This window comes from Pseudophryne corroboree, chromosome 6 (genome assembly GCF_028390025.1).
Source record: "Pseudophryne corroboree isolate aPseCor3 chromosome 6, aPseCor3.hap2, whole genome shotgun sequence".
In the NCBI taxonomy this organism is placed as follows: Eukaryota; Metazoa; Chordata; class Amphibia; order Anura; family Myobatrachidae; genus Pseudophryne; species Pseudophryne corroboree.
This window is the reverse complement of record NC_086449.1, coordinates 230,844,890-230,916,978: the sequence shown is the minus strand read 5'-3', so window position 1 is coordinate 230,916,978 and position 72,089 is coordinate 230,844,890.

The following is a 72,089-nucleotide window of genomic DNA, read 5'->3' as shown; positions in this document are numbered from 1 at the left end:
GCGGAGCGGAATAGCCCTGTGCTGGGCGTCCCCCCGCATGTCAGAGAAGCTGATTGTAGATGTGCTAAATTTAGCGCATCTACAATCAGGTATGAATTACAGCCTGTATACGACGCAGAACAGAACTTGTATTGGAAACAAGTCGTAGCTGCAACATTGTAGCACTACGTATACAGATGCAGATACTGTACTCCGTCGCATACAGATAAACAAGTGTCACATATCAATTTTATCAGCAAAGTCTCCCTGTGTATTCTAGTACTATTGTGTTGTGACTAAGATGCATTTTCTGCAAAAAAGTAGCAAAAAAGATGCCCGATGCTAGAAGATTCCTATGCAACCTGGTGTGCCAAGAGAGGCTGCTTAGCATGACTGCAGCAAATATGTACAGTATATGGACATATCCGTAGTTGTCCTGTTTTTTGTTTGAAAGTCATAGGGCATACATGACTATATGTGATACATACCTGTGATATCCTGATGCAGACTTTTTTTCACTCAATGTAGAATATTATGACATATGCCTTCCTAAATGCCAGAATAAACTCTCCCCAATAAGCTGAAGTTATGGCCAGACAAGTTGCAGATCTCTACTCTTACTCACTGTTCTTGACCTGCTCTTAAAAGCTAATAGCCCTACCTTTCTCTCATACCTAGTAAGCTCATTGGGAATGCCCACAATTTTACTCTAAATATAAAGGCTTGAAAAAATGCATGTCAAATGCAAATTGGGAAATGAGGATGGGAGGAGAGGTAACGGCTAAACCAGTCTTCCCCACAATCAGCAATATGTTACTTGTAATGCTATTACAATTGAATTCAGTATGGTACCCCAACAGTCGGTAGCCCGGTGCTCATAAGACGCCGCCGGAATTCTGACAGGCGGGATCCTGATGTTGAGCGCAGCATGTCCCATCGCGGGCTCGCTGCGCTCGCCTTGCTTCGGGCCCGGTGGTGAGCTTTGCTCGACACACTAATTTATTCCCCCTCAGGGCGTGGCGTGAACCCGAGTGGGGATTCCAGGCCCCGGTCATGATTCCGACCACCAGGTTTCATGGGATCTCCTAAGTGACACAGGAGGATGACCATTTGGCTCATAGGGGGTAATTCAGGTGTGGTTGTTCTTCCTACTCCTATAGCAGTGGTTTACTGTATGCAGTTGTGATTATATGCTAAAATGGGCAGAAGCTAACCCATGCAAAAGGACGCCCACTGCAATAAATTTTTTGCATATGTTGGCGCATGATTGCAGAAGCATCAGTAACATCATCGCACATCAGGACACCATGCAGAGCCAGAGTAACTCTGAAGACATGGAAGTTGAGCTGCTTTTCCGGGATGCACAGGCCTACCCAGAAGTAGCAAGTTTACCGCAGCTGCAAATATATGCAGTCCTAGAAAACATCTGATCATCCGCATTATCACTCCCCATTACCACCCCTCAAAAGCTGACTTCCTGTCACTCAATTTGCAACTAAAATCTTGATGAATCACTTCACTTGGGAATCGCTCATTACGTGTGTGCACTGTGGCTCATATGCATACGCTGTGTGAAAACATTGATCGATATGTGTACAGCATCTACTTTGCACCTGTACCTGAATGACCCCCATAATGCATAGCTATGCTGCTTGATGATATAAGATTTTTTTGTCCTATAAAAGTAGTTAGAATTTTTACAAAGTACCATTCGCTGCTAATTTTGCCTAAACTGAGCCACTGCTTAAGCATTGCAGAAAGGGGTTCAGTATGATATCCCGACATCAGAGGGGGTATGTATTTTTACCCCCTCCTCCTTCCCCTAGAGCTAACCCCCCTAATGTCTAACACTAACCCTCCCTTCCCCCGGGCCTAACAGGAACCCCAATACTTTCCTTTGGGGTGTCAACTGTTGGTGTTTTGGTCCCAGTCTCTGGAGTGGTGTCGGGATTCCGGCGTCTGTCACTTAACCGCTGGCAACCCGACCACCAAGATGCTAAACGCATCCTGCAGGAAGTGGCTTTAGCTGTGTATGATGAAAGAAAAGATAAATATCCCACCACAAAGAAACACTGCAGTAGAGATACAGTAATAAATGGTACAATGTTATAGACTGATTGGTTCCGGTATGAATGGTCGACAATGTTAAGATCGACATTCATTAGGTTGACCACTAGTGGTCGACATTGACATGGTCGACATTGACAAATGGTCGACACATGAAAATGGTCGACATATGAAACGGTCGACACGTGAAAATGGCACCGTGAATTTTTGAATTGTTTTTGGTGTCATTTTATCCATAACATGACCAGGAACCCCAATTAGTGTACCGCGTTACCTTACCTGGCTATTCCCAATCGTAGTCCACATGGATGGGAAAGTATGAAAAAGTTAAAAATCTAAGTTTTTAAAAAAAAATCCATGTTGACCTTTTCATGTGGTGATCTTTCATGTGTCGACCATTTTCATGAATCGACCATTTGTCCATGTCGACCATGTCAATGTCAACCAATAGTGGTCGACCTAATTAGTGTTGACTTTAACACTGTCGACCATCTGAACAGATACTGACTGATTGTTCTATGTTTCCATACCAATGGGGGAAATGTGAAGCCTGTTGTATACCCATCTGCTCAATTACTAGACATTACTGAATATGCCCATTGCTTCACCATCATCTAATAATAGATTACAGCAAGTTAATATTATATTGCGTAGTGTCATGGCCGGTGACAGGGGGAGTCAAAGGGTCACCTGTACCGGGCCCCAAGGATCAGAGGGGCCCCAAGAATAAGCGACTTAGTGCCCAGCAGGGATGTGAGCCATCTTGTCCAAATAGGGCAGCGAGCTGTATGCAGTATGGGCGCAGTCTCAGAGTGACAGGAGCCTCTCACGCACAGTGACTGTGCGGTGCAAGTGTGAGCCTGCTCTTCTGAGTCCAGCTCTGTTGCAGGTCTATACGGAACATGGCAGCAGCTCCGCTAGCCAAGATTCACGCACCCTGTGCCGGCCACTTCTGGTGAGATGTGAGGGCCGCATACTGGGGAGTGCAGTGCAGGTGAGTCTCTTCCCGTGGTAAGAGCAGGTAGGTGAGGGGATACAGGGCTTTGGGATGGGGTGGGGGAGCTGGGAATGCAGCATGTAGTCATTGGGAAAAGACAAACTGTGGGGGGTGTTCAGGGCCGTAACTAGGTGTGTGCGAGAGGGGCCTCGCACACAGCGCAGAGCCCTAGGGATCGCACAGTCACGGCCCTGTTTAACACTGTACGGAGCATCAGAGCTCCATAAAGCTCCATTACCCAGCCGCAGCCTGCCCCAGCACAGTAAGCTGCCTCAGCTCCACTGTACGGACTCCGTACAGTGGAGCTGAGGCGGCTTGCGGCTGGGGCATGTTGGCGGTTCCTCCTTACTCCCATACTCCGTACTACGGAGCATGGGAGCGGGGAGGAACCACCAACATGCCCCAGCCGCAAGCCTCAGCTCCACTGTACGGAGCTTCAGAGTGGAGAGGACCCGCCAACATGCCCCAGCCGCAAGCCTCAGCTCCACTGTACAGAGCTTCAGAGTGGGGAGGACCCGCCAACATTGCCCAGCCGCAGCCTGCACAGCACAGCACAACCAGCCAGTGTCACAGAGCACAGCGGGGAGAGATGGTAAGTGTCTGTCTGTCTCTCTATCGACGCTGTCTGCCGTAATGTGTAAAAATGGGCACTGACTGCGTAATGTGTAAAAGGGGGGACGCTGTCTGCTGTAATACGTAAGAATGGGACACTGTCTGCTGTAATGTGTAAGAAGGGGGACGCCGTCTGCCATAATGTGCAAAAAGGGGATGCTGTCTGTCGTAATGTGTAAGAAGGGGACGCTGTCTGCCGTAATGTGTAAAAAGGGGGATGCTGTCTGCTGTAATGTGTAAGAAGGGGGACGCCATCTGCCGTAATGTGTAAGAAGGGGACGCCGTCTGCCGTAATGTGTAAGAAGGGGGATGCCGCCTGCCGTAATGTGTAAGGGGGACGCCATCTGCCGTAATGTGTAAGAAGGGGGACGCCATCTGCCGTAATGTGTAAAAAGGGGGAAGCCGTCTACCGCAATGTGTAAAAAGGGGACTCCGTCTGCCGTAATGTGTAAAAAGAAGACGCTGTTTGCCGTAATGTGTAAAAAAGGGGACTGTCTAACGTAATGTGTAAAAAGGGGACGCTGTCTGCCATAATGTGTAAAAAGGGGGACGCTGTCTACCGTAATGTGTACAAAGGGGGCGCTGTTTGCCATAATGTGCAAAAAGCGGGTGCTGTCTGCCGTAATGTGTAAAAATGGGGACGTTGTCTGACGTAATGTGTAAAAAGGGGACGCTGTCTGTCGTAATGTGCAAAAAGCAGGGACGCTGTCTTCCGTAATGTGTAAAAAGGGACGTTATCTGCCGTAATGTGTAAAAAGGGGGACGCTGTCTTCCTTAATGTGTAAAAAGGGGACGCTGTCTGCCGTAATGTGTAAAAAGGGGGACGCTGTCTGCCATAATGTGTAAAAAGGGGGACGCTGTCTGCCGTAATGTGTAAAAAGTGGGACTGTCTGCTGTAATGTGTAAAAGGGGCTCTACCTGGTGTAGTGGCACTACTGTGCGGTGTAATTTAAATAATGGAGACTACTGTGCACCGTATTATGAATTGGTATTAATTTGTGGCCACACCCTTTCCCCATAAAGCTACGCCCCTACTTTTTTGCGTGCACCTAAGGCGGGCGCTGCCCATATCTTACATAAGGTGGTGGGGGGGCGCCAATGCCGTTTCTTGCACACAGCGCTAAAATGCCTAGTTACGGTACTGGGTGTGTGGGAGGAAGGAGAGAGGAAGACAGACTGTGATGTGTGTGGGAGAGGAAGGAGAGATATACATATTTATACATGTGTATAGATAATTAAATATATATATATATATATATATAAACAACAGTGGTGTTCGGCACTCCATTAATAATAGATAACTGTTGCGGGTGCACTCACAAGTGTAATCTGAATCCTCACACTTACATATGTAGACCAGGGTGCGGCACTCCGTCAAATAAATCAATGTAGCCGGTTTGATAGTCAATCAACGTTTCAATGTTAGTACATTTTCGTCAGGATTACAAATAGAATAAGAAAATACATACCTTAAATAGTAACACCAGTGCTCATAACGCGGCTGCCGGCGGGCTTTCCGCCCCGGACCGCCGCTTTGAAGTGACGTCATCACGCAATTAGCGTGTGGCGTCAGTGTGTACCCATCACCATAACAACCAGTTAAACAGGAACTGTCAGAGATAGCAACTTATTCCATATATCTTATTATAACAATGTGTGGTAATTGTCTCAATGAATGTATGTCCAACTTTAAAAATAGATCACTTAATTCTAACGGACTAATATCAATCATAGTTAATGGCGCCCATATTGCCTCATAAATCAATAGATGATTAATTCATTTCGCAGTGCGGTCCCTATAGTAAATGTGGATAACAAACGCCATACCAGTTAAATCAAATCTAAAAGGGAGCATGATAAGGTGACATAAATGACGTATCTAAATCGCCAAAGATGTATTTATAACTAGTCAGCCTAAGCATGATAGAGAAAGATATTCATTAAGACCTTTAGGGCTAATGACATCTAACCGGTGTATCCAACGAGTCTCACACCTCAGTAATTGTAAATTGCGATCTCCACCCCTTCTTGATTGTGGGATATGATCAATCATCCTATATTTGAGATTTGGCAGCCCATGTCCCTTCTCTGCGAAATGACGTGCCACGGGCTGCTCACTAGTGCCACTGGAAATGGCCAGCCTGATAGAATGACGGTGAGCCGCCATCCTCTCCTTAAATTTACATTGGGTCTGTCACGATCCGGGTATCTGGACGCCATTTCTTACCCATCAGATGCCTCCTAAGGCTGGCTCAGCGCTCCAGGACCGGATCCCATCTGTTATCCTGATGTGTACATTCCTGTATCCTCTCCTGTCACTCTGGGACGCTGTCACAGTAAACGCCATACACCTGGCATGGCGTCTCCCGCGGCCTCCGCCGCCGTCCCTGAACTTCTGCATGCAGAGTGTCTGAGTGGCGATTACGTCAGCCGCGGCCTCCGCTGTGTCCGCGTGGTTGGATGTGCATCTGTCAGCCTGGCGCCTCCTGTCTCCGGTGGCCGGCGCCGCCATTACTGTTTTCAATACCACATGGATTACAAACCAAACTTCCCTCCAAGTGTCTGCATGGGCGCAGCCATCTTGGATTCTGTCAGCTGATCATTTCCACCAATCTGTTCTCAGTATTGATAATCTGCATAATTGCCTAGCCAATCCCTTCCTTGCTGCAGGTATAAATACACTGTGCCTGAGCAAGGAAGGCGTCAGTGCTTTGGTTGTCAAACCTAGTTCCTGTTTGTCTCTCTCCTGTGATTGTCTTCCAGGTTCCAGCTCCTGTCTCAAGACTTCCACCATAGAGACCCGCACCAGCATTCCACCTGCGGTGTAGCCTGACTCTCCAATCCATTGTGGATTCATCTGTTTCCAGCTACAACATTACCTGCTTCCAGCTCAGCTTCCAGCAGAGTACAGCTTCCCTTAAAGGGCCGGTGTCCTTTCTACACTTTACCACTCTCCACCGGTATTATTATTTCTCCGCTCTCAAGTTCTACATTTCAGTTCATATTTCATCGCTTATTATTTAACTGGTTCCAGCAAGTATCCACTCCGTGCTAACAACAGTCTGGTTCCAGCCAGTATCCACAGCAGCTGTTTTATCTTCAGCAACCCAGCTTTTCCTGGAACACCAGCTGGCACAATCCTGGGTTATCTCCATTGCTACAGTCGGGCCTGGTAAGGACTTTCCATCTAGAAGATCATAAGAACTATCTCACACTACCAGTGCCCTGTGGCTCCTGCCATCCTGTAGTACCCAGGAACTGTATTTATTCTTTGCTGACTTTTACGTTTTCTTTTACTGCTGCTGTGTTGCGGAGTTGTCATAATAAACATCATTGACTTTTATCCAAGTTGTCGTGGTCACGCCTTCGGGCAGTTATTATTCATGTTACTTACATGTCCAGGGGTCTGATACAACCTCCCAGGTTCCGGTACATCTCAGCCCCTACAACTGAGGCTGCCTCCCGTCAGCTCAGGCCCTCAGTTGTGACAGTAAGCACTGACCTAATGAATCCAGCCGGAGACCAGGATCAAGCGGCCAGGCCGATGCAAGAACTGGCAGCCCGACTAGAACATCAGGAGGCTGCACAGGGCCACATCATCCGCTGTCTCCAGGATCTCTCTACTCGGCTGGATGGGATTCAGACAACTCTCCGTGGATCAGGCGCGTCTGGTGCGTCAACCACAGTGACTCCAGCTATAACCCCACCCACCTTACCCATTTCTGCTCCACGTCTTCATCTTCCAACGCCAGCAAAATTTGACGGATCTCCAAGATTCTGCAGGGGATTTCTCAACCAGTGTGAGATTCAGTTTGAGCTACAACCTGGCAATTTTCCCAGTGACCGTACAAAAATTGCCTACATTATTTCTCTTCTCAGTGGCTCAGCCCTTGATTGGGCATCACCATTATGGGAGAGGTCCGACACCCTGCTATCTTCCTACACTGCCTTCGTGTCAACATTCAGGCGCATCTTCGACGAGCCAGGCCGGGTAACCTCAGCTTCATCCGAGATTCTCCGTTTACGCCAGGGGTCACGTACTGTAGGACAATATCTGATACAGTTCCAGATCCTGGCATCCGAACTGGCATGGAACGACGAGGCCCTGTATGCTGCATTCTGGCATGGCTTATCTGAGCGTATTAAAGATGAGTTAGCTACCAGAGACTTACCTTCTAAGTTAGATGAGCTAATCTCACTCTGCACGAAAGTTGATTTACGTTTCAGAGAGAGAGCAACTGAGCGTGGAAGATCATCTGCTCCAAAATCTTCTGCTCCTCCTCCTCGTCAACTGTCACCATCTAAAGATGAGCCCATGCAACTTGGCCGTTCCCGTTTAACTCCTGCTGAGCGCCGAAGACGTCTCTCCGAGTTTCTCTGTCTCTATTGTGCAGCTCCGTCTCACACCATTAATGCCTGTCCCAAACGTCCGGGAAACTCCAAATCCTAGCTCGCCAAGGAGAGGGCCGGCTAGGAGTAATGATCTCCTCTCCATCTCCTCAAGATTGTAATCTCCCAGTCTCGCTTCAAGTTGCTCAACGTTATCGGAACGTCATTGCCCTCCTTGATTCCGGAGCAGCTGGGAACTTTATTACCGAAGCCTATGTTAAACGGTGGTCCCTACCCACCGAGAGACTTCCTTCGTCCATTTCTTTAACTGCCGTGGATGGCAGCAAAATTTTTGATGCAGTTATTTCTTTAAGGACTCTACCAGTTCGTCTGAGAGTGGGAGTTCTTCATTCCGAACTTATTTCTTTTTTAGTGATTCCAAGAGCCACACATCCTGTGGTCCTGGGCCTTCCATGGCTCCGTCTTCACAATCCTACAATTGATTGGACGACTACGCAAATCCTGGCATGGGGTTCCTCCTGTGCTGAGACATGTTTGTTTAAAGTATTGCCTGTCTGTTCTTCCTCCCCCAGGTCGTCTGATGTTCCACCTCCTCCATATCAAGATTTCACGGATGTGTTCAGTAAAGCTTCTGCTGATATCCTTCCTCCTCATAGAGAATGGGACTGTCCGATTGATCTCGTTCCAGGGAAGGTTCCACCTCGAGGCCGAACTTATCCGTTGTCTCTGCCTGAGACGCATTCTATGGAGGAATATATTAAAGAGAACCTAGCAAAGGGGTTCATTCGACCTTCTTCTTCTCCAGCCGGCGCAGGCTTCTTTTTTGTAAAAAAGAAAGATGGTGGTCTGCGGCCGTGCATCGACTACAGAGGTTTGAACGACATTACCATCAAGAACCGTTATCCTTTACCCCTGATTACTGAGCTCTTTGACAGAGTTAGCGGAGCTACCATCTTTACAAAGCTGGACTTGCGAGGTGCATACAATCTCATCCGGATCCGTGAGGGTGACGAGTGGAAGACCGCCTTTAACACCCGTGACGGACATTATGAGTACCTCGTCATGCCCTTCGGATTGAGCAATGCTCCAGCTGTCTTCCAGCATTTTGTCAATGAGATCTTCAGAGACATTCTATACCGTCATGTCGTGGTCTATCTAGACGATATCCTCATTTTTGCCAACGATTTAGAGGAACATCGTTTTTGGGTTAAAGAGGTTCTGTCCCGTCTCCGTGTCAATCATCTCTATTGCAAATTAGAAAAATGCGTCTTTGAAGTCAAGTCCATTCCGTTTCTAGGGTACATTGTGTCCGGTTCCGGACTAGAGATGGATCCTGAGAAACTACAAGCAATCCAAAATTGTCCGGTACCCTTAACCCTCAAAGGGGTCCAGAGGTTCTTAGGGTTCGCCAACTATTACCGAAAGTTTATACGAGACTTTTCCACCATTGTGGCGCCTATTACTGCTTTCACTAAGAAGGGTGCTAACCCGTCCAAGTGGTCTGAAGAAGCCATGCAAGCATTTCATCTTTTAAAACAAAGGTTCATCTCTGCGCCTGTTCTGAAACAGCCTGACATCGACTCTCCTTTCATCTTAGAGGTGGATGCCTCCTCCGTTGGAGTAGGAGCGGTGTTATCTCAGAGGGCTAAAGATGGCCATTTACACCCTTGCAGTTTCTTCTCCCGGAAGTTCTCCCCAGCTGAGCGCAACTATGCCATTGGCGACCAGGAGTTGCTAGCCATCAAGCTCGCTCTAGAAGAGTGGAGGTATCTGTTGGAGGGAGCTTCTCATTCAATCACCATACTTACAGACCACAAGAACCTTTTATACCTGAAGGGCGCACAATGTCTCAACCCTCGTCAGGCCAGATGGGCACTTTTCTTTTCCAGGTTCGACTTTAAACTCCAGTTCTGTCCGGGCTCTCAGAATCGCAAGGCCGATGCCCTTTCCCGCTCATGGGAGCAAGAAAATGAGTCAGAGTCTTCAGACAAGCATCCTATTATAAATCCGTTGGCATTCTCCACGGTAGGGATGGACTCTACGCCCCCATCAGGGAAAAGTTTTGTGAAGCCGATGCTAAGGAAGAAGCTCATGCATTGGGCCCATGCTTCCCGTTTTGCCGGACATACAGGTATCCAAAAAACCCTGGAGTTTATCTCTAGGTCCTATTGGTGGCCAACTCTGAAAAAGGACGTCTTGGAGTTTATTGCATCTTGCCCAAAGTGTGCCCAACATAAAGTATCCCGCCAGTCGCCTGCGGGGCAACTGGTTCCACTATCCGTTCCCCGTCGACCATGGACCCACTTGTCGATGGATTTCATTACAGACTTACCCATGTGCAACAAGTTCAATACCATCTGGGTGGTAGTTGACCGGTTCACCAAGATGGCACACTTCATTCCTCTCACCGGTCTTCCGTCAGCTTCCAAGTTGGCTCAAGTATTTATACAAGAGATCTTCCGACTCCACGGTCTTCCTGAAGAAATTATCTCAGATCGAGGAGTTCAATTCACAGCCAAATTCTGGCGAAGTTTATGTCAAGTCCTCCAAGTCAAGCTAAAGTTTTCCACGGCTTACCATCCTCAGACCAATGGTCAAACCGAGAGGGTGAATCAGGACTTGGAGGCCTTCCTCCGCATCTATGTGTCCTCCTCTCAAGATGACTGGGTTCAATTACTTCCCTGGGCCGAGTTCTGTCATAACAACCAGTATCATTCTTCATCTGCTTCAACACCATTCTTCACTAACTTTGGATTCCACCCTAAAGTCCCTGAGTTCCAACCGCTTCCAGCAACTTCTGTTCCCGCAGTGGATATCACCTTGCATCAGTTTGCCAATATCTGGAAGAGCGTACGATCAGCTCTGCTCAAGGCATCGTTCAGGTACAAGAAGTTTGCGGATAAGAAGCGTCGAGCAGTTCCTGCTCTCAAGGTGGGTGATCGGGTATGGTTATCCACGAAGAATTTGAGGTTAAGAATTCCCAGTATGAAGTTTGCACCTCGCTATATCGGTCCTTTCAAGATTGAACAAGTCATCAATCCTGTTGCTTACAGACTCCAGTTGCCTCCCTTCTTAAAAATACCCAGGACATTCCATGTTTCCCTGTTGAAACCGCTGATCTTGAATCGGTTTCATTCCTCACTTCCTCCAACTCCGAAAGTCCAAACTCAACGAGGCGTTGAGTATGAAGTGGCCAAGATCCTGGATTCACGTCACCGTTACGGTCAACTACAATATCTTATTGACTGGAAGGGTTATGGTCCTGAGGAACGTTCATGGACCAATGCTTCTGATGTCCATGCTCCTGCCTTGGTCCGGAGATTCCATTCCAAGTTTCCTCAAAAGCCAAAGAAGTGTCCTGGGGCCACTCCTAAAGGGGGGGGTGCTGTCACGATCCGGGTATCTGGACGCCATTTCTTACCCATCAGATGCCTCCTAAGGCTGGCTCAGCGCTCCAGGACCGGATCCCATCTGTTATCCTGATGTGTACATTCCTGTATCCTCTCCTGTCACTCTGGGACGCTGTCACAGTAAACGCCATATTACACCTGGCATGGCGTCTCCCGCGGCCTCCGCCGCCGTCCCTGAACTTCTGCATGCAGAGTGTCTGAGTGGCGATTACGTCAGCCGCGGCCTCCGCTGTGTCCGCGTGGTTGGATGTGCATCTGTCAGCCTGGCGCCTCCTGTCTCCGGTGGCCGGCGCCGCCATTACTGTTTTCATTACCACATGGATTACAAACCAAACTTCCCTCCAAGTGTCTGCATGGGCGCAGCCATCTTGGATTCTGTCAGCTGATCATTTCCACCAATCTGTTCTCAGTATTGATAATCTGCATAATTGCCTAGCCAATCCCTTCCTTGCTGCAGGTATAAATACACTGTGCCTGAGCAAGGAAGGCGTCAGTGCTTTGGTTGTCAAACCTAGTTCCTGTTTGTCTCTCTCCTGTGATTGTCTTCCAGGTTCCAGCTCCTGTCTCAAGACTTCCACCATAGAGACCCGCACCAGCATTCCACCTGCGGTGTAGCCTGACTCTCCAATCCATTGTGGATTCATCTGTTTCCAGCTACAACATTACCTGCTTCCAGCTCAGCTTCCAGCAGAGTACAGCTTCCCTTAAAGGGCCGGTGTCCTTTCTACACTTTACCACTCTCCACCGGTATTATTATTTCTCCGCTCTCAAGTTCTACATTTCAGTCCATATTTCATCGCTCCCAAGTTCATTTATTATTTAACTGGTTCCAGCCAGTATCCACTCCGTGCTAACAACAGTCTGGTTCCAGCCAGTATCCACAGCAGCTGTTTTATCTTCAGCAACCCAGCTTTTCCTGGAACACCAGCTGGCACAATCCTGGGTTATCTCCATTGCTACAGTCGTGCCTGGTAAGGACTTTCCATCTAGAAGATCATAAGAACTATCTCACACTACCAGTGCCCTGTGGCTCCTGCCATCCTGTAGTACCCAGGAACTGTATTTATTCTTTGCTGACTTTTACGTTTTCTTTTACTGCTGCTGTGTTGCGGAGTTGTCATAATAAACATCATTGACTTTTATCCAAGTTGTCGTGGTCACGCCTTCGGGCAGTTATTATTCATGTTACTTACATGTCCAGGGGTCTGATACAACCTCCCAGGTTCCGGTACATCTCAGCCCCTACAACTGAGGCTGCCTCCCGTCAGCTCAGGCCCTCAGTTGTGACAGGGTCTTTCCTATGTAGGAGAGGCCGCAGGGACAAATAATTTGATAAACCACGTGTGTGCTGTTACAATCCAAATGGTGTCTAATCTGGTATACCTTTCCTGAATGAGGGTGATTAAATTTATCCCCCTGTATTAAATAATTACAGGTAGTGCACCCACATTTAAAACATCCCCATCTTCTATTGGACAAAAAATGTTGTTGTCTTGCTGGTCCTATATCAGATATATCAGTGCGAACTAATAGATCCCTGAGATTTTGCCACCTAGAATATCAGGGCATGATTCTACTATCAGTTAAATTTAAAGCCTCGTCACTTTTAATCATTGGCCATAATTTCTTAACTGTTGTAGTGATCTCATTGGACAAGCAGTTGAATCGATTAACAAATGGTAATGTATGCGTTAGGGACTTACGTGATTTTTTTCTCAGTAGGTCCGCCCTGTTTAATGACATCACTTTATGTTTTGAGGACATTAACAATTTGTAATCATATCCTCTATTCATGAATTTATTGATGAGTTTATCAATTTGTGTATCCGCTACATCAATATTGTCATTAATACGGCGTATTCTAATCATCTGGGAAAAGGGAAGACCCATTTTCAGTTTCCTGGGATGAGCACTATTCATATGTAATAATGTATTACGATCAGTTTCTTTGGTATATACTGTAGTACCAATACCATGTGAACTGATTGAAATAGTCACATCCAAGAAATTCAGCTGTTTCTGACTCATATTGACCACTAATTTTACAGGATTGTCAGATGTATTGTGTGTTTCAATTATCTGTAAAAACTCATCTTTGGTACCTTGCCATATGATGAACACATCATCTATAAAGCGGGTATACATCAGAATTTTTGACTTAATATAATCATCTGTAAAGAAAATGTCATCCTCCACCTCAAACATAAAGCAATTAGCACATGCCGGGGCCATAGAAGACCCCATCGCACACCCAGTGCACTGTAAATAATATGAACCATCAAACAAGAAATAATTTTTTGTCAAAACAAATTCCAATAACTGCAACAAAAATTGTATATTATGAAGCTGAAAGATGATTTTCTTTCATTAATAGATTTCTAACCGCTGTTATACCAAGACTATGTGGAATCACCGTGTAAAGGCTGGCTACATCAATACTAATGAGCCAGGCTCCTGTCGGTAATATATCCACAGTGGATAATTTATTAAGAAACATGGTGGTGTCCAAGAGAAAATTCTTGTGTTTCTGTACTAAGGGTTGCAGTATAGAGTCCAGAAAAACTGCCGATGGTTGTGAGAGTGATCCCCTGGCCGATATTATGGGCCGACCTGGAGGGGGATTAATCCCTTTATGCACTTTAGGTACCGTATATAGGACTGGGATCAGTGGGTGTTCCGGTATTAATAAATCGTAAATGTCCTCATGCAGAATATGCATATCCTTAGCCATAAGTATACAATCACGTAATTCTCTTTTGAAGGTCTCCGTGGGGTCACCTCTGAGCTTGATGTAGGTGTTATTATCGCTTAATTGGCGCATGATTTCTGCTTTATAGTCGGAGAGGTCCTGGAGGACAATCCCCCCTCCTTTATCCGCCGGTCTTATAATCAGGTTTTTGTTAGAAGATAGAGATTTTATGGCTTCCCTTTCCAAAGGGGAGAGGTTGGGATGTATCCGATTATGATTTTTGCTGATAGTTTTAACTTCATGTTCCAAAGATCTAATGAATGTCTTAATAATTCTAGGGGGCAAAATCTCTGGGATCTATTAGTTCGCACTGATATATCTGATATAGGACCAGCAAGACAACAACATTTTTTGTCCAATAGAAGATGGGGATGTTTTAAATGTGGGTGCACTACCTGTAATTATTTAATACAGGGGGATAAATTTAATCACCCTCATTCAGGAAAGGTATACCAGATTAGACACCATTTGGATTATAACAGCACACACGTGGTTTATCAAATTATTTGTCCCTGCGGCCTCTCCTACATAGGAAAGACCCAATGTAAATTTAAGGAGAGGATGGCGGCTCACCGTCATTCTATCAGGCTGGCCATTTCCAGTGGCACTAGTGAGCAGCCCGTGGCACGTCATTTCGCAGAGAAGGGACATGGGCTGCCAAATCTCAAATATAGGATGATTGATCATATCCCACAATCAAGAAGGGGTGGAGATCGCAATTTACAATTACTGAGGTGTGAGACTCGTTGGATACACCGGTTAGATGTCATTAGCCCTAAAGGTCTTAATGAATATCTTTCTCTATCATGCTTAGGCTGACTAGTTATAAAGACATCTTTGGCGATTTAGATACGTCATTTATGTCACCTTATCATGCTCCCTTTTAGATTTGATTTAACTAGTATGGCGTATGTTATCCACATTTACTATAGGGACCGCACTGCGAAATGAATTAATCATCTATTGATTTATGAGGCAATATGGGCGCCACTAACTATGATTGATATTAGTCCGTTAGAATTAAGTGATCTATTTTTAAAGTTGGACATACATTCATTGAGACAATTACCACACATTGTTATAATAAGATATATGGAATAAGTTGCTATCTCTGACAGTTCCTGTTTAACTGGTTGTTATGGTGATGGGTACACACTGACGCCACACGCTAATTGCGTGATGACGTCACTTCAAAGCGGCGGTCCGGGGCGGAAAGCCCGCCGGCAGCCGCGTTATGAGCACTGGTGTTACTATTTAAGGTATGTATTTTCTTATTCTATTTGTAATCCTGACGAAAATGTACTAACATTGAAACGTTGATTGACTATCAAACCGGCTACATTGATTTATTTGACGGAGTGCCGCACCCTGGTCTACATATGTAAGTGTGAGGATTCAGATTACACTTGTGAGGGCACCCGCAACAGTTATCTATTATTAATGGAGTGCCGAACACCACTGTTGTTTGTATGAGGAATACTGAGGACTGGTTATCTGAACGATATTCCCTGTTCTGGCACCCTCAATTTCAACGTCTTAAAAGATTTATCTTAAAAACGAAGTACATCAGGCTCTGTTTTGGTTTCAATATTAATGACATACTGTTGAAACTAATTTATTCAGGAACTGCATGCTGACCACAATTGGTCATTTCACTATATACAGTGTCAAAAGTATATTCATTTGTTTGGGTGTCTGAACTTGATTTTTCACTTATTTTTATGACATGGCGGAATCATTGGGAGATGAATTACCGTTTAACCCTTTATTGTATCCAGTGGGAGATACATTTGGTTACTCTGACCTTGAGGCTGAAACTATATTGAACTCTGATTGCCTGCGTGATGCACCTGAGGCATCAGCCCCTGACCTTGTATTCCGTGACCTACTCAGGTTAAAGAAAAAGGAGGTTGATTATTACTGCCATTCTGTCTCACTGAGCGACTACTTTAGATCTAAGAAAATCCCTAGAGGGTTTAGAATCAAAAACTGCCCGACAATTGGCAGAAACGATCCGAGCTTTTGTAAAAAGTGGATCGGAATACTTAATAAATGCTCATATGATTTATTACTGTTGGTAATTGACCAGTCTAATAAAGAAATGGCGGCAATAAAAACTAAAATTGAAGCCTTTGAACAAATCCATTTACCGACCCTTATAACAGATAAGGACAATGACTGGATCAATAAATTAAACAATCAGATAGCGACTCACAAACGTGATCTGATCAAATTCAAGAAAGAAAAACTGATCAAAGTCGAAGCTGACTATGAACACCACAAAGTGTACCAATGGTTACATGGGGGGAGATCAAATGACAACAGAACATCATTCTTCAGAAGAAAACACCCTCAAACACGGTTTGATACTGAATCCTCACAAGATCAGGGTAGCACAGCGAGTGAATCTGAAGGACGTTCACGCAGACGTAGAAAAGCTCCTTTACCCCCTTTAGGAGTTACGACCAGAAGAGGCAAGAACACCACAGGAGAACAAGACCATCAAGAAGGGGTGGACAAAACAGGAGGAAAAGGACGGGGCAACAAGGCATCAACGACAGCGAGGAGATGATAATTTTTAATTTATCTTCGTATGAGCTCACCAATGCTGAAAATAGCCTCCTTCAAAAAGGCTTAACGTTTATACCAACAGTGGGCTTTGATGATTTGCAGTGGCAGGTGGACAAACATCGCTTACAGCGACAGCTCAAACTAAAAGAATTTTTTGGAAAGAAAGACTCTATGCCACCTAAGGAACAATATATTCCAAATCAGATGAAGCAATTCAAAAGCAAATCAACATTTGACCCTACTTCCAATAATGCCTCTATTAAGACATTCATTAGATCTTTGGAACATGAAGTTAAAACTATCAGCAAAAATCATAATCGGATACATCCCAACCTCTCCCCTTTGGAAAGGGAAGCCATAAAATCTCTATCTTCTAACAAAAACCTGATTATAAGACCGGCGGATAAAGGAGGGGGGATTGTCCTCCAGGACCTCTCCGACTATAAAGCAGAAATCATGCGCCAATTAAGCGATAATAACACCTACATCAAGCTCAGAGGTGACCCCACGGAGACCTTCAAAAGAGAATTACGTGATTGTATACTGGTGGCTAAGGATATGCATATTCTGCATGAGGACATTTACGATTTATTAATACCGGAACACCCACTGATCCCAGTCCTATATACGGTACCTAAAGTGCATAAAGGGATTAATCCCCCTCCAGGTCGGCCCATAATATCGGCCAGGGGATCACTCTCACAACCATCGGCAGTTTTTCTGGACTCTATACTGCAACCCTTAGTACAGAAACACAAGAATTTTCTCTTGGACATCACCATGTTTCTTAATAAATTATCCACTGTGGATATATTACCGACAGGAGCCTGGCTCATTAGTATTGATGTAGCCAGCCTTTACACGGTGATTCCACATAGTCTTGGTATAACAGCGGTTAGAAATCTATTAATGAAAGAAAATCATCTTTCAGCTTCATATATACAATTTTTGTTGCAGTTATTGGAATTTGTTTTGACAAAAAATTATTTCTTGTTTGATGGTTCATATTATTTACAGTGCACTGGGTGTGCGATGGGGTCTTCTATGGCCCCGGCATATGCTAATTGCTTTATGTTTGAGGTGGAGGATGACATTTTCTTTACAGATGATTATATTAAGTCAAAAATTCTGATGTATACCCGCTTTATAGATGATGTGTTCATCATATGGCAAGGTACCAAAGATGAGTTTTTACAGATAATTGAAACACACAATACATCTGACAATCCTGTAAAATTAGTGGTCAATATGAGTCAGAAACAGCTGAATTTCTTGGATGTGACTATTTCAATCAGTTCACATGGTATTGGTACTACAGTATATACCAAAGAAACTGATCGTAATACATTATTACATATGAATAGTGGTCATCCCAGGAAACTGAAAATGGGTCTTCCCTTTTCCCAGATGATTAGAATACGCCGTATTAATGACAATATTGATGTAGCGGATACACAAATTGATAAACTCATCAATAAATTCATGAATAGAGGATATGATTACAAATTGTTAATGTCCTCAAAACATAAAGTGATGTCATTAAACAGGGCGGACCTACTGAGAAAAAAATCACGTAAGTCCCTAACGCATACATTACCATTTGTTAATCGATTCAACTGCTTGTCCAATGAGATCACTACAACAGTTAAGAAATTATGGCCAATGATTAAAAGTGACGAGGCTTTAAATTTAACTGATAGTAGAATCATGCCCTGCTATTCTAGGGGGCAAAATCTCTGGGATCTATTAGTTCGCACTGATATATCTGATATAGGACCAGCAAGACAACAACATTTTTTGTCCAATAGAAGATGGGGATGTTTTAAATGTGGGTGCACTACCTGTAATTATTTAATACAGGGGGATAAATTTAATCACCCTCATTCAGGAAAGGTATACCAGATTAGACACCATTTGGATTGTAACAGCACACACGTGGTTTATCAAATTATTTGTCCCTGCGGCCTCTCCTACATAGGAAAGACCCAATGTAAATTTAAGGAGAGGATGGCGGCTCACCGTCATTCTATCAGGCTGGCCATTTCCAGTGGCACTAGTGAGCAGCCCGTGGCACGTCATTTCGCAGAGAAGGGACATGGGCTGCCAAATCTCAAATATAGGATGATTGATCATATCCCACAATCAAGAAGGGGTGGAGATCGCAATTTACAATTACTGAGGTGTGAGACTCGTTGGATACACCGGTTAGATGTCATTAGCCCTAAAGGTCTTAATGAATATCTTTCTCTATCATGCTTAGGCTGACTAGTTATAAAGACATCTTTGGCGATTTAGATACGTCATTTATGTCACCTTATCATGCTCCCTTTTAGATTTGATTTAACTAGTATGGCGTTTGTTATCCACATTTACTATAGGGACCGCACTGCGAAATGAATTAATCATCTATTGATTTATGAGGCAATATGGGCGCCATTAACTATGATTGATATTAGTCCGTTAGAATTAAGTGATCTATTTTTAAAGTTGGACATACATTCATTGAGACAATTACCACACATTGTTATAATAAGATATATGGAATAAGTTGCTATCTCTGACAGTTCCTGTTTAACTGGTTGTTATGGTGATGGGTACACACTGACGCCACACGCTAATTGCGTGATGACGTCACTTCAAAGCGGCGGTCCGGGGCGGAAAGCCCGCCGGCAGCCGCGTTATGAGCACTGGTGTTACTATTTAAGGTATGTATTTTCTTATTCTATTTGTAATATTGACGAAAATGTACTAAAAATTGAAACGTTGATTGACTATCAAACTGGCTACATTGATTTATTTGACGGAGTGCCGCACCCTGGTCTACATATATATATATATATATATATATTTATTTATGAACAGTTTCTTAAATAATGGCGCAAATTCTGTTGTGATTTAATATATATAGAATTTGAGGGGGCTCAGAGATACCACTGTACCGGCCCCACAATTTTTGTTGCCGGCCCTGCGTAGTGTTCTTATCACTTTTTTGAACTAATAACTTTGTTTTGTGCATTTTTTTTTTGTTTGTATTACAGTATTATGACAAGCACATGAATGTTTATTTTTAGGGCTTTGTACAGTTTTAAATAGAGCCCTGCAGAATAAGAAACAAAATAATAGTGAAATACACTTCTTGTTATTAGAGCTTATGATATTAATACCATTTTTAGTATTACACACAGGTGTTCTTTCACAGAGGAGATACATTTGTAATTTATAATGGAGACAAGAAGTCTGTAAAGTCTTTTGTCTGCATAGAGCAACGGGATTGAAAAACATGAAATAGAAAATGTCGTTGCTATTATAGCTGTATATGGATTCTCTAATAATAAAAGGAATCCATTTACTTACAATGATTTATTCAGTTTAATCTCACAAAAAACTGTGCGCATTCCAAAGAATGTCCTAATATTCTATTCCATCTCATCCAAAGTTTAATACTGATCCATTTCTAGTGAGTTTTTTTGTTCTGATAAATGTAAGTAAATTATCTCCATTACCATATGGTCTGTAGTGCTGCAATGTAAACTAATATTTTTCACATGCTACTGTATACAGGAAGCCATGGTTGACTATAATCCTCTTTTTCTATTTATAAATTACTGGCAAGGTCCCCTTAATGTATTTAGTGCTGTACACAGACATGACTCTATCACATTTTATATAAAGACTTAAAGCAGAAGGTCCCTTGGCCAACATTGCTAGGTGACCATATCATACAGACCATTAAGAATATCTGCAATCTGATGGACCATTATGCAATAGATAGCATCTATCCTTGTGTATCAATGCCTATTTCCCTATAGATTGTAAGCTTGCGAGCAGGGCCTTCCTACCTGTATGTCTCTCTGTTCTTACTCAGTTTTGTTCTATTACTGTTGTTTCAATTGTAAAGCGCAATGGAATGATGTGCTGTATAAGAAATTGTTAATATATAAAATGAGAAGGTAAAGATGACCCAGTCTTAATGATCTTATATCTGTGAGGTGTGGGGAACACATAATGTGTAGGTAATGAAATGAAAATTGGTGGTGTACAGATGGAGCCATGTTCATCTGATGCAGCTCCTTCTAAAAAAGTGCACTCCCGGCGCAGCTAGGCAATCCGGTGCCTAACCATGCTACGGGAGTGCACAGAGACACTATCATTGCAGTTAATGGTGTGCGTGCACATCTCACACGCACACGCATACCAGGCGCTTCGATAGGCGTGCCCCAGACCAGACGGAGCCACGTGGGTGTTAGGTAGCAGCATTATCAGCTGTGCAGCTGCCAGTGGTGTTGTATGGTTGGAATGAGGAAAGACAGCAGAAATACCAATAGGTAGATGTATCAATCATTCTAGAGCATTGTTTCCTAACTCAGTCCTCAAGGTCACCTACTGTAACAGTCCATTTTTTATAAAATGTGACAGTTGGTCATAATGCACATACTGGGTGACCTGGAAAATGTGAGGACCTATCCTTGAGGACAGAGTTTGGGAACCTCTGTTCTAGAGTGATAAAGTAAAGGAATTGCCCATAGCCACCAATCTGCTTCTTGCCATCAATTATCTAAACAGTCTATAAAATGACAGAAGGTGCTATGGACAATTTCTCCACCTTATCTCTCTTGAAGATTTGATACATCTCCCCTTAGGTGTGAGCCAGTCACTATAGAAATCCTAAAACCATAAATTATTGATAACCATACGTGTCCATCCCCATTTATCATGACTGGGAGCTTGATTTAGAGATGGATGCAAAGCCAATGTTCCACACTACTAAAAGAATTTTGGCAAACTGCACATTTGCCACAATCGCATTGTGTATGCGTCAAGGTGCCTTTGTGATCCTACTAGCAACGAGGATTTATTTGCAAAGTGATTGACAGAATAGAACGGTTTATGGGAGGTAACGGGGAGTGGTTAAAAAATGCAGTAATGTTATGGTCATATTTGAGGTGTATATCTGATGTCAGCTCTGAGCACTTATGTACAGAAACATGCCTACGTTGTTATTACCATGTTCAGTCTGCATATCCATTGGTCTACCCTTAAGCCCAATGTTCCTTGTTCTTGCAATAGTTTGCATATGTGTATGCAATTGCGAATGAGTTGCAATAATACCTGTGGGCATCTCTTTTCATTTCTAAGCAGATATGAGCAGTTGCGTAGCTGGAAAAAAACACACTTGCAATTGCATTTGTGTCCATCTAATCAGGTCTTGAGTGTCAGTCCTCTCATGACTCTAGCAAAGTCATGGCATTCTTGTGCTTACCTATCCGTTTAGAGTAATACGGTGCAGTCTCGTGTTCTTTTCTATTGTCATGCTCGACATTTGTCCACCATGATCGTTGGTAGCTACTGTCAACAAGGAGGCAGTGGAGATCACCAACGGAGGAAGAGAGAAGACATCAGCCATGACAGTTAAACTCACTGGTGCGAGTAACTAAGCAATAAACAACTCTGTCCTTGCTGTGATGACAACTGGGCATCCCCAAAATACTTACCCAGTGCCTTCACACTTTTTGGAAGGTTTTATAGTTGTGGGAAGATGATTATATAGAAAGTAGGGCACAGAGCTACTCTAACTGCCCCCTGCATGCACCCATGTATAGTATATTTGGTAGATCATGCACATCATCTCTAAACCTCATCTATTAATGTAGTATTTTTGTAACCCCCGGGCCTCACAGTCCTAACAGGTCACATTTTCCAGACCACTTTGCAGGTGCACAGGGGTATTGCCAACTGTAACATTTTAAAGATCAACAAATGACCTTGAAAACGTGAACTGTTTGGGGTCCTGTGGACCAAGTTTGAGAACCATTGGATTAGCAATGGGATTGGGTTCTATTACCTGTATTTCTTAGGACTTTGAATAAGGGTTCAGAACCATAGCTATATGACATTAAAAGTTACAACTTTTCCCTTGTCTTTTCCTTACACTGACCCTGGATTTCAGTTACTCATTGCATTATGTAGCAGTGCTTCTCCCAGTGAGGCTAAGTTGGATTCACCAAGTTTGTATAGCATTAAAAAGGCAAACTGGTACTGGTTGATACAGAAGACAGCACCCCTATGTGCATACATTGATTTCGTGGAGAGGAGATGGGGAGGGAAGTGGTGTAAGTAAGGCCAAACAGGGTACATTAATTGCTAACAGATGCAGAGCAGCACAGAGACATGTATGAGCCACTAAAACCATATGAATTGCAATAGCAAATGCATGCTGCTTCTGCTGCTGCTTATGATAATAATAATGATGATGATGATGGTAGTGAGCACTAGATAACCACTTTTGATTAGCAGATTGTAGATTTGTCTCTGAATCTGATAAGACCTTCTTTGTGATGCTCGGGCATGTATTATATGAATTGTATGCATATTTTACCGAATTTGTATTTTTTTTCTTCAATGAAAATGAGAGTATTTTAAATGTATTTCTTGATTTATTCAATCCTAATTGTGGATGCTATTTCACTATCAAAACAAATGTTTAAAAACAATCATGTAAGCCTATGCGACGTGTGCGTGAGGCAAGACTGGCGCACTGATACAGGACTGCACGCATCTTGCCATTTTTGCAACTTTTCATAAACACGCACTCGTGGGTTATTTTTTTTTTAAATCCAGTGAATGCATTTTACATCTGTGAATGTGGGTGCGAATGTGATCAATGCAACATGAGGCTCAATGACTGTACAACGAATTACTAGGGGATCATGTTTGTGTATATGATGTAATCGCAAGAAGCAATAATTATTCACTTTTATGCTCTCTGCTCTTCATCTTTTCATACTTTCTGAATAACAGTGTGTATGGATAAAACAAATAATGTGTACATGCTCACTGTTTCATTCATCCCTTCAGGTCGATTCTCAGTAATTCTCTTCAAAGTGCCTAAACTAGGTGTGGCATGTTGCTGACACCCGTGTTGTGATTCTGTGGTAGCTGCTGTCATGAGCTTGCACTTTATGCACAACAGCCATAGAAATCTCAAGATAACATACAAAACCAGTATGTGATGTTAATTATTCAGGCTCAAATGAAATATTAAACTTGCCTGATGCAATAATCTGCAGGAGATGTTGAAAAATGCATAATGTTGGAAAAAAATATTGTATTTCTTAATTCCCATAAGTGTAAGAGAACTTCACAGGAATGGGAAATCGCTTTACAGTCTATTATTATGCCAACTATATACAAATAAAGCAAAAAGCATGAAAATAGAAAATTCTAAATGCTTTTATTCATGCGATTGAATTGAATTCCACAATTTTACAATATAGCTGACAAGTCATTGATGACATTTACACATTACATGGCCAAAGCAAACACACTGACTGTTATGCTGAGCCCAAGGCCTGGTGCTTATTTGTCTGGTAAGCTGTAAACACAGGAATGATTCATCCTAAAGTACTAAAATCCACAATACACACTAACATGTATTCAAACAGACTAAAAGTAGAAAAAGGAATATTTAAGGTTTGTCATCTGTTTGCAAGGTGTCATTGTGCATTGCTTTTCCATATAACTGTGCCAACTATTTTTTTTCACCTCTTCAAATTTGCCAGGATTAATAAGAAGCTGACATCTGCATGATGCAGCTTCTGATTGTTCTGCTCGGACATAGACCCTTACACAGCATTACTCAGCCCTGTCTTTCTGCCCTGAGAAAGACAGCTGTATAGAGCAGTGGCCAGGGAACAGGGGTAAATTACCCCAAATGGGTAAAAATAAATTCCTGGGCGTAATGTATGGTCGCGCTGCCGAGACACAGCCCTGTCCAGCACTGGCCGGCTCGCGATGTGCCGTGCTGATGTCACACAGCGCTCCCTCCTGCCCGCCCTGCGCTGTGCTCCTGGCCGCCCAGTGCTGTGTTCCTGGTCAGCACGTCACACCGCGCTCCCTCATGCCTGCCCGTCCTGCGCTGTTCTGTCCTCCTGCACGCGGCCCACCACTTGAAGTGTTCTGTGGCTGACCGCTGACGTAGTTCCGCAGGATCAGACAGTGGCCCACAAAACAGTGGTAAATTCCCACTGACATTACTGAGGTGAGGATGTGACCATCTGTATCGTAAAAGTCGTGTTCCCCCCCTCCCACCCCTCATCAATCTTTCTTACATTCATTCTGGTGTTTTGGGGAGAAAGTGTTAATTAACCCATTTATTGCAAAAAAAATAATTGGTGAAAATAATAAAAAAAATTACAGTGATAACCAGTATATATGCACAATAATATATGATTTCCTTCCTTTCAAATCAAGGGGGTAACGTTGGTGTATCTAAATATATTTTAGGGTAAAAGGTAAAAAAAAGTTCCCTGGTATAGAGTATCCCCATGGGTCTCCAGTTCAGGGAGCCTGCCTGGGTAGGTTGGTTTTCCCAAGCGGCTTACCTCTCTAACGTCCCAGCAGTCAATCGAGTGGGATCCCGGCTGTTGGGATGCCAGTGCCGGCATTGTGATCCCATTTGGGATGCCGGCACCGGCATTCTGATCAGTGTTGGGATTCTGGCGTCTTTGTTTTAAATTGCTCAGTTGCCTTGTCATTATGTTTTTTCTACCTTTCACATTCACAATGCACCATTTCCCTATTAACAATTAAAATTATGCTTACAGTACTTAACTCTACATTATTTCCATTTGTTTTATTGTTAAAGATGGAGTACTGTAGAGGCTTGGACTATGTTGAACTGCTATGAAGGAGTACTGTAGGTATTCAAGCTAGTAAATAAAATATAAGTCATGCCTTCCAAAATGGTTTTATGACTGATACTTCATGAGTAAGCATGCACCCTTACTGACCAATGGTTCCCCTTCTTATACATGCTGAGATGACTAAGACATAGGTGCTATTTAATATGTGCTAATATGTAGGTGACTCAGTGTTTATTGCAGTGACTTGGGCACTATAACTAATAACATTTTCTAAGTACAGCATGTCAGCAGTGACTACAGAATATTTTAATCAATTACAAAATAAACTTATTCTCATTACATGCTTTTCACCAGAGGAAGCTCTGCTGTCTCTGTAAATTAGCAGACCCAAGTAAGAACCAAGGTGAAGGGTTTGATGAAGCAAGTGTGCACAGATGATGATGACTGAGAGCCATAACTTGACTTTAGTGTCCTGGCTGAGAGAGAACATAGGCACCCTCACTAAACTGTTTCATTTTGGTGGGAGCAATGGTAATCACCCTTTGTGGTGTCACATGTAGCACTACCTGATTTGTGGCTCTATTAGTATATATTTTCTTACTTTAATAATCTTCAGCTGCACCAAATCCAGCAGTCTTCTGCCACCTGACACTTATTCCAGTGTCATCTGCTGATGTAGCTATGTTTATTTACCCTGTACTTGTCCTATATTGTCGTTAACTGTAAGTTGCGGTTTTTCTGTTTGATAATTTGTTTATGTACTCTGTAATTGGGTGCTGCAGAACCCTTGTGGCGCCATATAAATAAAGGATAATAATAATAATAATAATAATAATAATAATAATATTGTAGTATAGTAGTTTGCATATTTGAATTGTATATATTACAAAGCGTAAAGTTAATATTACCTATTTGATCACAGATGTCATCACTGAAATGTTTGTGGGGGTGAACTTACAAGCCACTTTTAGGCACATTACAATGACAATGAGCACCTGCTCCATGAATTCTCTAGTTATGTGATGTTTTTACTGTTAAATGGAGCATACATGGTGGAGCAAATAGCAGAGACACAGACAGTACCTCAGGTCTTGCTGCCTGTTCTATAACCTTAGTCACCACGCTTACCATTCACCACATTTACCACTCACCCACTGATTCTGACAAAAGAATAAAACATCAAAAAGAAAATTGTATAACATTTTTATATCTTAAATGAAATAAAATCTTTTCAGTAGCCATTCACCAGGAAAAGGTGCTACCTGGCCTATGTTTGGCAGCTATGGTGGCACCTCGGGGCATTGTGTCCTAGGTGGCAGCTTCATACACTCTGCCCTAGTTATGGGTTCAAAACTCTGCATGTGTGTAAACATACAGAAATATATGCCCAATGTCCATACAACTTTGTACAGGGACAAAAGAGTTTATGAAAACATGTGGGCAAAAGGAAAAGAAAAATATTTCTATATCAGTGGGTAAAATGAAAATAAAAAAAATAATTCAGTACTTACCATTTTTATTTTTTTCCTTTTGTCCAATAATTTTTCTTGAACTCTTAAACCTTTTAAGTTATATATACAATAAATGGGCTTTCAAGACCCACTTCTTTGTCAATGCCTTCCAGTTCCCACAAACAAGGCCCTCTTCCCTCATATACTGTACATTTCCTTCCCTCACTATTACCATCATCTACTCCTCACTGCCTACAATGACACATATCCCTTGGGTTCTGTCGCCGCACTGCTTATTTGAATTAATAATAATAATAATAATAATAATAATATTATTTTTGCTAAAAGCATATATCTTTCCAAACTGTATATCCACTATAACATACAGTATGTCTCACACAAGTAAATAGTAAACCTGTTTTACTTATATAAATGTGTATTTACTGTGTCTGGGGTTGGCATCCTTGCCTTTCTGTTGTGCAACCAGTGCACTGCTGAAGACTGATGCCAGAACAAGAAGCTGATCCCTCATATTCTGCTGCTGTCAGGTAGCATAAGGCCTGTAGTAACTATCTCTGGTATAACATATGCAACTTAATTGGTGTCTCACAAACATACTGAATACATAAAAAGTTTGGAGGTATTGTATAACTGGTTGAGTACTGTTTATCGGAGTAGTTGCATGATAATTGGAACTACACACACCAAGAGATGATCTGTGTAAGTGCAGTACCTAGCAAAAAGTTTACTCTGTGTCCAGAATAAGAGCAAGAAGAATCATCAATGCAGGAAGCCAATATACACATTAATTCTCCAATTATGTCTTCGGTATGGCTTCTTGGATTGTATTATAAATATTTATGGAAGTGATTTTATTATTTCATTGTCGTTTAAGGGAATCTTAGCAGTGACACATTGATTCTCAAATGTTGAATGAGATATGTGCCAGTTTACATAATGTATTTTATTATAAATTTTTGGGCCCAACCCTAAGTGAATGGAGTGGACCTCATGCTAAGTAGCACTTGTAGAACATGGAAGGGTAAAGCCAGATGTTGTTCATCTTGACATCTTGAAAACAACACACAAAACTGCCTATTGGTAAATCTTCCCGAAGTTTCATACAGTCTCTCGCTGTTAACATTGCGTATCTATCTTTTCCAGACATCTGGTTCTTTATTTGTTCAATACAATATTCGCCATTAAACAGAAACAGGGGGCATCATCTCAGGATGAACATATTTCTATGGTAATGTACAGTGGATTTGCCGCTACCTTCCTATTTTTGGCCTGCATACTTTCCAAAGTGGTTGTGATGGTAATTCACTCTGTCATTAAAATGTGGATTTCATTTGGTGGATACATTAAATCTAAAAATAACCAGTCACTGTTTTATCTGTCTGAATTTTTACAGCAGATGGATGCTATCCAAATAGCATTGATGTTGTGGATTGCACTGTACTTCAGTTTGACATTTTCACTTTTAATCATTATGTTCCTACCTGTGTTTTCGCATGCATCTGTCTAATTAAAATCCTTAAATATGAAACAGATTCTTCTCTTCTGCTAACCCTCCTAATGTTTATATTTCTAGAGTCAAGTTTTACTAGATGGATCCTACAGAGAAAAACAAAAACATAACATGCAGACATTCTATATGTCTAGACAAAAAAACTAAAACATAAAAAATGAAATGGTATCACTTATGCACATTGGCCGAGATATAGAGCAAAATGTTTTCAAAGCAGGGGAATATAAACCCCTGGTGGTTTTATGGCCGTTATCTGCTAATTTACGTACAATACTAAGGCTAAAACCACAACAAAAGTGCTGGGAAAGTACACATACTGTAGAACAGAATAGCACATAACTGAATACTAAAGCATCATTAATGTCTTAAACCATACAGTAGAAATAATAGAAAATAAAAGAAACCCCGGATTTATGAGCTGCGGTTTTGAAAATGCTATAAAACCACCGGAAAACCTGAAAAAAATGACTAACCTCACATGGGCATGATTGCTGAAGCGGCAGCTAAATTAATTTTACAGGCAACAATTGACTGACGGGAACATCATCCAGTTGGGCAATGGAGGATTATGATGTTCCTCACCAAACATTACTGGTCTTTAACAGAAATACAAAAATATATATAAAAAAATGTGATCACACTAAACACAGACACACACAAACAAAAATAGAAGAAAAAAAATAATATATGTAAAACACCTCAGAAAGACAAATACAGAACAAGAAACAAGACAACGTAAGTAAAATTTAAGCATTGCTTGCATTCATCATGCTTGTAACACAGGAGATATCACTGATACAGTATATCCTTGTTACATTGCACACCTGATACCACCTGCCCAGGGGCGCTTCTAGAGCGGAGGGGGCCCATGTGCAGACTTTGTCTCGGACCCCTCCTCCCTAGCCGGCAGCATTGCATACTCTGTGCACTAGGGAAAATGGCATGGCAGCCATTTTCCCAGTGATTTTCTTGCTGTGCATGCGCAAAATGCCAGGAAACTTGCTGCTGCAACATTTTCCTGGTGATTTCTGCAGCGCTGCTGCTGCGGATGCAGGACTCCGGAGGGTAAGTATTGAAAAAAATGGGTGCAGTGTGTGCAAAGTGGGCCCCTCTGGACCCTGGGGGCCCGTGTGCACTGCACACACTGCTTCCATTATAAATTCACCATTGTACCCACCATTCTCATACCTTAGTATGGGGATGTAGAAAATATCACATTCAACAAGTTTGAAAAAGCATTTGTTTTTTTCAGAATTTGCAGGTGCATCTCTACGCCTAAGATGATGTACAGTTCACAAATCTCTTCTCAAGCTGCTGTTTACACAGCAGTTTGTGCGATAGAGAGAATCTTTCAGATCTCTCCCCACTAATGCACCAGCTCCTCCCCATTGCTCCTCTTCTTCACTTTGCATGCCCTTGATATTAAAGATGAATGTGCAGAACAGATAGTGGCCTTGATGAAGACTGCAGGTGCTGAGAATCAGACGATTTTCTTGATCATACTTCCGAAAAGCTGCCCGCAGAAACAACAGTTTTTAGAAAGTGCTTTTTAGATAGATGCCGGGTGATGAATGGCCCCACTAGTTAAAGGACACTCGTTTTTTTAACACGGTGAGTTTTAAACAAAAGTAGTGCTGCCTATAATGCTATCATAATGAATATGCACCTCTATAGCTTTCTCCTTTATCTTCCTACAACGTTCTACTTCTCACTTAAACTCCTTACAAACCCAGAGAGTGAATGCAGATAGCTGTCTATTTCTCTGACGTCTGGTGAATGTTGTTTCTGTAAAAGCACTATTAAATGAATTTCAAAAGAATAGCTTCTAATCCACTGTAGTCTGTGTCTATGATATCAATTGAATGGTGGGTTCCTTCTATAACAAACTGAGTAGCACAAGTAAATGAATATGAATAGAATAGCTTCTATTTCATAGTGGTCTGTTTTTTGGTGTCAATTGAAAGATGTTTCTAGAAAAGCACCATTAATGTTAGAGATGACCGGGTATGATTTTCCAAATGTTCTGAGATGTTTCACACTTGGTTTTCTATTTGACTAGGCTTCAATGGGGAACTCTATTGATTTGGGAGTCTACAAATCCTGTCTAAACGGGACTGTTACTATTAATTTGTTGTTTGGGCGCCCATGCACATCGCGCATGTGGTGCCCAAACAGACAGGTTTAGCCACGTAAAACAGCTTAGCCCATCAAAACTCCTGCTTTGGGTTTCCAAACAGTCATTTGGATGCCCAAAGTACCGGGTTTGGACACATTTTTTCTCGCACCTCAGGTGGCTGCAAGAAAAAAATGTGTCCACCGCAGCTGCCAGGCACCTAAATGGCAGAAAAATTTAATTGCTGCCATTGGGCTCCATCTTGTGGTGGCCGCAAATAAAACATTAGAATTGTCCCCAATAGCTGTTATGTCTTTTAGAACAACTGTTGGAGATCTTTTGTTTAGGCAAACTGCTTTGAACATGGTTTTTCGTTCTCTAGGCCTCTAACCATCAGCATACATCTTGCGTTTGCCACTATTGCATAGTTTGCTAGTTCCCTAACACTGTTTTGCTCAGAATTATACTGTAGGCAATAGTCAATTGATACTCTATTCCATATTTTCTCAAGAATTGTTTCACCTCTTTGTTCAGATATTCTCTACTGTTATCAGATCTCAGAACCTAGTGTCTGCGACCTGTTTGATTCTCTACAAGTTTTTTGTAGTCTGCAATTGTCTTTGTTACTTCAGATTTACCTTTTACCGTATGAAATACAAGTGTGTCATTCTTATGACGTCTTCTATAAATGTCACCTAGTATCTCTATCTACTAACTTTCATTGGACCACACACATCCAAATGTACTATTTCAAGTGGTGCTGTAGCTCTACTTGTTGATGACTGACATTACTGTGACCATCCCATTCTGTTGCTTTTACACACTGTCATATGCAAGATGACCAAATCTTCTATGCCAGAGTTTCAATGATTGTAACCCAAATGTCATCATTGTGTAGGAGTGTTGTGTATCAAGGACATGTAATTGCTGATTCCTTGTGCTTGTAGCGATAATTGCCCCACTTCTGTTTCTCATAATGCACTTTCCTTTGCCACAATTTACTCTGTGGCTTCTCAGATTTAGGACACTGATGACAATAGAATTTGTTCCGAAATCTGGTGTACAAAATACGTTTTGGATTTCTGTAACTTTTGTTCTTGATCTAATTCTCAAGCAAGCTTAAATTGTTCCAACTTGTGTGTCTGTCAACATTTGATTGCCAATTCCTTTGATTGTGGTAGGGTCACACTCAGATAGCTGGGTGAACTGCTCCTCACTGCAGCTAAAATGTCTTGTTGCACCTGAATCAAATACATACAATCCTTTCTGTGGCTATCTGTGACAATCAAGGCTGAGTGATCTGTGTTATTACTTTCTTTGCTTGCAATTAATAGCTTTATGACCTATGTTGTGACAATAATAACAGTTAAACTTAAATTTTTCTTAATATTTTTACTCTTTGCTTGTAATGCAGTTGTCAAAGTGTTTGGTTCACAGAGTACACATTTCTGAAACTGTAATAGTTTTGCTTTTACTATGTCTATTGGCAGTTTTGCAAAGTTTGCCCAAAATGCCATGATTAAGAAGTCAGACTATGGCATAGCTGTTGCTATTTCTTTATTGTCTATTTGTACACCAACATTTGGACATCATCCTGTCTATGTAATCAATCATACTTCTGCATTCATGTAGCAATGTATTACACAATGCAAGTCTTAAATGTATTCACCTATTGAGACCTCCATCCTGATATGCTTCTTGCTGTGCTTATAACATGTATATTGCTGACATTTTCCCATGAGATATAGAGTATACATGTTGCTTTACACTTAAGCCTATTGTACCCATGGTTCTCTCTACATCATCTGGGTTTGGATTGTCACGAGGATCTACTGTTAATTTCCAGTCTTTCCTGCTTTAGTTGTATTTCCGTAGCAAACTTCCATGTAGTATAGTTTTATGCACCTTTTAATGAACCACATTATAGGTGCATGTGTGCTCTTTATAGCCATTATCTTGCAGCCATTATTTTGCAGCCCTTATACTTTTAAATATGTTTGCTGTGACACTCTAGTTAAAACACACTGTGCTTACTACACTCTTGTTACACTTCTGTCTGTGATCTGCCTATTTTCAGTGGGATTTTGTGTGTTGAGGTAGCTAGGCAACTGCCTTCCACTGTGGGTCAGCAGTAATTAAGCAGCACCTGCCCTGACTGACAGTTCTTAGGGCTGCTATTTCACAGCTGCTTAAATCAACACTGTGTTCTTGTGATTGTTCACATGATTTAATTCCAGCAGTTGATTAGGTGTTACCTACATAAATGCACTCAGTGCATTCACTGTCTTGTCATTGTTTTACCTGGACTAGCTCCTGTCCTTGCTATTCCTGAGAATTTTTCTATTCTACAGATGTAGCCATGTAACATGGCATGGATGGCATGACTAGTGTGCCCACATGTATGAGCGCACGTGTGTATGCAACAATGAGCATGGGTACATCTGTATATGTTGGATAACAGCCAACTCCTGAACCGAATCTGTTCAGTGTACTTCTCCTGCCTACTAACTGACCTGCCATGTACGGTATGTTGTCTGTATTGTTTGTCCTGTTTTAAACACCATTGCTTTGAGTCGCTAAGACACATACTCATAAGTCCAGGTCGGTAGCTACATTAAGTATTGGTGAACAATGTGGTTCTGGGAAAGGCTACTGTTATTAGTGAAACATCTTACATCATAGTACAGTACTTCAGCGCTGCTCTGGCTTTTGTAACAAACTCCACAATGTGGCTGGGGGCTCTTCTGTATATACTCTGTGTGCTTTGGGTGCCTTTTTCTCAAGTCCAGTGGCTTAACCAGGTAGTTTGGATTATTGAATAAGTTCACTGTTACACTGGTTTATGGCATGAAGCAGAGCAAAGTTCTAAAAGCTTACCAGCTGGTGGTGCAGTGTACTGTAACAGTGGTTTCTTTATACTGTAACAGTGGACAGTTCTCTTCTGCTTCTTCCTTTTGAATTAGTGTCCTTAACTAACCTTGCAAAGATATATGTTTCACACTTCATGATAGGTGTTACCATACATGTCTGGCACTCTCACACAACATGAGACCATGAGCTGCATCTCATAATAGCCATAATATGATCATTTATGTGGATACCTAGAGGGTCAGAATTGTAGGGGTGAAACAAAAGCCTGCTGTGTTACCACTTTAAAAATCACAGAGCTTGGCTCACACTATTCATCTCTATACATTTCTATGGGATGGTGCAATGGGGCTATTAAACAACCGTTGTCAAATTATCTAACTAATAGGTACTGTATAGAGTAGACAAAAAGAGGGCAAATGTGCTGTCTGCTGCTCCATTCCAACTAGGTTGGAGTATTTACTGTACATAGTGGCAGTAGCACTGAGAGCAGGGGAGTGGCCCAATAGAGACCCAGGTCCGTGCACGTCTGCTCTCTACCTCCCTTCTTACCTGTCATCTAGCAGCAGCCTCCTTCTCCAGCCCATCCTATAGACAAATGCAATAAAAAAATGTTTCCATTGTATTTCACATGTTTAATGCAAATTGCAAAAGCCATAGTTTATCTCAAAATCATACCTCCCAACTGTTTTGTATACAGCAGGACAGTCCTGCTAATTGGACACTGTCCCTCCTGTGGGTCGCAGTGTCTCGAGGGTGGGGGGCAGATTAGGAGAACTTGAGATCACCGCTGCTCTGCTCTGAAAGCAGCTGGTGATCACTGAATAGATGCCGTGCGCATGCATATGGCATCTATCAGTGCAGGGAGTGCAGGCTGGGGGCTGCCCAGCTGCTTAGGGAACGCAGGACACCCCCCAAAATGATGATAATGGGGGTCGCGGCACTAGACCACGCCCCTCCTATTGAGGCCCCACCTACTCCTCCTGATGCCACGCCCTCTTTGTGGCAGGTCATGGATCGCTGTCCACAAAAGTTGGGTGGTATGCAACATTGATACATACAGTACAATATTTAAAACAAAATGTAATTCAGAAACGCAATAAGAAGAATAAAAAATCTGATAATAAAAGGTCTTTTTTGAGAATAATAATACTGTACATATGGCGCTATGTGATTGAGTGCATATGAAACATAAATGCACTTAGTGTTTAGACAAGATACTGTACAGTATCTCTTTATTGTATGCAAATATTCCAAAATACAGAAAATACTTCTGGTCCCAGGCATTTTGGTTATGGGAGACTAACGAGTAAATTTACTAAAGCTTTCTAAAATGAAAAGTGGTGATGTTGTCCATAGCAACCAATCAGATTCTGTAGGATGCATTAGAGAAATGATATACAGAATCTGATTGGTTGTTAGGAGCAACATCACCACTTTTTTTATTTTTAGAAGCGTTAGTAAATTTACTCCTCAGCCTGTAATTACTTTAGGAGGCATACAGACGTAGAGATCCGTGCTTAAAAGCTAAGTAATCTTACTAGGGGGGTCATTCCGACCCATTCGCACGCTGCGGTTTGTCGCTGCGGTGAGAACGGGTCCGCAATGCGCATGCGCGGCGGCTCACTGCGCATGCGCGACGTTGCCTGGCGACAGGAGTTACCGGGTTATGTCCAGGACAACGAAGAATGCGGTAGCAGAGCCGACCGCAAAAAGATTGACAGAAAGGAGGCGTACCTGGGCGTCACCGGACCGTTGCCAGCCATTTTCAGGGAGTGGATAAGAAAATGCAGGCGTGTCCAGGAGAATGGAGGGCAGATGTCTGACATCAAAGCCGGCCCCGGCATCGCTGAGATCGTCGCACAGGGTAAGTATGTTCAGGGCTAGTCTTGTTTTACTTGAATTTTTTTAGCTTAGCAGGGCTCCACAAGCAATTGCAGCCCTGCTAAGCTAAAATATACCCCCCCATAGGAGTGTACTAGTTGATCGCAGCAGCAAAAAGTTGCTGGCTGCGATCAACTCGGAATGACCACCTAGATTGCTTAGAAGTTAAGCACGGATTTCTCCGTGTGAGTGCCCCATAGCGATAGCGATGCGCGGCCCCGGTGCCAGATAGGCTTGCACAATCTAGCACATAACTCATTTCACCCGCTGGGTGAAATGAGCGCCCCCCTCTGTCCCCCCCCCTCTCGCTCAGCACACATCACACTGTGCTGAGCGGGGGGAGAGATGTATGCTGAGCGGTCTGTGATAAATCACTCAGCACACATATCTGCCCGTGTGTACTGCCCTTTAGGGTGTAGAAGCACACTTATTTTTAAATCTTTGTTTATTTTAACAAAGCAGATACTTAAGTCATCATCATCATCATCATCAATTTGTAAACTTGAACCAGTCTTATAAATAGGAAAAAAATATGGTGAACAACTAAAGATACTTGCAGCTCAAATTAGAACACATCTCTGGGAATGTTTAACTTCTACTGTATGTTCACACACTGTAACTAGCAAGTACACATCCCTGGCCCATCTCAGTACAAGATGTTTTCAACTCTAAAGTTTTGGCACATGCACAGCAACTTATGTCTAACTCTAAATAAGTCTCATAGTAGCAAAGTAATAGTGATGTTAAAAATAGTACTTAATTCTTGTAAAAAGAAATTACTCCAATGACACTCAGAGGGCATAGCAGGTCCAGACAGTCACTCCCAGCAGTAGCAAATAAAGGAAAACCGTATGCATAGTACATAGCCCATATATTGTGCATCTGACCATATTCTCCCCAAATCAGGTGCAACACCTATTAACCCTTATAAATCATTACGGATAAAAAGAAAATGCTACAGTATGTGCATACAGTATACTGTATAAATCACAGAAATACAATACGCATGATATATTATGGGCAGGGGGCGTTTAAAGAGAGGAGGGGGTGTGCCTTCAGACTCCGGGTGGGCCCCCTCCTCTCCACGGTGCTGCAGGCTCCGGCAATGTACCGGAATCTTCCGGGCATTCGCAGGTGCCCGGAAACATGGTGCTAATTATCTACTGCGCATGCGCAGTGGCAATTTTGGATGTGACTTTTTGCCGCGGCTGCAGTTCCTGACGCAAGGCTCCGGAAAGGTGAGTCTTAAAAAAATATGGCTGCAATGTGTGCATTGTGCCTCCCCCCATGTGCACCGCACATTTCACCCATGATAGCAACGCCTATGATTATGGACCTTTTGTAATAGACTGTGCATGTTCATGTGTGATTCTGGCGAGTTATCAAGTATTTTTAAAACGGCAATAATTTAAAAGGCAAAACCAATGTTCTTTTTCTCTTTTAAATTGTTGCTTCTATGCATGCTACCTTCAGAGGTGGATTTGCCACTAGACAATAAAGGCACACACTTAGGGCAGCCCGGCGTGTCCCTGGAGGCCCGGGCAAGCTGCGGTCACGAGTCCCCGACGGTGATGTTGGACTGCTCAGCAAAGCCAGCGCTCTCCCTGCTCTGCTACTACACCTTGCTGCCGGCTGGCGCAGCCCGTGCCTGTCACACTGTATGACAAGCAGCAGCGGCACGGCAGCATAAACATAAGCTCTTCACTGTGATTTAGTATCAGGGCCCTCCCCCCATCCCTCCCCTCCCAGCTCCTCTCCGCTGCAGCTGTCACGATAGATAACAGACAGGCAGCAGCGTCACCCCCACCACCTTCCCTCCCCCTGTCAATACACAGCAGTCTCAGGAGTGCCCACCCCTCCCCTATCCCCCTTCTCTCCCCTCCCATCAGTGTAATTTTTGGGGCCCGGGGACTTTCATTTTTTCATTTTCAACCACATGCTTTACTGTGTGCTCAGCCTCATAGCAAAGCTGGGCAGCCACCTCCCGACACTGAGTTTGCTTCCTGACATTGACTGCATGACTGGAGGAGCCTTCAGACATGAGAGGAGCAGCCCAGCCCGTATAACAGCCAGCCATGCCATACAGAGAAGCAGAGACTCAGGTACATTCTGCAGCTGACACACGGTTTGTGTGTGTGTGTGTGTGTGTGGGGGGGGGAGGGCATATTAGTGTGTGTTGGGGAGGGGGAGGCATGTTAGTGTGTGCTGGGGAGGTGGGTGGTATATTAGTGTGCGCTAGGGAGGGGGGTGGCATATTAGTGTGTGCTGGGGCAGGGGGTTGGCATATTAGTGTGTGCTGGGGAGGGGGGTGGCATATTAGTGTGTGCTGGGGAGGGGGGAGGCATATTAGTGTGCACTGGGGAGGGGGGTGGCATATTAGTGTGCCCTGGGGAGGGGGGTGGCATATTAGTGTGTGCTGGGGAGGGGGTGGCATATTAGTGTGCCCTGGGGAGGGGTGTGGCATATTGGTGTGTGCTGGGGAGGGTGGGTGGTATATTAGTATGTGCTGTGGAGGGGGGTAGTTTATTAGTGTGTGCTGGGGAGAGGGATATATTACTGTGTGCTGGGGAGGGGGGTATATTACTGTGTGCTGGGGAGGGGGGTATATTACTGTTTGCTGGGGAGGTGGGGGGAGTGGTATATTTCTGTGTGCTGGGGAGGTGGGGAGTGGTATATTAGTGTGTGCTGGGGTGGCATATTAGTGTGTGCTGGGGAGGGGGTGGCATATTAGTGAGCGCTGGGGAGGGGTGGCATATTAGTGTGCGCTGGGGAGGGGGGTGGCATATTAGTGTGTGCTGGGGAGGGTGGTAGTTTATTAGTGTGTGCTGGGGAGAGGGGTATATTACTGTGTGCTGGGGAGGGGGGTATATTACTGTGTGCTGGGGAGGGTGGTAGTTTATTAGTGTGTGCTGGGGAGAGGGGTATATTACTGTGTGCTGGGGAGGGGGGTATATTACTGTGTGCTGGGGAGGGGGTATATTACTGTGTGCTGGGGAGGTGGGGGGAGTGGTATATTTCTGTGTGCTGGGGAGGTGCGGAGTGGTATATTAGTTTGTGCTGGGGTGGCATATAAGTGTGCGCTGCGGAGGGGGGTGGAATATTAGTGAGCGCTGGGGAGGGGTGGCATATTAGTGTGCGCTGGGGAGGGGGGTGGCATATTAGTGTGCGCTGGGGAGGGGGTGGTATATTAGTGTGCACTGGGGAGGGGGTGGCATATTAGTGTGCACTGGGGAGGGGGATGGCATATTAGTGTGCGCTGGGGAGGGGGTGGCATATTAGTGTGCACTGGGGAGGGGGGTGGCATATTAGTGTGCGCTGGGGAGGGGGGTGGCATATTAGTGTGTGCTGGGGAGGGGGGTGGCATATTAGTGTGTACTGGGGAGGAGGGGTGGTATATTAGAGTGTGCTGCTATATACCACACCCCCACCTTCCCAGCACACAGTAATATACCACTCCCCCACCTTCCCAGCACACAGTAATATACCACTCCCCCACCTTCCCAGCACACAGTAATATACCCCCTCCACAGCACACACTAATATTACCCCCAGCACACACTAATATACTGCCACCCACCCCAGCACACACGGTTCCGGTATGAAAGATAGATAGTGTCTAGTTAGACAGTCAATAGATAGACACCATATGTTAGATGGACATTAGGTCGACAGGGTCAAAAAGTCGACATGAAAATGGTCGACATGAAAAAGGTAGACACCATGTTTTTTGCATTTTTGTGGTTTGTGTGGATAGTTTTGTCATCTGGAACCCACAATTGTAGAAAGGCATACCCTCGCGGGGCTCGCTTCGCTCGCCACGCTTCGGACACGGTGGCTCGCTGCGCTCGCCACAAGGTTTATAACCAACTCTATGCCGACATGGATAGAGAAAGTATGAAATAATCCCAAAACATGTTACATTTAAAAAAAAAAACATTTGTCTATCTATTTTATGTCGACCATTTTCATGTCGACCATTTCGACCTGTCGACCTTTTGACCTGTCGACCCTTTCCATGTCGACATTTTGACCCTGTCGACCTTTTGACCCTGTCGACCTAATGTCTGTCTAATATATGGTGTCTATCTATTGACTGTTTAACTAGACACTGTCTATCTATCAAATGGATAGGGTGGTATATTACTGTGTGCTGGGGAGGTGGGGAGAGTGCTATTTTACTGTGTGCTAGGGAGGTAAGTGGCATATTAGTGTGTGCTGGGGGGTATATTACTGTGTGTGCTGGGTATAGGGGAGTGGTATATTACTGTGTGCTGTGGAGGTGGGGGGTGGGGTATATTACTGTGTGCTGGGAAGGTGGGGGGTGGGGCATATTACTGTGTGCTGGGAAGGTGGGGGGTGGGGTATATTACTGTGTGCTGGGAAGGTGGGGGGTGGGGCATATTACTGTGTGCTGGGAAGGTGGGGGGTGGGGTATATTACTGTGTGCTGGGAAGGTGGGGGGTGGGGTATATTACTGTGTGCTGGGAAGGTGGGGGAGTGGTATATTACTGTGTGCTGGGAAGGTGGGGGGAGTGGTATTTTACTGTGTGCTAGGGAGGTAAGTGGCATATTAGTGTGTGCTGGGGGGTATATTACTGTGTGTGCTGGGTATAGGGGAGTGGTATATGACTGTGTGCTGTGGAGGTGGGGGTAGTGGTATATGACTGTGTGCTGGGGAGGTAGTATATTTACAATGTGTGAGAAAAAGGAATCAGCGCTCTCCACAAATGACCATACAATTAAATTTTTCTCATTTTATTTTGTTTCAAGAAGCAGAAAATATATACTTCAAGAAAATATATATTAAAAACCTAATACCGGTATGCAAACATATACAACACAGACACAAAACAGACAAAAACATTAAATATATAATTTTATATCTTTATATATATATTAAATATATTAATGTTATTGTTCTCTGTGCAATCACCATAGGACTGCCTTCCTGCTACAATCGGGGGTGGGGCATGGGGGTGGGGAGGGAAGGGGGGCACAGTACTGCTGGCCTTCCCCGAAAAATTAGCATTATTGCTCCATACAGGGGCTAGCAAGCTGAAATACGTAAAAAGTGACCCATTTGGGCACCCAAACGCCACTTTTTTTTTTGCGAAAACCAGAAATAATTGAATATCGTCCCCACGAGCTCTCATCACTTTAGAGTGAGATCTGGCGTGATAATCAATTGAATATTGCCCGTACTGTAGTGTTATTGAATGTTTGAGGAAAGGGGGCCTCAAATTGGTGTCTTGATTAGGGCCCCATGAGGTCCAAATTCGCCTCTGGCTACCTTACTGGAATCACGCCCATGTTTGTATCTCACATGCTATTAAATAAAGCCCTATATTGTATAGGACATATACAGTATTCTGAACCAATGGATGCAAAGTACTGAAGCGGCTGAACAACTGAACTCTTTTTCTTTAGTCATTTCTTATGACTTACATCTAATATAGTAAATCCCCTCAATTTAATGAAAAAAAACATTTCCCCTTAGATTTCATGTAGGTGAAAAGTTACAGATTCAGCTCTGCCAGTTAAATCGTATTCTACATTTCTCTTATGGCTTGGCCAATGTACTGTAGGACAGCCCACAAAGCCACCATAATTGCATTTTAAAATAAAGTAAACAATTTAAGAGAGAGATTACATTTCTCTAATTGTTTATTTAATTTGCAGCAAGAACATTTATAATTTCCTTTTAGTTTAGAAGGCAGCCATGTTTCATGCATCTAATTTAATTCAATATAGTTATCATGTTTTTCAGATTAGTATTTCTTCTGAAAGTAATTCTAGGTGGATGACTACATGGCCACTGTAAATCCTTCTGCAGGATATAACAATTGAAATAAATGACTTTATTAAAGTCAGCCATAGGTGAATGATGTAATATTAAATTGATACTTTCATCTCCCTACCTTGATTTTAAGATGCCTAATCCTAACTTTGTTCAACAATGTAAATTCATAACTCTAGCTTCCAATTACTTAGTTAATCTTCAAACAGGCACTAAAAATCAATCAAATAAAATGTATTCATCCTATTCCAAACTGATGTCATGGGATTTCTTCATGCACCGATTTGATGTTTCTGGTCAGTATTTTCAAGTATGATATCCAGAAATTAATTTTTTTTAGGTGAAATAGCTAGAACATTGATTAAAAGTTCAACAACCAACCTGTTCACCATAACACGACGCAATTGATTTGTAAATATAGCTACCCCATAAAAATCTAAATGGAAGTGATTTTCAGACAATACAATTGTGTTCTTCTATTCAGAAAGAAATATGAGTATGGACTAAGAGGTCATAGAAGTCTCCAAGGCAATTCTGCCGTCAGTTATACCATATCATTTATATCAGTAGGTAATTATTGTGAAGAAAAAAAACATCAAGGCTAAAGCTACCTAATATCCACTTTATACCTATCTAGGACTCATGGCTCATACAGGTGTACTAACAATATATTATCTCAAGTATAAGATTATGTAACATAACAATACAAAACTATACCTAGATATTGCAATATGATCATCTGGCACCTTGCCTGTCTCTCTTAATTTTTGAGAATTATCTGAACAAAATACCACATTGGGAATCTAATGTATTGCACATACTCATGCAGGGGCTTATGTAGACATACTGTATGTGCAAATTAAAAAAGGAGCAGAAAAGGGAGCTATATGCTACCGAACAAAGCATGTTGCAATGCAAGTTGAGCAAATGCATTTACAGTATATTATTTTTGCATGCAGGGGACAGATGGGATGTTATTGCATATGTCAAAAAATAACTAAAAATACTGAACAACTTTGTATTTTCACTGAATTTTTTTTTTAAACATTTCTTTCTTTATTGAAGCATTTCCGTGAAGAAATTAACAGTAGTTACAGGAACATTGTGGGGAATAATAAAAAGACAAAATGCAATAGACACAAAACATAGTGCGTGATGTAGGGAGGAGTACAAAAAAGGAACAACATGTACAATATCATGAAATCGCAAATGACACTCACAGGTACATTCTGGATCTGTAGAGAGACGGGAACACGCCACGACCGCTAGCCAGCGCTCTCAAGAGTGATGGGAGGGTCTCTAAGAAAAATCCTGGTTTCATACCAGAGTGTGCTATGAAAGCATAAGCTAATGGCCTCCCTAGTATGAGTAGGTAGTGTTTCAATAAAATTTTCCCATGTTGCGAAAAAGAATTCGGTGCGAGATTCTTTTTGAAGTGAGGCCTCCAACCAATTCATATGACAAATAAAAAATAGTTTTTCCTTAAACATTTCTAGAGTCGGGATGGAGCTATGAACCCACATGTATAAAACAGCTTTTCTAGCTGCCGATGAGATTGCTAAAAGTAATTTTTTAATGGCTTTGGGAGCTTTGGTACCAGGGGGTATAATGCCAAATATAGCCCATTCCAGAGTAAAGGGGATGTAGTTCAATAAATGTTGTGAGGCAAAGCGCCAAACTGCTAACCAGAACCATCTTAAAAGAGGACAGGCCCATAGGCAATGATAAAGGTCTGCCGAGTGATGACCACATTTGGGACAAGAAGGGTCGCTTAAAAGGCCTATTAAGAAACCTCTATGGGGGGGAAATATAGGATCTGTGAAAGATATTAAGATACATTTCCGTGTATTTAGCAGCGGGGAACATAGCTATTGAAAATTGTAACATGTGCAGTAACCCATCAACATCTAAATTAGGAAAATTTTCCAACCATTGGGCTATTCCAGTTTTATATGTAGAATGGTCTATTATAGTGTGAAGGTGTTTATAGTAAAAGGAAATAGCACCTTTGGATAGTTCCGGTCGCAATAATATTCGGTCCAGTTGATTATCCCAATCAGTCGCGGATAATAGTCTGGAAACCGTACTAACAATGTTGGGCTTGAAAAAAAGCAAAGTTCTGGGGACCAATATATGGGTATTTAGATAGGGCCTCCGTGTAAGATAGTGGTTTATGGGATTCAAGATTGATTAGCTGTCCTATACTACAAATTCCTAACGATTTCCATTAATTGAAAACCCGGATTCTGTAAGAACGGCAAATGGATAGATAGGTGTTTGTGCAATTTATATTTATGTCTCAGGGATAGCCAAACTTTCCTTGTGGTCATTAGGAGGGGATTATTAGTTAAATCTGTAGAAATTTCAGCATCGGTTAAGTGTAGAAAGGCTATCAGAGGAATGAAATTTTGTTCAAGAAGTGAGTCTGTGTAAGTGTGGGTACTAGACAACCAGTCCTTGATATAGCGAATATGGGAAGCATAGCTATACGTCAGAATGCCCGGAAAATTAACTCCCCCATTTGTTCTAGGCTGACCTAATTTAAATAGACCAATTCTCGCGCGCTTATTGTTCCAAATAAATTTCCTAAGAGCCGATGTTATCTGTAAGAGGCCTTGTCTAGAGAGCAAAAGGGGGAGAACTTGTAATGGGTAAAGGAGTTTTGGGAAATATATAATTTTAATTATATTTGTCCTTCCTAAAAAATAAAGTTGTAAGTGGACCATCGCCTCAAGGTCTCCCGTAATTTTGGAAAGCATTTTCTTAATATTAATATCATAGAGATCTATAATATTTTTGGGGAGAAGAATACCCAAATACGGGAGTTTCTTTCTCACCCAGTTCAAAGGTAAGTGTGCCGCCCACAGGGGTCTATAAAAGCCTTGTTTCAGATAAAGTGCACTAGATTTTTCAAAATTAATAAAGAAACCAGAAAGAGACCCCACCCTATCAAGCAATTCTAGCAGCGGTTTAAGGGAGTGTTTTGGATTGGACATGTAAATCAAAACATCATCTTCAAATGCAGTGAGTTTCACTTTCGTCGTACCAACCGATATACCTTTCAAGGTCAGCCAGGAGTCAATTATGCGAATTAAGGGGTCCAGGGACAAATGAAAAAGTAGGGGAGATAGAGGGCAACCTTGGCGGGTGCCTCTAGACATAATAATGGGATCACTTCTTGTGCCGTTGACTAAAAGGAAAGTCGTGGGGGAGCTATAGAAGAACTTTACAAGATTAATGAAATCTGGGCCGAAATTTCGAGTTAATAAAACTTTAAAAAAAAAGGGCCAGGATACCGTATCAAAAGCTTTCTGAGCATCGAGGCTCAGAAGCATATTGGGAATGGAGGGATTGTTGTTGGAAGCAATTATAGAAGCAATAGCTGTGCGAATACCCTTAACCAATTGTCTGCCCCGGGTGAAACCTAATTGGTGAGGTGTGCAAAGAGAGGAGGAGAATATTTGTAGTCGAGAGGACATGATTTTGGACAAAATTTTAAAGTCAACGTTTAGCAGAGTAATGGGACGATAAGAACTCAAGAATGTAGGGTCACGGTCGGGTTTTGGAATGAGGGTAGTAAAGGCAGCATTAAAAGAGGGATAGGACAGGGATTTTTTATGTATAGTGCGATAAAGTTCTAGTAAAGTCGGTACAATGTCAGTAGATAGGATTTTAAAATATTCTTCCGAGAAACCATCCAGTCCCGGGGCTTTACAGGTATGTAGGAAAGAGATTGCCGACTTTATTTCCTCTTCAGTAATTTCCGAGTCTAGCAGGTCTATTTGGTCTGGGTCTAGACTAGGTAAATTGGCCTCTCTGATGATATCGTCTAAAGACTCTGGGGTCGATGGTCCAGCGGAGTATAGATTACAATAATAGTCATGGAAAGCCCTTGAAATGTCAAACGTCCTTGTCAGACAAGAGGAAGTCCCAGTCTCTTTGATAGATACGATATGATTTCTCCATTTATATCCTTTAGTTAGTGAGGCCAATAAACGTCCCGTCCTGGCTTCCCACCTATAATATCTATTTTTCGTAAAGTCTAACCGCGACTGTGCTTGGGAAAGTAGGAAATTTTCCAATACAGATTTAGCTTGAGTATATATAGTGAATTTTTCCTCCAAGGGGTCCGCCACATAATCAGCAAATGTAGTCTGCAATGTGTGGGAGAGGGAACGATACTGGTCTCTTTTAATCTTATTACGACCGGACACATAGGAGATGATACTACCTCGCATCACAGACTTCGATGCTTCCCAGAAAAGAACCGGGTCTTCTTAGTGGGCAATATTATTATCCACATAGTCCAGCCAATTACGTTTTAAGTAGTCCCGGAATTTTTCTGATTGGAATAAATATGCAGGAAACCTCCAAGTGCGGTGCGTCGGACCCGTATGTGGTAGTCTAAACGAGAATTCAATCGGTGCATGATTCGAGACCAATATTTCAGCAATATTTGCGGATGTTACCTCAGATACCAAGGAGTCCGCTAACAAAAAATAATCTACAGTATGCGGGAGAACGTGTGGTGAACCCCCGAATGGAAGGTAATAGATTTATCTGATGGGTTAAAAAGTCTCCAAACATCAGTCACTTTGAAGTCCTAACATAAATTTCACAAGTGTAGACCAGTTTGTGGAATGTTGATTGGATGGAGTTGGAGTTTTGTCTAAGGTCGGGTCATGCACCGTATTGAAGTCACCTCCAATTATCAGTGGAAAAGCCTCCCGCTGTTGTATCAAGAAAGTTACCTGTGTCAAAAATTCCAATACCTGAGTATTGGGAGCGTATATATTTAAAAGTATGTATGTGGCATCTCCAATCTTAACATCTATCAGTAAATATCGACCATTAGGGTCCGGGACAGTGTTCAAAATGGTGTATGGGAGGTGTCGTGCAGAGAGGATAGCCACCCCCCTAGACTTATTGGCATACGGGGTTTTCACTGAAATTTATAAATGAACTATGACACAACCCTTCCAATCTGTGAATCTCCTGGCACATTTTAAATCTGCCCCACCTGAGGGGCAGAGTGGTTTTGCCAAATGATTCTTTTTTTCCTTTGCACTTAACTGCTAAGTCTCAGAAACTTTAAGACATATTATATATTATAACTTTATTATTTCCATATGTTTGGTAAAATGTATCTTGAGATATAATTTAGGTGAATGGGCAAATTGTTTTTTAAAAAAATGTATCTTACTGAGCTGTGGTACAACAGTCCTGTCCACTCTGTAATAATTGTATTGCACTTTGAATTATAAAATCATCACCAGATAAATGTCCTTTTCCCAGTATACGGTAAACCAATAATGCCCTAACAATAATTAAATAATGACACAGAGACTTGCATAAGAGGAAAGGAAGGTCAACTATATTTATATTTACGCTAATTAAACTATTTAATTTAAGCTTATTTAAATTATGAGAAATATAATCAACTAATATAAAAAGTAGGAATGACAGAAAAAGTATGGTGGCACCAAAAGAACGGCCCCACATTGCAATATCTCCACCTGCACACTCCATACACAGCCCTTCAAAATGGGAGGTGACCAGTCAACCCATTACCACGCTCAAGGTATCCTCCTCCCACCCCAATAACACAACATGAGGTCCACCTGGACCGGTGGTGCCGCTGACCCCAGTAGGCTAGAATCAGTATAAGCCATGTATTGGAGGGTAAAGCACTTCAAGCATCAGAGACAGATGGCGTCTGCAATCATTCTTTCTAGAGATAAGCGGGTTCGGTTCACCGAGAACCGAACTCCCCCCCCGAACTCCACGTGGCAAACAAGGGTCCGAGCCCGGCTCGTTTATTCCCGCCTGACTCGGAAATCCCGAACGAGGCAAAACATCATCATCCCACTGTCGGATTCTCGAGAGATTCGGATTCCATATAAAGAGCCACGCATTGCCACCATTTTCACTCGGGCATTGTAGAGAGTACAGAGAGGACGTGGCTACATTCTCTCAGTGGCAGTTCTCAGTATCAGTGCTCAGTATCAGTGCTTATTGCTGCTCAGTAATACTAGTACAGTGTCTCTCTTGAGGTGCATCTTGCTGCTGTAGGGTGCTGTGGTAGTAGTGTCCTGTGACTGCATCGGTCATCATCATTCCAGTCACAGTGGTATCTGGGGGGTGACAATTCCAGAGTGCTTTTGTGCTGCTCACTAATACTAGTACAGTGTCTTGTGCTGCATCGTGCTGCTCAATGTCAGTTATCAGTAGTATCATCAGTGCTCAGTTTCACTGCTTATTGTCTTGTGCTGCATCGTGGTTCTCAGTAATACTACATTACTAATACTAGTACAGTGTCTTGTGCTGCTCATTGTCAGTTCTCAGTAGTATCATCAGTGCTCAGTATCACTGCTCATTGTCTTGTGCTGCATCGTGGTGCTCAGTAATAATGCATTACTAATACTAGTACAGTGTCTTGTGCTGCTCAGTGTCAGTTCTCGGTAGTATCATCAGTGCTTGGCATCACTGGTCAGTGCTCAGTGTCTTGTGCTGCATTTTGCTGCTGTAGGGTGCTGTGGTAGTGCCCTGTCACTGTGCATAGGTCATCATCATTCCAGTCACAGTGGTATCTATCTAGTGGTATCTAATTCCAGACATTACTGCCGTCTAATTCCAGATATATTACTGGCATATAATTCCACATATTAAATAATGGATAACAAAAAATTGGAGGGTAAAATAGGGAAAGATCAAGATCCACTTCCACCTAGTGCTGAAGCTGCTGCCACTAGTCATGGCAGAGATGATGAAATGCCATCAACGTCATCTGCCAAGACTGATGCCCAATGTCATAGTAGAGAGCATGTAAAATCCAAAAAGCAAAAGTTCAGTAAAATGACCCAAAAATCTAAATTAAAATCATCTGAGGAGAAGCGTAAACTTGCCAATATGCCATTTACGACACGGAGTGGTAAGGAACGGCTAAGGCCTTCTCCTATGTTCCTCATGACTAGTTGTTCAGCTTCACATGACGATGGAAGCACTCATCCTCCCGCTAGAAAAATGAAAAGAGTTAAGCTAGCAAAAGCACAGCAAAGAATTGTGCATTCTAAATCACAAATCCCCAAAGAGAGTCCAAATGTGTCGGCGGGTGCGATGCCTGACCATCCCAACACTGGACGGGAAGAGGTGGCTCCTTCCACCATTTGCATGTCTCCTGCAAGTGCTGGAAGGAGCACCCACAGTCCAGTTCCTGATATTCAAATTGAAGATATCACTGTTGAAGTACACCAGGATGAGGATATGGGTGTTGCTGGGAATGAGGAGGAAGTTGACAAGGAGGATTCTGATGGTGATGTGGTTTGTTTAAATCAGGCACCCGGGGAGACAGTTGTTGTCCGTGGGATGAATAAGGCCATTGACATGCCTGGTCAAAATACCAAAAAAATCACCTCTTCGGTGTGGAATTATTTCAACAGAAATGCGGACAACAGATGTCAAGATGTAATAAGTAGGGGTAAGGACGTTAACCACCTAGGAACATCCTCCCTTATACGTCACTTGGAGAGCATTCATCAGAAGTCATTGACAAGTTCAAAAACTTTGGGTAACAGCGGAAGCAGTCCACTTACAACTAAATCCCCTCTTCCTCTTGTACCCAAGCTTCTGCAAACCACACCACCAACTCCCTCAATGTCAATTTCCTCCTTAGACAGGAACGCCAATAGTCCTGCAGGCCATGTCACTGGCAAGACTAACAAGTCCTCTCCTAACTGGGATTCCTCCGATGGATCCTTGAGTGGAACGCCTACTGCTGCAGTTGCTGCTGGCACTGCTGTTGTTGCTGCTGGCAGTCGATCGTCATCCCAGAGGGGAAATCGGAAGACCACTTGTACTACTTCCATTAAGCAATTGACTGTCCAACAGTCCTTTGCGAGGAAGATGAAATATCACAGCAGTCATCCTGTTGCAAAGCGGATAACTCAGGCCTTGACAACTATGTTGGTGTTAGACGTGCGTCCGGTATCCACCGTTCGCTCACAGGGACTTAGAGAATTGCTTGAGGTAGTGTGTCCCCAGTACCAAATCCCATCTAGGTTCCACTTCTCTAGACAGGCAATACCGCAGCAACAACAGCAATGACACCAGTAGCAGCATCTCGCAAACGCCAACTCATTCCTAGGAAGGCTATGCTTTGTATCACCGCTTTCCATAAGAGGCACACAGCTGACAACCTCTTACAGAAACTGAGGAACATCATCGCAGAATGGCTTACCCCAATTGGACTCTCCTGGGGATTTGTGATATCAGACAACACCACCAATATTGTGCGTGCATTAAATGTGGTCAAATTCCAGCATGTCCCATGTTTTGCACATACAATTAATTTGGTGGTGCAGAATTTTTTGAAAAACAACAGGGGCATACAGGAGATGCTGTCAGTGGCCAAAAAAACTGCGGGCCACTTTCGGCATTCAGCCACCGCGTGCCGAAGACTGGAGTGCCAGCAAACACTCCTGAACATGCCATGCCATCAGCTGAAGCAAGAGGTGGTAACGAGGTGGAATTCAACCCTTTATATGCTTCAGAGGATGGAGGAGCAGCAAAAGGCCATTGAAGCCTATACATCTGCCTATGATATAGGCAAAGGAGGGGGAATGCACCTGACTAAAGTGCAGTGGAGAATGATTTCCATGTTGTGCAAGGTTCTCCAACCCTTTGAACTTGCCACACATGAAGTCAGTTCAGACACTGTCAGCCTAAGTCAGGTCATTCCGCTCAACAGGCTTTTGCAGAAGCTGCTGGAGAGATTGAAGGACGAGCTAAAACGGAGCGATTCCGCTAGGCATGTGGGACTTTTGGATGGAGCCCTTCATTCGCTTAACCAGGATTCACGGGTGGTCAATCTGTTGAAATCAGAGCACTACATTTTGGCCACCGTGCTCGATCCTAGGTTTAAAGCCTACGTTGTATCTCTCTTTCCGGCAGACACAAGTCTGCAGATGTTCAAAGACCTGCTGGTGAGACAATTGTCAAGTCAAGCAGAACGTGACCCGCCAACAGCTCCTCCTTCATTTCCTACTGCCACTGGGGCTGCCAGGAAAAGGATAACATTTCCAAACCCACCCACTGGCGGTGATGCAGGGCACTCAGGAGCAAGTGCTGACATCTGGTCCGGACTGAATGCCCTTGCACAAACTGGCTTTATTTTACCCAAGTTGCCCCACTCCAGTGTGTACTCCGAAAGAGTGTTTAGTGCAGCCGGTAACCTTGTCAGCGATCGGCAAAGGAGGTTACTTCCAGAAAATGTGGAGAAGATGATGTTCATCAAAATGAATTATAAATTCCTCCGTGGAGACATTTACCAGCAATTGCCTCCAGAAAATACACAGGGACCTGTGATGGTGGATTCCAGTGGGGACGAATTAATACTCTGTGAGGAGGAGGATGTACACAGTGGAAGGGGTGAGAAATTTGAGGATGAGGTGGACATCTTGCCCCTGTAGAGCTTGTTTGTGCAAGGAGAGATTGATTGCTTCTTTTTTGGTGGGGGGCACAGTCGTGTGGCAGACCCTGTCGCTGATATGATTGGTTTGTTAAAGTGTGCATATACAACATAAGGGTGGGTGGGGAGGCCCAAGGACAATTCCATCTTGTGCCTCTTTTTTATTTATCTTTGCATCATATGCTATTTGGGGACTATTTTTTTAAGTGCCATCGTGTCTGACACTGCAGTGCCACTCCTAGATGGCCCAGGTGTTTGTACCGCCCATTTGGCTCGCTTAGCTTAGTCATCCAGCGACCTCGGTGCAAATTTTAGGACTCAAAATAATATTGTGAGAATAGACTGGAAATGAGTGGAAATTATGGTTATTGAGGTTAATAATACTATAGGATCAAAATTACCCCCAAATTCTATGATTTTAGCTGTTTATGAGTTTTTTTAAAAAAATCACCCGAATCCAAAACAGATCCGAATCCAAATACTGAAAGGGTGGTTATGCCAAAACGTGTCCGAATCCAAAACACGACCGCAGACCCGAATCCAAAACCAAATCACAAAACACGAAAAATGCCCGCTGCACATCTCTAGTTCTTTCCCACTACAACCAAAGCGGACACCATACAAACAATTAAACCAGGGAGGTAGGGTGGGGAACAAACCACACAGAATATGTCCATAAAATGGCTGCTACCAAACATTCTGAAAAGGCCCTGAAATCATCACCCCCTAGCCTACCATCTATTGGCTAACTATCCGCACCCCATCCTTACTGTACCTACACGGAGTAAGGCACTCCATTGCTCGGATGTTTAGTTCACTCCTTGCATATAAAATGCACTTCGTACTAATTCCGGTACTAATATATATAATTTATTTATATAAAAAAAAATGTTAGGAATTCAGCAGAAATTTCCAAAGTGGTCTTTTTACCACACTGTGGAAGCACACTCAAATTTTCCTTAAAGGAAAGACACCAAATAGAAGCACAAAATTAGGCACTGGGGTAATAAAAAGTCATGGGTTTGACATTGCAGAGTAACTAATCAAAACACAGGCTGTCTAACCCCCCCGCCCCCCCCAAAACATAAAACAAAAAAAACAACAACAAAAAAAAAACACTATAAACCTTTTATTTAATTCTCACTAGACATTCAGATGTGCCCAGGCTCAGCTTTACTGTTATTCACGCCAATCTCAGTTTATTTGCTGTGAATACCATGCGCACAAACGTACGTAGCACTATGCACACACCCACGACCCACAGGATTGCATGGAGTGCATGCTACCACAAGTTTGCTGTATGCAAAGGTGAATATTTACAGTTGTGGCAAATTCACACCCACGACCCATTTGCAGGATGAATGAGTGTGGGCACATCTATACATAAAACTTATTGCAATCGACAGCCAATATAGCGGTTACATACTGTAAACTACAGATTATAATAAGCATGTATTCAAAACAGCTTGCTGTGGAGGTGCCGTTTAAGTGCAAATATATTATAAACGCAGTTGTCAGATGTTTAAGTCTTGGCTGCTGGCTCAAAGTCCAAGGTAATAATTATAATTGTGGCTCCAAGCACCTATGTACACCACATCTAAACCCGATTAGGAGTTATTTTACCAGTCCAAATCCGGCAATGTTTTCCCACTTCACAGGTAAGAGCAATGGTATTGTATACAGTAGAGATGAGCGCCGGAAATTTTTCGGGTTTTGTGTTTTGGTTTTGGGTTCGGTTCCGCGGCCGTGTTTTGGGTTCGACCGCGTTTTGGCAAAACCTCACCGAATTTTTTTTGTCGGATTCGGGTGTGTTTTGGATTCGGGTGTTTTTTTCAAAAAACACAAAAAAACAGCTTAAATCATAGAATTTGGGGGTCATTTTGATCCCAAAGTATTATTAACCTCAAAAACCATAATTTACACTCATTTTCAGTCTATTCTGAATACCTCACACCTCACAATATTATTTTTAGTCCTAAAATTTGCACCTAGGTCGCTAGATGACTAAGCTAAGCGACCCTAGTGGCCGACACAAACACCGGGCCCATCTAGGAGTGTCACTGCAGTGTCACGCAGGATGTCCCTTCCAAAAAACCCTCCCCAAACAGCACATGACGCAAAGAAAAAAAGAGGCGCAATGAGGTAGCTGTGTGAGTAAGATAAGCGACCCTAGTGGCCGACACAAACACCGGGCCCATCTAGGAGTGTCACTGCAGTGTCACGCAGGATGTCCCTTCCAAAAAACCCTCCCCAAACAGCACATGACGCAAAGAAAAAAAGAGGCGCAATGAGGTAGCTGTGTGAGTAAGATAAGCGACCCTAGTGGCCGACACAAACACCGGGCCCATCTAGGAGTGTCACTGCAGTGTCACGCAGGATGTCCCTTCCAAAAAACCCTCCCCAAACAGCACATGACGCAAAGAAAAAAAGAGGCGCAATGAGGTAGCTGTGTGAGTAAGATAAGCGACCCTAGTGGCCGACACAAACACCGGGCCAATCTAGGAGTGGCACTGCAGTGTCACGCAGGATGTCCCTTCCAAAAAACCCTCCCCAAACAGCACATGACGCAAAGAAAAATTAAAGAAAAAAGAGGTGCAAGATGGAATTGTCCTTGGGCCCTCCCACCCACCCTTATGTTGTATAAACAGGACATGCACACTTTAACCAACCCATCATTTCAGTGACAGGGTCTGCCACACGACTGTGACTGAAATGACGGGTTGGTTTGGACCCCCACCAAAAAAGAAGCAATTAATCTCTCCTTGCACAAACTGGCTCTACAGAGGCAAGATGTCCACCTCATCATCATCCTCCGATATATCACCGTGTACATCCCCCTCCTCACAGATTATCAATTCGTCCCCACTGGAATCCACCATCTCAGCTCCCTGTGTACTTTGTGGAGGCAATTGCTGCTGGTCAATGTCTCCACGGAGGAATTGATTATAATTAATTTTAATGAACATCATCTTCTCCACATTTTCTGGATGTAACCTCGTACGCCGATTGCTGACAAGGTGAGCGGCGGCACTAAACACTCTTTCGGAGTACACACTTGTGGGAGGGCAACTTAGGTAGAATAAAGCCAGTTTGTGCAAGGGCCTCCAAATTGCCTCTTTTTCCTGCCAGTATAAGTACGGACTGTGTGACGTGCCTACTTGGATGCGGTCACTCATATAATCCTCCACCATTCTTTCAATGGTGAGAGAATCATATGCAGTGACAGTAGACGACATGTCCGTAATCGTTGTCAGGTCCTTCAGTCCGGACCAGATGTCAGCATCAGCAGTCGCTCCAGACTGCCCTGCATCACCGCCAGCGGGTGGGCTCGGAATTCTGAGCCTTTTCCTCGCACCCCCAGTTGCGTGAGAATGTGAAGGAGGAGATGTTGACAGGTCGCGTTCCGCTTGACTTGACAATTTTCTCACCAGCAGGTCTGTCAACCCCAGCAGACTTGTGTCTGCCGGAAAGAGAGATCCAAGGTAGGCTTTAAATCTAGGATCGAGCACGGTGGCCAAAATGTAGTGCTCTGATTTCAACAGATTGACCACCCGTGAATCCTTGTTAAGCGAATTAAGGGCTCCATCCACAAGTCCCACATGCCTAGCGGAATCGCTCCGTGTTAGCTCCTCCTTCAATGTCTCCAGCTTCTTCTGCAAAAGCCTGATGAGGGGAATGACCTGACTCAGGCTGGCAGTGTCTGAACTGACTTCACGTGTGGCAAGTTCAAAGGGCATCAGAACCTTGCACAACGTTGAAATCATTCTCCACTGCGCTTGAGACAGGTGCATTCCACCTCCTATATCGTGCTCAATTGTATAGGCTTGAATGGCCTTTTGCTGCTCCTCCAACCTCTGAAGCATATAGAGGGTTGAATTCCACCTCGTTACCACTTCTTGCTTCAGATGATGGCAGGGCAGGTTCAGTAGTTTTTGGTGGTGCTCCAGTCTTCTGTACGTGGTGCCTGTACGCCGAAAGTGTCCCGCAATTCTTCTGGCCACCGACAGCATCTCTTGCACGCCCCTGTCGTTTTTTAAAAAATTCTGCACCACCAAATTCAAGGTATGTGCAAAACATGGGACGTGCTGGAATTTGCCCATATTTAATGCACACACAATATTGCTGGCGTTGTCCGATGCCACAAATCCACAGGAGAGTCCAATTGGGGTAAGCCATTCCACGATGATCTTCCTCAGTTGCCGTAAGAGGTTTTCAGCTGTGTGCGTATTCTGGAAAGCGGTGATACAAAGCGTAGCCTGCCTAGGAAAGAGTTGGCGTTTGCGAGATGCTGCTACTGGTGCCGCCGCTGCTGTTCTTGCGGCGGGAGTCCATACATCTACCCAGTGGGCTGTCACAGTCATATAGTCCTGACCCTGCCCTGCTCCACTTGTCCACATGTTTGTGGTTAAGTGGACATTGGGTACAGCTGCATTTTTTAGGACACTGGTGAGTCTTTTTCTGAGGTCTGTGTACATTTTCGGTATCGCCTGCCTAGAGAAGTGGAACCTAGATGGTATTTGGTAACGGGGGCACACTACCTCAAGAAATTGTGTAGTTCCCTGTGAACTAACGGCGGATACCGGACGCACGTCTAACACCAACATAGTTGTCAAGGCCTCAGTTATCCGCTTTGCAGCAGGATGACTGCTGTGATATTTCATCTTCCTCGCAAAGGACTGTTGGACAGTCAATTGCTTACTGGAAGTAGTACAAGTGGTCTTCCGACTTCCCCTCTGGGATGACCATCGACTCCCAGCAGCAACAACAGCAGCGCCAGCAGCAGTAGGCGTTACACGCAAGGATGCATCGGAGGATTCCCAGGCAGGAGAGGAATCGTCAGAATTGCCAGTGACATGGCCTGCAGGACTATTGGCATTCCTGGGGAAGGAGGAAATTGACACTGAGGGAGTTGGTGGGGTGGTTTGCGTGAGCTTGGTTACAAGAGGAAGGGATTTACTGGTCAGTGGACTGCTTCCGCTGTCACCCAAAGTTTTTGAACTTGTCACTGACTTATTATGAATGCGCTGCAGGTGACGTATAAGGGAGGATGTTCCGAGGTGGTTAACGTCCTTACCCCTACTTATTACAGCTTGACAAAGGCAACACACGGCTTGACACCTGTTGTCCGCTTTTCTGTTGAAATACCTCCACACTGAAGAGCTGATTTTTTTGGTATTTTCACCAGGCATGTCAACGGCCATATTCCTCCCACGGACAACAGGTGTCTCCCCGGGTGCCTGACTTAAACAAACCACCTCACCATCAGAATCCTCCTTGTCAATTTCCTCCCCAGCGCCAGCAACACCCATATCCTCCTCATCCTGGTGTACTTCAACACTGACATCTTCAATCTGACTATCAGGAACTGGACTGCGGGTGCTCCTTCCAGCACTTGCAGGGGCCGTGCAAATGCTGGAAGGCGCATGCTCTTCACGTCCAGTGTTGGGAAGGTCAGGCATCGCAACCGACACAATTGGACTCTCCTTGTGGATTTGGGATTTCGAAGAACGCACAGTTCTTTGCGGTGCTTTTGCCAGCTTGAGTCTTTTCATTTTTCTAGCGAGAGGCTGAGTGCTTCCATCCTCATGTGAAACTGAACCACTAGCCATGAACATAGGCCAGGGCCTCAGCCGTTCCATGCCACTCCGTGTGGTAAATGGCATATTGGCAAGTTTACGCTTCTCCTCCGACAATTTTATTTTAGGTTTTGGAGTCCTTTTTTTACTGATATTTGGTGTTTTGGATTTGACATGCTCTGTACTATGACATTGGGCATCGGCCTTGGCAGACGACGTTGCTGGCATTTCATCGTCTCGGCCATGACTAGTGGCAGCAGCTTCAGCACGAGGTGGAAGTGGATCTTGATCTTTCCCTAATTTTGGAACCTCAACATTTTTGTTCTCCATATTTTAATAGGCACAACTAAAAGGCACCTCAGGTAAACAATGGAGATGGATGGATACTAGTATACTTATGGATGGACTGCCGAGTGCCGACACAGAGGTAGCTACAGCCGTGGACTACCGTACTGTGTCTGCTGCTAATATAGACTGGATGATAATGAGATGAAATCAATATATATATGTATGTATATATAATATCACTAGTACTGCAGCCGGACAGGTAGATAATATATTTATTAGGTAATGATGACTGATGACGGACCTGCTGGACACTGTCAGCTCAGCAGCACCGCAGACTGCTACAGTAAGCTACTATACTATAGTAGTATGTACAAAGAAGAAAGAAAAAAAAAACCACGGGTAGGTGGTATACAATTATGGATGGACTGCCGAGTGCCGACACAGAGGTAGCTACAGCCGTGGACTAACGTACTGTGTCTGCTGGTAATATAGACTGGATGATTGATAATGAGATGAAATCAATATATATATATGTATATATAATATCACTAGTACTGCAGCCGGACAGGTAGATAATATATTTATTAGGTAATGATGACTGATGACGGACCTGCTGGACACTGTCAGCTCAGCAGCACCGCAGACTGCTACAGTAAGCTACTTTACTATAGTAGTATGTACAAAGAAGAAAGAAAAAAAAAAAAACACGGGTAGGTGGTATACAATTATGGATGGACTGCTGAGTGCCGACACAGAGGTAGCTACAGCCGTGGACTAACGTACTGTGTCTGCTGCTAATATAGACTGGATGATTGATAATGAGATGAAATCAATATATATATATGTATGTATTTATAATATCACTAGTACTGCAGCCGAACAGGTAGATAATATATTTATTAGGTAATGATGACTGATGACGGAACTGCTGGACACTGTCAGCTCAGCAGCACCGCAGACTGCTACAGTAAGCTACTATACTCTATAGTAGTATGTACAAAGAAGAAAGAAAAAAAAAAACCACGGGTAGGTGGTATACAATTATGGATGGACTGCCGAGTGCCGACACAGAGGTAGCTACAGCCGTGGACTAACGTACTGTGTCTGCTGCTAATATAGACTGGATGATTGATAATGAGATGAAATCAATATATATATGTATGTATATATAATATCACTAGTACTGCAGCCGGACAGGTAGATAATATATTTATTAGGTAATGATGACTGATGACGGACCTGCTGGACACTGTCAGCTCAGCAGCACCGCAGACTGCTACAGTAAGCTACTATACTATAGTAGTATGTACAAAGAAGAAAAAAAAAAAAAAACCACGGGAGGTGGTATACAATTATGGATGGCCTGCCGAGTGCCGACACAGAGGTAGCTACAGCCGTGGACTAACGTACTGTGTCTGCTGCTAATATAGACTGGATGATTGATAATGAGATGAAATCAATATATATATGTATGTATATATAATATCACTAGTACTGCAGCCGGACAGGTAGATAATATATTTATTAGGTAATGTTGACTGATGACGGACCTGCTGGACACTGTCAGCTCAGCAGCACCGCAGACTGCTACAGTAAGCTACTGTACTCTATAGTAGTATGTACAAAGAAGAAAGAAAAAAAAAAAACCACGGGTAGGTGGTATACAATTATGGATGGACTGCCGAGTGCCGACACAGAGGTAGCTACAGCCGTGGACTAACGTACTGTGTCTGCTGCTAATATAGACTGGATGATTGATAATGAGATGAAATCAATATATATATGTATGTATATATAATATCACTAGTACTGCAGCCGGACAGGTAGATAATATATTTATTAGGTAATGATGACTGATGACGGACCTGCTGGACACTGTCAGCTCAGCAGCACCGCAGACTGCTACAGTAAGCTACTATACTCTATAGTAGTATGTACAAATAAGAAAGAAAAAAAAAACCACGGGTAGGTGGTATACAATTATGGATGGACTGCCGAGTGCCGACACAGAGGTAGCTACAGCCGTGGACTAACGTACTGTATCTGCTGCTAATATAGAGTCTAGACTGGATGATAAATTATTGATAATGAGATGAAATCAATATAATATCACTAGTACTGCAGCCGGACAGGTACTATATATATTTATTATGTAATGACTGATGACGGACCTGCTGGACACTGTCAGGTCAGCACAGCACTGCAGACTGCTACAGTAAGCTACTATAGTAGTATGTATAAAGAAGAATGAAAAAAAAAAAAACCACGGGTAGGTGGTATACAATATTATATATATATATATATATATATATTATATACAATTATATATATATATATATATATATTAAACTGGTGGTGATTGATTATTAAACTGGTGGTCACTTCAGGTCACGTTGCAACTTGCAACTAGTACTCCGAGGCCTAAGCAGACAATCACAAAATATATTATTATACTGGTGGTCAGTGTGGTCACAACAATGGCAGTGTGGCACTGACTCTGGCAGCAAAAGTGTGCACTGTACGTTATATGTACTCCTGAGTCCTGCTCTCAGACTCTAACTGCTCCCCACTGTCAGTGTCTCCCCCACAAGTCAGATAATACACTTACAGTCACACTATCTAATCTATAAATATCACTTCAGCAAGTAGTATAGTAGTATACAGTATAGTAGTACTCCTCCTAATAATGCTCCCCAAAATACTGTGTCTCTCTCTTCTCTAAACGGAGAGGACGCCAGCCACGTCCTCTCCCTATGACTCTCAATGCACGTGTGAAAATGGCGGCGACGCGCGGCTCCTTATATAGAATCCGAGTCTCGCGATAGAATCCGAGCCTCGCGAGAATCCGACAGTGTGATGATGACGTTCGGGCGCGCTCGGGTTAGCCGAGCAAGGCGGGAAGATCCGAGCCTGCTCGGACCCGTGTAAAAAACCTGAAGTTCGTGAGGGTTCGGATTCAGAGGAATCGAACCCGCTCATCTCTAGTATACAGTCCTTAGAAATGTCATGCGACTAAGGGCTTAATTCAGATCTGATCGCAGCAGCAAATTTGTTAGCTAATGTTCAAAACCATGTGCACTGCAGGGGGGGGGGCAGATGTAACATGTGCAGAGAAAGTTAGATTTGAGTGGTGTGTGTTCAAAACTGAAATCTAAATTGCAGTGTAAAAATAAAGCAGACAGTATTTACCCTGCACAGAAACAATATAACCCACCCAAATCTAACTCTCTCTGCACATGTTATATCTGCCCCCCCCCCTGCAGTGCACATGGGTTTGTCCATTAGCTAACAAATTTGCTGCTGCAATCAGATCTGAATTAGGCCCTAAGCAGTGTTTCTGTGCAAAGTCTGTGCCTCCACTGACATATCGTGGTCAATTGGCAGCATTCATATGGAATCTTCTACGATATTTACAGTATGATTTACATATGCTGTTTGTCATCTTCCCTCTAGTCACTACTTTCCGTGTTTTGTCTTCCCACAACACTGCTCTGTGAGTTTCATATTATTAAAATTTCCTCCTCAATTAATTTTTTCAATAAAGGAGGAAAACTGTGTACGTCTGCACCGCAAGTTGTTTAAACAATTATAGAAAAGTAATTTGCTTTTGGTTTTATTGGAAAAGCTATATGTGTAACATCAACCTCTTAATTTACTGTAGGAGTAGCTATTTGAGAAATAAGGGTTGTAATGAAGGATGTAATTAAAGAACCTTTATTTATAAGTAAAGAATTAACAATGTTGACTTTGATCCATTAAAGGGATCCGAAAAGCAATACCAGTGGTCTGGATCCTGGAGGTCACTTTGGGCCCCTTGGGTGGTGCCATGGACCACCACCCGAGTGGGAATACCAGGCTTGGGTCGGGATTACGACCGTCTGAATTTCCCCGGCTGTCGAGATTTCAGCCGGGATCCCAACAGCAGGTAATTTAACTACATACCCTATGAAAAACATGAGGGAAATGTATGTAGATGACTTGAATACTTTGAAGTAGGGGTTTACAACCATGGTCCTCAAAACACACTAACAGTCCAGGTTTTAAAGATAGTAATCCTTGAGCACAGGTAACTTAACTAGCATCTCAGTTATTTTGATTTAACCGTCTTTGATCAAGTATGGGTGTCACTAAAACGCAGACTGTTAGTGTACCCTGGGGATGGAGACTGGGAATCACTACATTAAAGAGATGTCCAGACAGGGTGATAGTTCATAGTTGCCGACTGGGGGGCAGCCAGATTGACAGAGTGGTAGGTGATGTGCGGGAGGGGTGTGTGGCTTGGCATAAGGAGAGATAAGAGGTACAAGATGCTGCACAAGATGTTTTGAGTGGGGGCATTGCTGAGTGTTTGTGTCATTTTAGCCACGACCCCCACTGTACAGTGCCGAGATTAATGGAGGTAGCATGGTTACGATGATGCAATTTAGTGTTTTATCCAGTAAGTGGGTGACTGGTGGGAGTAGCGGTGGTGCTGGTGGCTCAGGGAGACTTGCCTACTTTCCCAGGGGGCCAGGAGTACAACCCTATTTTCAGAAGCCTCCCAACAGTTCCAGGAAAGTAGGCAATTATGTGATAGGGTGCAGAAATGACTACAGGAAACTGTTTCAGTACTATGTGGTCATTATGATTTATTATACATATGCAATCCATTTGAGCATGCCAGAGCCAGATTAAAGGGGGGGCCTGGGGGTAAGTACCCCGGGCCCCCATTTGTAAATGGGACCCCTACCACAGATCGGAGCTCTCTTACCGATCTGTGGTGCTGCACTGCTCCCGTCTCCACTAACAGCCGCGGGGTCAGCACCGCATAGCAGTATAAGATAGCTGAGCGACGGCTCAGCTGTCCATTCGTTTATGATGTAGCAGCCTGCGGCTCAGTCATTGGCTGGGCACGCAGGCTGCGCTGCTGCCCAGCCGGGAGGAGAGATGTGGCGGCGTGTAGAGCCAGGGGATGGAGTGTGCTGCAGTGCTTAGGGGACAGAGAGAAATGATCTCTATCACTCTCCTGTCTCTTTTGCAGGCATCCATTCAACATATTTAAGTATGTCACAACAGCTGTGTGGACACTGGTCTGTCATTCCCTATGGGAGCCATGAGTGCCGCTGACCAGGTAATTGTATTAATGGTAACACGTGTTTATATTTATTTGTGTGTGTGTGTGTATATGTACAGTATATATATATATATATATATATATATATATATTGGAAAAAGAAATTGGAGGCGTGAGCGCAAACCGGGTTTAAATGGATAATGTCTGTGGAACTACAAGTCCAAGTCCAGATTGTTAGATCCAAATTGAAACAGGTAAAGTCTCCAGACACTATTGGCGTCCCCCATTGTTCTATCTTCTCTAGACATACAGTATATATATATATATATATATATATATATATAAATCCATATGTGGTCGCACTCACACAAAACCATCAAATCATCCACTGGGGTGACTCCCAAGAGATCCAGAGTCTAGTATCCGGACATCCACATATAGAAAGCCAGCATAAAGGGGCACTCAGCAGAAAAAAATTTTGCACTTAAAAAGACATTGTGTTTATTTCATACTTAGCAGCATGATACTTCAGGCAAATGATTCAATCGACGTTTCGATCCCTCCGGATCATCATCAGGATATACAGCAAATACAGCTTTTACAGCTGTTCATGTTCACCAGTGTCAAACAGTTAATGCCTAACAGGCCCCTTAAAATACCGTCAGGCAACTCAGAAAGAGCGACAATGTCCCTAGACCAATAGTAATCCCCGGGATAGTCCATTGCCATGCATAGGGCATTACAAAAAGATGGTATATACTGCATAAAGGACGAAAACCACAACCATGCCCCTTACCAGTGGTACTTACCACGAAAGAGCTGTACACGTGCACTCAAGCACAGTCAACATCGACGTGCGTTCCACCTAGCTCTGGTGGAATGCACAGTGCTTCCTATACCCCATGCGAGTCCATACCCGCATCATTTCCAATTGCATTTCATCAACAGCATAGTGGGTAGGGGCCGTGGGTGGCGCGCGTTCCCATAGTGACTACTGGAGCGCCTACCGCATCCTATAAATGGTGCACACGTCATACCATGCAGACAGAGAGTCCTATGTAACCACAGCAACCAAACTACCAACTAAGCCGGAGAACTCGCTAGGAAATAGAGTAAAGTAAACAAAACTCATGGGACCTTCTGACAATAAAATATATCATACTCAAGCAAGGAAACACTTACACTACAGGAGCCATCCATGCTAGTAACATCAGATGAAAAAACTTGCTATCATACTCTGAGGTGTACTGTCAGTATCAAGGGGTCTGTTCAATAGAAGTCTCCACACACTTAACTACAAAAACATTAAATACCACAACATGCTACACAATCATATGTGATGCACATTGTGTAACAACATGCCGCAAACAGATAAAATTACCAAATCTAATGACATATATAGAAAAAGTTAATGAATTTTTTTAAATATATAAATAAAAATTTGACACATAAAAAAACAAAAAAAAGGAAAAAAGAAAAAAGGAAAGAAAAAAAGAAAGTGTGTTGGCAAAAAATAAAATTATAGAAAAATATGATTAAAAAAAATCTGAAAATGATCACAGGGGTGTCTTGGTACCCAGATGGAAAAATGGAGGCAGGATCCAATAAATACTGTACTCCATATTCAATGCAAAAAAACACTAAGAGGGTTGCTTTCATTTAGACCATTTGGGGAGATCATTCCCAAGCGGTAAATCCATCTTGATTCCAACTTTTTAAGAACAAGTCCCCTAACCCTGCCCCTCGGCAAAGGCGGTACCCAATCAATAACGTGGCATTTCAGGATAGACATCTGGTGTCCAACTGTCAAGAAATGCTGTGCAACCGATTTGTCGGTTGCACCCGTAGATAGAGCCTGTCGAATCATCATCCTATGGTTGGCCATTCGCTCCCGGAAAGTACATGTGGTCATCCCTACGTAGGACAAACCACATGGGCAGGTAAGTAAGTAGATCACATGGTCCATACAGCAGTGTAATTTGTACCGAATACAGATTGGCCTTCCAGTCTGTGGATGCGGAAAACTCATCCCGAGCACCATCAAGCGGCAGGTAGTACAGCCAGTATATTTAATGCAGCCAGGTTTCTGCATCATCAACCAGGTATTATCCTCAATTGTTTTAGATCTACTGGTGTGCATCAGGAGCTGTTTAAGGTTTCTTCCCCTTCGATATGCCATAATTGGGTTCTCGGAGTTATGCATCACCAATGACGAATCTGTAGACACAATTGGCCAATGCTTTTTGATGGATTTAGCAACCATTGCTGACTTCTGATTGAATTGAGTGATGAAAATCATACGGTCACCTTTTTTGTGTGCATGTTTACGCGTATTTTTGCGTGCTCTGGTGAGGCATCCCTCTATGGTTTTAATATCATAGCCCCTATCAAAAAAGTGCTGTTTCATTTCTGACAGTTAAATTTCCACAACAATCAGATCAGAATTATTTCTTATTACATGCTTAAATTGCAAGATAGGTAGGCTGTTCTTTAAATGTGGTGGGTGATTACTTGTGGTGTGTAATATAGAATTTCTGTCCGTATCTTTACAAAAAAGGGTGGTACTCAATCTTGAACTCTCTCTTGTCACCATATTATCCAAAAAATGAGTACTTACTTGACTGCAGTGTCCCATAAAGCGGACACTACTTTCTAATGAATTCAATGTACCATGCATATCATTAAAATCCTCCTCAGTGCCCCTCCACAGCAAAAAACATCATCGATGTATCTCTTATAATACACAATCCTATCACCAAAATTTGGGAAAATATGTGTGGATTCATATTCATGCATAAAAACACTAACGTAATTTGGGGCCAGATTGGACCCCATCGCTGTACCCACACATTGAATGTAATTATTACTCTCATACATTAAATGATTGTGTACCAAAATGAGCTTGAGCTCGAGCTTAATTTTTATTTATGACCGAACTTATATTGATCCACAGCCTAATTGAAGTGATCGTGTTTAGAGGTGGGGACAAATGACATGCCCAGGGAAAGTAATGACACTTCAACCGGGGTCAGATGGTGTGAAGAAAGATTGAATACCATATTTAAGTCTGGTGCCTCCTCCTCCCTCTTTTCCTTGTGCCCCCATCGCCTTGGATGGGGCCTCCGTGTGGTATGGTATTGCCTAAATAACTTCCTGTGCATTGATCTAAAAAAACACTTGGCGGACAAGCGGCAGAGTTGTCAGTGTCAGAGATTGAGGGAGAAGTTGTAACCTCAAATCTGTCGGAGCCTATCTGTCTGGAGTATCTCTGCGGTCTCTGACAGCGGCCACCCTTTGAATTACCAGTCAACCGATATACTTGATGATTAGCATAATCATTGGTAACATTATGTAACTTCTTCCTCTTAAAGGCAACCAACTCGTCTCTAAAAGAATCACATACCCACCATTGGCCACACCAGTGCTTTATTTTGTAGTAAATGGTGCCGTGTACTTAAAAAAAAGTTTGCTAGACCTAATCTTGGTAGTAATAGAAGAGGTGGGCTCTGAGGTGGCTAAAGTGTGTGAGGAGATTATTACTCTTGAAAAGGTTAGTCTACCTTCTCTAAAATCAGATAAGACTGAAAACTGGTGTGAGAAACTGCAGTCCTTTGTTCGGTCTGTTTGACCTTCTCGAGCGGCCCGCCGTGGTGCGTCCACTTAACAATTGTCCTCAGTGAACACATTCATTAGGTTCTATGCCTTTTGAAAATTCTGCCTCCCAGGATGCTTCCTTTAGATGCTGGGTTCTCATACCCGCTAAGGTGTGTCCCCTCCCTTGAGGAACTGCTTTAGGACATCACCCAATGTTTCCCTGTGGAAACCAATATACCCTGCTACAGAAAAGGAGATTTATGGTAGACTTACCATTGTTAAATCTCTTTCTGCAAAGTACATTGGGTTCCACAGGGCGCCCACCCTGACGCACCTAGCTTCTATGGGTTTATATGGCATTAGCCGCTGGTACCTTCTCCTGTCGTGAGAATGTGGTTCTATGTGACTAACATCTGCCTTCACTTTTGCATGCTCCTACATTGTACTGGTTAACAAAACTGAGCTCACAGTGCCTGGAGGCGGGGTCATAGAGGAGGCCCCACAATGCATCCTGAGACAGCCTAAAGCTTTATCCTGTTGGTACCTCTCTGGATCAAGATCCATTCTATACCTGATATTTCCCTGTGGAACCCAATGTACTTCACAGAAAGAGATTTAACAATGGTAAGTCTACCATAAATCTCCTTATTATGAGCTTAATTATCTTTAGGCTACTTTAACATGTTTACAGCAAGAGAGTAATTAAAAACAAAGAGTCACCAATTAGAAGACAGTTAATTGATAACTTGTTAAAATAGGATTTTAATTACCTACCTGTAAATCCTTTTCTCGTAGTCCGTAGAGGATACTGGGGTCCACATTAGTACCATGGGGTATAGACGAGTCCACTAGGAGCCTTGGGCACTTTAAGAAATCAATAGTGTGCACTGGCTCCTCCCTCTATGCCCCTCCTACCAGACTCAGTCTAGAAACTATGCCCGAGGAGACGGACATAACCTGAGGAAGGATGTAACAGAACAGTGGTGAGATTCGAACCAGCACACACAAACAAGAGGAAAGCCATACTAACCAAACTTGAACAGGATCAGCAACAGCTGAACCAACAACATTACTTACCAAAGTAACAGTGCAGGAAAAATGAATCACTGGGCGGGCGCCCAGTATCCTCTACGGACTACAAGAAAAGGATTTACCAATTGGTAATTAAAATCCTATTTTCTCTTACGTCCTAGAGGATACTGGGGTCCACATTAGTACCACGGGGATGTACCAAAGCTCCCAAACTGGGTGGGAGAGTGCTGAGGTTCCTGCAGAACTGATTGATCAAACTGAAGGTCCTCAGAGGCCAAAGAATCGAACTTGTAGAACTTAGCAAACATATTCAAACCCGACCAAGTAGCTGCTCAGCAGAGCTGTAAAGCCAAGACACCCCGGGCAGCTGCCCAGGAAGAACCCACTGACCTAGTAGAGTGGGCCTGTACTTTAGGAATCGGCAATCCAGCCGATGAATAAGCATGCTGGATATTAAACCTGATTCAGCAAGCCATAGACTGCTTAGAAGCAGGACACCCAATTTTCTTGGGATCATAGAGAACAAACAGCGAGCCAGATTTCCTGTGACGAGCTGTCCGCTTCACATAGATCTTCAAAGCCCTCACAACATCCAAGGACTTTGAGGTAGCAGAGGTGTCAGTAAGCACAGGAACCACAATAGGTTGGTTGATATGAAATGCAGACACCACCTTAGGAAGACATTGCTAACGAGTTTTGAGTTCAGCTCTATCTTCATGAAAAATCAAATAGGGGCTTTTATGAGACAACACCCCCAGTTCCGACACATGCCTTGCAGAAGCTAAGGCCAACAGTGTAACGGTCTTCCCTGTAAGAAACTTTATGTCAACCTCCTGTAAAGGCTCAAACCATTCCGATTGTAGAAACTGCAACACCACGTTAAATTCCCAAGGTGCCATGGGAGCAACAAAGGGCGGTTGGATGTGCAGAACCCCCTTCAAGAACAACTGAACCTCAGGGAGGGAAGCCAATTTTTTTCTGGAAGAAAATGGATTAGGCCGAAATCTGGACCTTCAAGGAGCCCAAACGTAGGCTCACATACACACTGACTATAGAAAAAGGAGAAAACATTCCAGCTGAAATGCCACTGCAGGAAATTTACTGTTTTCACACCACGAGACACACTTTTTACAAATACGGTGGTAATGTTTAGACGTTACCCCTTTCCTGGCTTGGACCAGGGTTTGAAAAACCTTGTCCGGAATGACTTTCCAGGCTAAAATTTGATGCTCAACTTCCATGCTGTCAAACGTAGCCATGGTAAGTCTTGATAGACGAACGGCCCCTGTTGTAGAAGATCCTCTCGAAGAGGTAGAGGCGATAGGTCCTCTAGGAGCATCTTCAGGAGGTACGCATACAGGCCCTTCTTGGCCAATCTGAAGCAATGAGAATTGCTTGAACCTTTTCCCTTTTTATTCTTTTGAGAATTCTTGGGATCAGTGGAAGAGGTGGAAACACGTAAAACATCTGGTAGACCCATGGAGTCACCAGAGCATCCACCGCCACTGCATGCGGGCTCCTCGACCTGGAACAATACTGCTTTAGCTTCTTGTTGAGATGAGAGGCCATCATGTCTATTTGTGGAATTCCCCACTGATGTGTTAAGGACTCGAACACCTGAGGGTGAAGGCCCCACTCTCCCGGGTGGAGGTCGTGTCTGATAAGGAAGTCCGCTTCCCAGTTGTCTACTCCCAGAATGAAGATTGCCTACAACGCCACCGCGTGTCTTTCTGCCCAGAGGAGAATTCTTGTTACCTCTGACATTGCTGCTCTGCTCTTTGTTCCGCCCTGTCAGTTTATGTTTGTTACTGCCGTCACATTGTCTGACTAAACTTGAATGGCTTGATCTTGAAGAAGATGTGATGCCTGTAGAAGGGCATTGTATATGGCCCTTTGTTCCAGAATGTTGATTGGAAGAATGGCTTCCTGACTTGACCATTTTCCTTGGAACTGTTGCCCCTGGGTGACCGCTCCTCAACCTCTGAGGCTTGCATCTGTGGTTAGCAGAATCCGATTTTGAATCCCGAACCTTCGATCTGAAGCCACCACAGAAGAAAAATCCTGGCTTTTGGTGACAGACGTATCCTTTGGTGCATGTGAAGATGCAATCCGGACCATTTGTCCAGCAGATCCAGCTGGAAGGGCCTTGCATGAAACCTTCCATACTGCAGAGCCTCGTAAGAGGTGACCATCTTCCCCAGAAGGCGAATGCATAAATGCACTGATATTCGGGATGGTTTTAAAACATCTCGTACCATCAACTGGATTACAAATGCCTTTTCCAACGGATGGAATACCTTCTGTTCCTCCGTATCCAGTATCATTCCCAGGAACGGAAGCCTCCATGATGGTTCCAGGTGGGATTTTGGTAAGTTCAGAATCCATCCGTGATCCTGAAGTAGTCGGGTTGAGAGAGCAATGCTGTCCTACAACCTCTCCCTGGAAGGTGCTTTTATCAGCAGGTCATCCAGGTACGGTATTATGTTCACTCCCTGCTTGTGGAGGAGAAACATAATCTCTGCCATTACCTTGGTGAATACCCTCGGTGCCGTGGAGAGGCCAAATGGCAGAGCCTGAAACTGTTAGTGACAGTCCTGTAGTGCAAACCATAGGTAAGCCTGATGAGGTGGCTAAATCAGAATATGAAGGTACGCATCCTTTATGTCCAGAGACACCAGGAATTTCCCGTCCTCCAGACCTGAGATCACCACTCTCAGAGACTCCATCTTGAACTTGAACACCCTTAAATATGAGTTCAGTGATTAGAGGCTTAAAATGGTCCTTACCGAACCGTCCGGTGTTGGTACCACAAACAGGTTGAAGTAATAACCCTTGTGTAGTTAAAGTGGAACTGGGACAATGACCTGAGTCTGTACCAGTTTTTGAATCGCTGCCTGTAAAGTCGTACTTGCTTCCGGAGAAGCTGGTAAGCCTGATTTGAAGAATCTGTGAGGTGGGGTTTCCTGAAACTCCAGTCTGTATCCCTGGGTGATAAGGTCTGTGGCCCAGGGATCCTGGCAAGATGTTGCCCAAATGTGACTGAAATAACGTAACCGAGCTCCCACCTGCCTGTCTTCCAGGCAGTGTGGACCACCGTCATGCTGAAAGCTTTGAGGAAGCAGACCCGGAGGTCTGTTCCTGAGAACCTGCAGCTGCTGATTTTCTGGGTTTACCTTTATTACCTTTGAAGGCTGTAGAAGAACCTTTGGATTTTCTTTTGAATTTTGCTGTCTGAAAGGACTGCAGAGTTGGAGCAGAGTAGGTTTTCCTAGCTGAGGGTGCTGCAGAAGGAAGGTGCGTAGACTTACCCACCGTAGACTTGGATATCCATTTATCTAGTTCATCTCCAAAAAGGGCCTCGCCTGTGAATGGTAGGTTTTCTAAGCCTTTCCTGGAATCCGCATCCACAGTCCACTGGCATAGCCACAGGCCCCTGCGTGAGTAATCCAATTTCTTTTATGGCCTCCACCATAACATTAGAAGAGTCTTGAATATGCTGCAGGAGTAAAACTATCTCCCCTCTGGGTAAGGTATCCAATCTATCAATTAGGTTACCTGACCATTTTGCAATGGCTTTAGTGATCCATGTACAAGCAATAGTGGGTCTCTCGGCCACCCCAGTAGCAGTGTATAACGATTTGAGAGTGTTCTCAATCATGCGGTCAGCTGTGTCCTTTAAGGATGCTGCTCCTGGAACAGGTAAGACTATCTTACGTGACAACCTAGATACCGATGCATCCACAATCGTCGGGTTTTCCCATTTCTTTCTATCTTCCAGAGGAAAGGGAAAGGAAGTAATTAATCTCTGAGGGATCTGAAATTTTTTGTCAGGGTTAGCCCAAGTTTCTTCAAACAGGGCATTCAATTCCTTTGATGCAGGAAAAGTAGCTGAGGATTTATTTTTTACATTAAAATAAGATTCCTCCTCTACCTCCGCCATCTTGTCAGGAATGTGTAGGGCATTTCTGATAGCCTCTATCAGGGCCTGTATTCTGTGTGATAGGACCGCATCACCCCCACTCGCATCCACTTCACCCTCCTCTGGATCTGATGTATCGTCATCAGTATCATCTTGCATGAGCTGGGCCAGAGTACGCTTTTGTGGGCAAATGGCGGGGATTTGAGACGCTGGTATGGGAACTGAATCTCTATTCATCAGGTTATCCATAGACTGTCTTAAAATCTGCGTCTCTTTCTCATTATGGGATAATTTAGTAGAAATATTAGATATCATCTCTTTAATGGAAGCTAACCATGGGGGTTCTACCCCACTAACGTGAGATTGTGCACTATCCTGAGTACAGGGTAGTGAGTCTCTGGGAGAGGAAAGACATTCAGCTGTGCAGGTAACACAGTCCCTGGACATGGTAACGTGAAGGGACACACACACACCAACAGACATAAGGTAAAAACACTGTTTAACCCACACAGAGCCCTCAGAGAGACACAGAAATTATAGCCAGCCACATAACGCCCCTGTAACTAAGTAAAACTTAGCTGGGTTGCCACACTAAGTCCCTAAATATGGCTTAGTATACTACAACACTCCCCCTCCTTCTAAGACCCCCTGGTACCGCTGAGGAGACGTGGAATCTTTGTGGAGGAGCTGCGCTTCCCTTTGATTCCTGTAAGTGTAAGCTGCAGTGGGAAAATGGTGCTGGTGAGCTGATGGATCCGCTTATAGTGAAGCCCCGCCCCCTTAATGGTGCTTGGCTTCCCACATTTTTTATATTGGCCTTAAGGTAATTGTTATGCCTAACAGAGGGTTAAAACCCTTGTTAGGTATGTTATCCAGTGTGGGTAATCAGTGGTGGCTCAGTGCGCCCCTCACAGTGGGACACACTACACTGTATGTCCTCCTGAGCCCCCTGGAGCGCAGCCTGCACTCAGAGCTGTGCTCCTACCATTGTGCCACCATTGCCGCTGGTGACCCGCTATCCAGGATGTTGGCGCTGTACTCACCACTTTTCTATCTTCTGGCTCTGTTAGGGGTGGCGGCGTGCTGCGGGAGGGTATGTTCGCCGTGGTGGGGCTTGCGAATGACTCCCTCAGGAGCTCAGTGTCCTGTCAGCGGAGAAACGGGACCATTAACTCTTTAGGAAGTTGGGCCGTTCTCCCCCCTAAGTCCCACAAAGCAGGCAGTCTGGTGCCAACCAGACCTGCCTGAAAATAACAAACAGAAAATAAATGCAGAAAACTCTTCAGGAGCTTACCTAAGTGTCGGCTCCTCCAGGCACATTTTCTAAACTGAGTCTGGTAGGAGGAGCACAGAGGGAGGAGCCAGTGCACACTATTGATTTCTTAAAGTGCCCAAGGTTCCTAGTGGACTTGTCTATACCCCATAGTACTAATGTGGACCCCATTGTCCCCTAGGACGTAAGAGAAACAAAGTTAATTGTAAGGAATTGCTATTTATGATATAAATATGCTAGTTTAATATCCTGAATTATTTCGGCATTGGCAAAGTAACTAACATATTTTATTCAAACAGCCCTGGATTCACAATTCCAGTTAAATAAATTGTTACATTTATTGTGAGTGTAAACTAATTGTATATGTTATTGGCTTGAATTTATACATACAATGCTAAGAAGCTATATGGTGACTTCCAACCTATCTAAAATACAATTTTCCAGAATAAAATTACATTTATTTAAAGACATTAGTTAAAGATCTCTGTGATCACAGTGAACCTCCTTATCTCTCTGACACATTCAAGAGGACCAAAAGAATCTGCATAAGTTGGAATGAGCCTTTGAGACCTTGTAATATTCAAGAGCAATACACCAAACTACCCTTTTACCTTACAGCGGGGTATTACACGCTGATCAAATTTCTCCCAGTTGCACCCATGGAGGTTTTGAAAAACAAAACTTTATTGTTGCTTGAATGCACAATTGCTGGCTGTTGGAAATGAGAGCCAGGTTGGTGCTATCCATACAGCAATGACAGCTGAAGCTGTCAGAATGTACATTTATCTGCACATCTGGGCATAGGAGTGCCAATAAAGACAAACGGCATGTGACACATTCAATCACCATCACCCATACAGAGAAGCG